The sequence below is a fragment of the Ochotona curzoniae genome, unplaced genomic scaffold (genome assembly GCF_017591425.1).
Source record: "Ochotona curzoniae isolate NIBS_2020 unplaced genomic scaffold, NIBS_Ocur_1.0 contig_1, whole genome shotgun sequence".
NCBI classification, from domain to species: domain Eukaryota; kingdom Metazoa; phylum Chordata; class Mammalia; order Lagomorpha; family Ochotonidae; genus Ochotona; species Ochotona curzoniae.
In genome coordinates this window covers 3,493,121-3,547,654 of record NW_024464918.1, presented here as the reverse complement: position 1 = coordinate 3,547,654, position 54,534 = coordinate 3,493,121, and the positions used below count along the sequence as shown (strand labels likewise).

The window sequence follows — 54,534 nt, the reverse complement described above, 5'->3', positions numbered from 1 at the left end:
TGGAAAAAAAAAAGATACAGGAAAAGATGTGAAAAAAATATGGAAAAAGAGATGTGAGAAGAAGATATGAAAAGGAGATGTGGGAAAAAAGACATCAAAGTCCTTAAGAGTTAGCTGTTTTGTTCTAGATTTTATAACTATCAAGTGACAGAATGTAGAAAAGGGTGAAGTAGAGAAGGGGGCGACACTGTGGCACATCTGCAGGCATTGCAGATGGACGTGCTGATTCTAGTTTGAGCTGCTGCAATTCTGATCCAGCTCCCTGCTAATGTGCCAAAGCAGCAGAAGATGACACAGTACTGGGCCTCTACCACCAGGCTCCATGGTTGGTCAGTCCCAGCCCTGCGTGTTGTGGCCATGTGGGACTGGATCTTTCTCTCTCTTCTCACTGCCCCACCTTTCAAATAAATAATAAATAGACAAATTTTGGAAAAGGAAAAAGAAGGAATTTTTTTTCCAGAATGGAAGAAACAGAACACATACGGAAAAAAAAAAAAGGAGAAAAAATCAAAGATACAGTAGGAAAAGAAGGAAGCAGGACTGACTCATGACTTTGTGACATGAGGATTTCTAAAGAACTGGCCGTGTTCTCTCTCATTCCAAGTCATAGACTGCTCCTGATTCTCTTTTTTTTTTTAAGATTAATTTATTTTTATTGGAAAGACAGATTTATAGAGGGAAAGAGACAGAGAGAAATCTCTTTCATCTTCTGGTTCACTCCCCAAGTAGCCATGGTAGCTGGAGCTGAGCCGATCTGAGGTCAGGAACCAGGAGCCTCTTGCAGGTCTTCTACACAGGTATAGGGGGTACAGTACCCAAGGCTTTGGGCTATCCCCTACTGCTCTCCTGGGCCACAAGCAGCAAGGCCATCAAGCCATTGTGCTGGGTCCTGTGTCCGATTCCCTTAATCTCATCCTTTAAATTGTACCTACATGCTATGCATTATATGTACATATATTAATATGCTGCAGATGACACAACTGTATCTTGTCTCACAATTTTTTTTTAATGAGAAAAATGAAAAGGAATCCATTTCAAACTCTAAACATTACTCCAGACCTTAACTTCACACTTGTAGTTACCCGTACTAGCTTCAGTAACAGAATGTATTCAGTTACATGCTGCCCCAGTGAATTTTTCTCCCACTGCCCTGGGCAATGCAGTCAGATCAAGGCCCTTCGCGGAAAACTGCTGCTTTCACCTTCCGCGTAGGGGCACTGGCCAACAGGTGGAGCCATTTCCTCCTTTCCCCAACTCTTCAAAGAGCTTGATTGAAAAGGCTGTTGATGCTGAAATCTCTGTGGGACCAGACACCAGTGACCAAAGCAAGGCGAGGGCTGGCTGCTACCTTACTAAATACACACCTAAGAAGCATCCAGTAAGGTTCCTAAACTCCAGTGTGATTGATATTTGGGGAAGTTTTGGGGATTTGGGGAATTTGGGGAATGAGCTGTGCTTTCACATTACCACTTCTAATCTTAGCCCCTATTAGGTGCCAAGTATGGAAACAGACTGATAAACAAAGGCAATCAATCTTTACTCATAGACATTTTGTGTTTGTTAATTTGAAAGGCGTTAGTAAATCAAGGGCCCGGCGCGGTGGCGCAGTGGTTAAGGTCCTCGCCTTGCACGCGCCTGGATCCCATATGGGCGCCAGTTCTAATCCCGGCAGCCCCACTTCCCATCCAGCTCCCTGCTTGTGGCCCGGGAAAGCAGTCGAGGATGGCCTAAAACCTTAAGACCCAGCACCTACCTGGGAGAAAGCTCTTGGTTCCTGGCTTTGGATCAGCTCAGCTTCAACCATTGTGGCCACTTGGGAGTGAACCAGCAGACAGAAAATTTTTCTCTCTGGCTCTCCTTCTTTCTGTAAATCTACCTTCCCAATAACAATAAATAAAAAATTTTAAATGACCAAACCGTTGAAGATACAGACCATGATTAACCTGCCTCCCAGAAACTTGGTGACGGTTGAGCCACAGCCATCTGGGGATGAATGATATGAAGATGACAAGGCAGACTGAGCACAAGGGAAAAATGTATTTTTAATAGCTGTGATGACCGTCAAAGCTATTATGGCCCCATCTTCACTGATCTAAGCTCATACTTAAAAGGAAATTCACTTGAAAAGCCCTTTCTTTGCATAATGGAAAGGCAGGCTTGTCCAATTGCATCTCCCTAAGGTAATGACCCCAGAATGTAATGGGATATTTCATTGCTAGCACTGCGTGTTGGGGGCTCCCACCCTGTGTGGCCCAGCCTGGGTACCCTCCCTTCCCAGCATCCTTCATTTCTATTACTCAACAAAGTTCCCCCCAAGGATGTCTCACCTCCAAGGTCACTGTGGAGTGCTAGTGGAAACAGGGAGAATTGATTAGGCTGATGTCACCTTGTTGCTCAGCTTCTCCATCTGCCTAGAGAAAGTGATCCAGCAGGAACTCCCCTTCGGGGCAACAGGCTGAGCCTGATTGCAGCAGGCTTCCCATCAGATAGGCTGCAGACACTCACAAACCCACACCCAGGCAATTCATGGGTTCCACCAGGCTGAGGGAGGAGGCAAGCTAGGCCCACCTCTGCACTGATTGCTTTTGCTGCAGCCTTATCCTGTCGGGAAGAAGGTCCCATACTACCGGCCCATGTCAAACAGATGGGTGTTTACATTGTATTAGGCTTATGTATCTTCACTTTGTTTGAAAGGCTGGGAGACAGAGAGCTTCCCTCTGATGATTCATTTCCCAAATGCCTGCAAAATGGTTGAGGTTGGGCCAGGCCTAAACCTGGAGTCTGAAACTCCATCCAGATCTCCCACAGGTGTGACAGGGACCCAAGTAGTCGAACCTTCATTGTTATCCCCTACAGGGTGTACGAAGCAGGAAGCGGAGAGGGAAGCAGAGCAACCATGATTACAACCAAGTTCTCCCTTAAGAGATGTGGACATCCCAAGTATCAACTTCACCTTTGTGTCAAATATCCACCCTTATGTCTCTTAAGTGCAAAAATGGCCTCTAGATGACACATGGCTCACACCTACCTACTCCGAGCTGCACTCGGATGCCAGAGGCCGAACTCTCTCCCTTCCTGCTGCTCTGCACTCCAAGCTAGGCATATCCCACATACCATCTCCACAGGTGTAACATACCAGAGGTGGCTTCAGGACCTTCTAGAGCCAGTAAACAGCAGATGTCCACCCCATCTATCCTTTCCGGAGGAGAAAATTGGCAGTTTCTGTTTACTAAGCCACACTAGGTGTGTGGGTACATGGCATATAAGCACTAGTGACCTTAAACAACTCGTTTTCCCAACCCTTAACAACTCTGGGAGATATCCGCTCCATTTATAAAAAGATGTCTTTATAGATCTAGAAGGGAAAGTCACAGACAGAGGAGAGATGAAGACAGACAGACAGACAGGCAGGCAGACCGAGAGAGATCTTCCATCCACTGGTTTACTTCTCAGATGGCCACAGTGACTGGAGTTGGGTCAGTTCGAAGCCAAGAACCTGGACTTTGTTTCGGGTCTCCCTTTGGGTGCAGGGATCCAAGCACTTAGATCATTTTTCTCTGCTTTCCCAGGCATATTAGTAGGGAGTTGAATTGGAAGTGGAGCAGCCCACATGGAATGCCAGCACCGTAGGTGGAGGTTTAACTTACTAAGTCACAGCACCAGCCCCAACTTCCTTCTTTTCATATAGGAGGAAATGGAGGCTGTGAGAAGTTAACAGAAAACAAAGTAGGTGTATGGCCAAGCCAAGTTAATCTCAAAACCTGATTATTCTAATCAGTACATTTCCATTTATTTATTTTATAAGTATGTGACTTCTATTTCTTTTTTTTTTAATTTTTTTCATTTTACTTCTTTCTTCTTTTTTTTTTTTTAAGATTTATTGATTTTTTTTGGAAAGCCAGATTTACAGAGAAGGACAGAAAGATCTTGCATCTGCTGATTCACTCCCCACAACACCTGGAGCTGAGACAATCCAAAGTCAGGAGCTTCAAGTCTCCCACACAGGCACAGGGTCCCAAGGCTTTCAGCCATCCTCGACTTCTTTCCCAGGTCATAAACAGAGCTGGAAGGGAAGTGTAACAGCCGGGATATAAACTGGCACCATTATGAGCACATGCAAGGCAAGGACTTTAGCCACTAGACTACCACCACACTGGGGCTTTATTTCTTTTCATTATATTTGAAAGACAGACACAGAAAGAATTTCCATCTGTGTCACTCATCACTCCTCAAATTCCCTCTATATCCCAGGTTGGGCCAGACCAATGTGAAAAGGTTGGAATTCCATCCAGAGTCTCCCAAGCAAGGACACTAAGAACTTGTTCTATCATCTATCTCTTGCCTCCCGGGGTACCCATTAGCAAAAAGCTGGAATCAGAAGCAGAGAAGCTGGGACTTGAACCAGGCCCTCTCCTATGGGAAGCATATGTTCCAAGGGACATCTAGGACCTTCTAGAACCATTGAACTAAATGACCCATTTCTGTTTAAAAGAATCTTCTGTAGCAAATGTGAATGTTTCCAACTCAAAGAGGAAAACACTGAGGCTCAGAGAAACTGCTACTCTGCAATCTATCCCACAACTATTCCTTTGCCCCCTTTGAGTTTCTACTGCTTTCCAACATTCCCTGTTACCTGGTCCGATGGAGCCACTCCATGTGCTGTGCTGTGTCAGAAAAGAGCTGGTTGAGCAAGGTTTCAGGTCCCCCTCTTGGCTCTCTGATTGAGTCCAGCATGTGTCTGCCTGTGGCCTCTTCATGTAGTCAGCCAGTACTTGCTGACTGAAACAAAACCCATGACTGCCAGAGTCTCTCCTTGGCCTGGCTTCGAAAGGTCCCTTGAGCCCACAGAAGTGTGATGACCTCAGATTGGGCCAAAGGCAATAACCGGGAGCTGCCGGCATCCAGCCTAAGGGAGCAGCCAGAAGGCCCCAGAGAAAGACTGATTTAATCCCATAATGGAATGTGACTCAGATAAGGCTTTTAAGATCAGGGCTTCTGGGCTGTGGAACAGAAAGACCATCCTCAGGTCATGGCGGGACACTTTGTACTCTCCTGGGGTTACCCAGAAGTCCCAGAAAGCCTGACTCCTTGAGGAAGGTTCAGAGGACAGTGGAGGTAACAAGGAGTGATTGTTCCTGATTTTCAGGAGTAAGGAAACAGGAGTAAAAGGAGCAGGCTAGGGAATCCACACATTCGGGTAGAGAAGACATGAAATGTCAAGAGAACATTTATTGACAATAACAGCTATAATTTATCAGGCACTGTGTTAACTATTCAAGTGGTTTGTCTCACAAAACCCTTATTCAGTAGGTACACTTAATCACCCTTACTCAGACTTAGGCAGGTAAAATCATTTGTCCAATCATGCAGCTGTTAGGGTGTGATAGATGGGGAGAAGACATTGGTGCAGTGGCTAAATGTCACTTAGGGTGTGATATTCTGTATTGGAATACCTGAGTTCAAATCTCAGATCTGCTCCCAATGCTAGCTTCCTGTTAATGAGTCAACAGGTAGTCGCTCAAGTACTTGGGTCTTGGTTACCCACATAAGAGACTTAGATCGGATTCTGGGGCCTGGCCAACCATGACTGTTAAGGGAATTTAGGGAGTGAATGAACAGATATAAGATATCTCTCTCTCTCTCTCTCTCTTTGCTTGTCTTTGCCTATGTACCCTTAAAATAAATAAAATAGGGCCCAATGTGGTGGCCTAGCAGCTAAAGTCCTCATCTTGAACGTGCCAGGATCCCATATGGGTGCTGGTTCTAATCCCTGCAGCTCTACTTCCCAACCAGCTCCCTGCTTGTAGCCTGGGAAAGCAGTCAAGGACAGCCCAAAGCCTTGGGACCCTGCACTCATGTGAGAGACCCAGAGGAAGTTCCTGGCTTCTGGCTTTGGATCAGTGTAGCTCCAGCTGTTGCAGTCACTCAGGGAGTGAATCAACGGACAGAGGATCTTTCCCTCTATCCCTCCTCCTCTCTGTATATCTCACTGCAATAAATATAAAATAAATCTTTAAACAAGTAATAAATAAATAAAATTAAAAAAAAAAACTTCAAAAACTGAAGTAAGTGAGGATTTACACCTAAATCTGCCTGGTTCCCGGACCTTCCAGCCTCACAGTGGTGCTGACTGCCCGGTCCATGACCACTCTCATTCTATGCTTCACCCCCTGTATCTTTGTTTGCCAAGACCTCACACACTTCCTCCCTTCCTAAGAGAATTCCAGGAAGCTTTATGTAACCACAGGCTTCAGCCTCCCCATCACCCCAAAAGGGAGGAAATAAAGGAGAAAGCAAGATCAACTGACCAATCAGGAGTAGAGGGGCCATCACGCCCCCACCCCCTACCTCCCAGGGGCAGCCACACCAAAGGCAAAGTGGATTCTGGCACTCTGCCAACTGCTTGCTCTGTTCCTCTCCCCCTTGCCCAGCCCCAGACTCCCCACCCTCTTCCTTCTCATTTTTTTTTCCAGATTAACTTGGCTTTCTTGGCTGTTACCTTGCTGGGCTTGTAAATGCAAGAATACATCTAGGGAGGCCCAGCGCAGCAGCCTAGCGGGCTAAAGGGAAGGGAAGATCTAATAGCTTTTTCACTCTCCAAATACCTGCAAAAGCCAGAGCTAGGCCATGCTCAAGTTAGGTAATTAGAACTCAACCCAGGGCCCGCTGCAGTGGCCTAGCAGCTGAAGTCCTCACCTTGAATGTGCTGGGATCCCATATGGGCATATGATCATGCTCCAGCTGCTCCACTTCCCATCCAGTTCCCTGCCTGTGGCCTGGGAAAGCATTCAAGGATGGCCCAAAATCTTGGGACCCTGCATCCACATGGGAGACCTGGAAGAAGTTCCTGGCTCCTGGCTTCAGATGGGCTTAGTTCTTGCCATTGCGGCCACTTGAGGAGTGAACCAGTAGATGGAAGATCTTTCTTTCTGTATCTCTTTCTTTCTGTAAATCTGCCCTTCCAATAAATAAATCTTTAAAATAAATTTAAGGAAAAACACGTCTAAGTACCCACAGTCACCAGTGTACTGGGGATCCATTTCCCTCTCTAGACAGAAACAGACAATTCAAGGTTGATCATAGCGCCTCATGTTTACCGAACACTTCATACTTGTCCGTCACCATGTTTTTTCATCTTGACTTGAAAAGTGGAGGCAAAATCAGCAAGGGCTTATATGTCCTTTGCAATGACAGTGAATCAGACAAGAGCAGGATCTAATTCTCCTTGAGTTTTCTTGTTTGTTTGCTGCCCAGGAATCTCTTGGTAGCCAGAAGAAAGTAGATTTGGAGATCAGGCCAACTCAGGTTTGAGGTCGGCTCCATTCCTAATACGTTTATAGACAATATGATACGTTTATAGACAAGCTTATTCTCTGAGCCTGGTTCTTTACCTGTGAAATTGAAATCATACCAACTCTTATCTCACAGGGTTGAGGAAAGAAGTGGCACGTGTGAAAGAGTGCTTAGCTAATTCCCTGATCTGTAATAATCAATGCATGACAATTATTATTACTTACTAAATTAGTCTGAAGGTGAATTAGCTAAATAACTTCAAGCTTCTTTTTAAAGTCTCCAGGCCTAAACAGCAATTGTTATCATACATTTTAATTGTATAGTTGTCGTTGAGTGGATTTGAAGTTACTGTGCTGGTTGTGGCTGAGATGTCCAGAGCTTTCTGCTTGGTTTTACTTAACACACTTGGAGGGAGTAGTTCCAGTAGAAATGGTTCAAGGTGAGGAGATGCAAGTGTGACTTCATGGGCTTGGGAGGACAGCCCTAGAAAGCTAACTCTCAGAATAAACATATCCACAAATGTTTCCTTGGTGGCTTTTGACCAGCAGAGAGCTGGGATTTGAAATTGGGGTCTGTATGCTCCAAATCTTGTGCTTTTTTTTTTTCTTAAGGATTCATTTATTTATTTGAAATACAGAGTTACACAGAGATAAAGAGACAAGAGAGAAATACATCTTCCGTCCACCGATTCACTCCCCAAAATGACACAATGGCTAGGCTGAAGCAAGGAACTTGGAACTCCATCTAAGTCTCCTACATGGTAGGGTGGGGCAGATGCCTAAGTACTCAAACCATCTTCTACTGCTTTCCCAGGGGCATCAGCAGGGAGCTGGGCAGGAAGTAGAGCAGCTGGGACTCCAACTGGAACTCCTATTGGGAATGTTGGCATCTCCTCGGGTGACAGCTTAGTTTGCTGTGCCACAGGTCCAGGCCCCAAGTCATGTGTTCTTAACCACTAGGTAGGAAGTTTCTGTTATTGTGGTTAAAAGCAATTTTCAGCTTCTGGGTTAGCTTAAAACCATAGCCTCCAATATATGTGTAAGGTCTATAAATTCCCTTAAGCTGCATTTACTTCAATTACTTATCTGAGTCCCCAGTAACATGTGAAATAGGGCAGATTCAAATGAGGTGCCTTGTGCAGCCACAAAGGTGTGCGCTTGACTCAGTGGGTAAAGATTTGATCTGCTGTCTGTAGTTGTTCTGTTTTCAGAAGCAGTTTCTGCACCTTCACAGACATCTCCAGTCTCCTGTTTGTCCCAAACCATTGAAGATTGTGTGTGCTTTCTTAAGTTCTACTCAACCCCCACTCCAACCTGTGTAACCTCCCCCAGCAAACTTTGGTCTCTGTAGCCCGTTTGCAAATAATAAGACAGTACCCATCAAGTTCCGATAGAAGCTCACTACAAGAATTTCTAGTTCATGGGGAAAACTACCTCCTTTATACTTGATTTTCTTTCCATTAAGATTGAAAGTTACAAATCAATCAGGAGAAAATTACCCTCGGGAGTGTTGAGTAGACATCTTCACTGAAATCAGGCCAGAAATGTGTGTGTCAAAAGCACCTCACACTCTCGTCCATTGCCAGCTGAGCCTCTGGGGACGGTCCAGTTCATTTGGAAACCTTTAGTCAGAGCTAACATTCACTGCATGCATCCTCTGTGCATTGTAGCTGCCATCTGATTACAGTTTCGTGCCTACTTATCCAAGGCACAAATTGAAACTTCGGTGTGGTAAGGAGAATTCTAGGGAAGGAATGACAGAGCTATAGTCCTCCGTCTACATTCCAGGACTGTTAGGCTCAGAAGGCTGAAGGCACTAAAAATTCTTGGAGTTTTAAAGGCATTCTGAGCAGAGGCACCTGGCTCTGGGATTAGGACGCTGCTAGAGGGGCATACATTCCTTATCAGAGGGCCTGTATTCGAGTCTTGGCTTACTTTCCATCCTGCAGAGTGTGCATGCTAGAGGGCAGCATAAAGCACCTTAAGCAGTAGAGTCCCTGCCACTTGTTGGACTCCCTCCAACTCCAGAACATGTGCCCTCCCACCTGCAGAACACCTGCACCTCCTCGGTGGAATGGATGTCTCCATTAGACTGACCACTAGCATCTCAAGGGCAACACCCCCGCCATTCTCAGAAGATAGCCTGCTCCCCTGCCCTTGCCCAAATCCATTCCCTGAATCCTAAAAAAACAAAAACTGTTACAAAACCCACATATATAACCACTGCTTGCAGCCAGCCTCTTTGAGTCTACCGGGAGCCCCTTTGCTTTGCCAATAAAGTGTGGTTTCCAGTCCATAAGGTCTCGGTCTTCTGTCTCTCTCTCATTACTTTCCCTAACACTACCCATGTGGGAGACCCCAACGGAGTTCCAGCCACTGGGCTTCAGTCAGACTCAACCTCCTGCTGTTGTAGGCATTTGGGGAGTGAACCAGCAAATGGAAGATCCCTGTCACAGGTCCTCTGCCGTTCAGATAAAGGAAAAAAAACCCCTATAACTCAATGTTAAATACATGTTCATATTTACATATAATATTATAATCCAATGTTTAATATATACTAAAGGAGTTGGGGAAGGAACAATCATCAAAGATCTGCCATAAGTAATCTTAATCTTTTACAATCTTCACAAAAAATTTACCAAGTAGATATTATAATTATCTTCATATTCTTGGATAAGTAAAAATAATATTTTAACTAGGTAAGATGAAATTTTTGGAACATAATAACAAGTCAAGAGTAAATTTTATAGGTGGGGCCATTATCTTTTTTTTTTTTAAGATTTATTTATTTTTCATTGGAAAGTCAGATTTACAGAAAGAAGGAGAAACAGAGAGAAAAATTTTTCATCTGCTGGTTTATTCTCTAAGTGACCACAACAGCTGGAGCCTTCTTCTGGGTCTCCCAAAGGTTTCAGGCCATCCTTGACTGCTTTCCCAGGGCATAAGCAGGAAGTTAGAAGGGAAGTGGAGCAACCAGGATATGAAACAGTGCCCATATGGGATCCTAGTGAGTGCAAGGCAAGGACTTTAGCTACTAGGCTACTGTACCAGGCCCCATGGGTCATTATCTTTAAATCTCATGTTTCTTGCAGGAGGAATCTGAGAAGAGTTCCCTGGGCAAATGGTACAGTTGTTACTCTACTCTCCCACCACCTTGCCCTGCTGCCATCTTCTATGAGAAGCTTCAAGTGGACTTTTGTGGTGGCAGAGATCTGGGATTCAGCTCACCAGTCTCATAGTAACTGGGAAAATGACCTCATTTTCAAGATTAGATGAAATGTAATCCCTTGACTGCTTGGGTGGAGGCAGTGGCTTCCACCAAGGAGGGCACCCTCTCCTTCAGCCTTGTACCAGTGTATCCCATCGGCCATACCCAGCTCATACCTGGGGTGCGGGGGTGGTGCAGGGGCTCGTGTGGCCTGGGTGAGTGTCAAAGGGGAGCAGTGGATCCGATGGCAAACGAAGGAGACCAGTTCTTAAGGTCTCAAGGGCTTTCTTTACAAAATGGCTTCCATCCCACGAGGCTGTTGGGAACATCGAATGAGCAAACACAAGTAAAAATCTAAGCATAGTTCCTGGCACCTAGACGGGAAATTGAAGATTCAGACAGATTAAGTGGTTTGTTCAAGGAAAGAGCCTTGAAGTGGGTGGGGGGCCCAAGGAGATCAGCAGCACAAGCCTGGGCAGGTTCGCTTCTTTCCAGCTACGGAGAATGCTGGCCAACAGAGTTCCGATCTGTCCGGGCACAAAGGCTAGGAGTGCAAAGGCAGACAGTTCACACTTGAGGCACTGCGACAGGTACCACGGAGAAGCAGGCTCTATGAGCCAGTTACACGGAGACCCGGCTTCGTCTGGGCAGGTCTGGGCCGCACCTCTGTGACTGCAGCTGGACCTGAAGCCTGGGGTCGAACAGGTCGGAGTGGAACCGCGGTGGAGAGCTGTCCTGCTCAGGCCTCGCAAGCCGCCGATCTTCCCAACAGGGCCCGCGTGATCTCCGCGTTCCATTCGCCGTGGCCGCCGGGGGTCAGCTAATGCGAATCGAATCTCTGCTCGCCAGGGTCGGCGGCCCGCTCCAGAGAGCGTGGCGGCGGCGCTGCCAGAGCCTCTTAATTCCGTTTGTATTGATTGCGCCGTTAATGACATAACCTTCTCCCCTAATTAACTGACAACTGCATTAGGCTGTGCGCCTCCTCCGGCGGCCTCCCTGCGGCTTCCCACCGCGACCCCGCCTGCGCCGCTCTCACTTGGTCCAGGGCAGCCTGGGCGATGCCCGGACAGTGCTGGGATTTGGAGTACCGCCCTCCCCCCTCCCCGCGACAGACACACTCTCCACTCCCACCATCCACATCAACTCAACAAACACTGGCCCTTATATAAGTTGTCTCCTGGCAAAGCACTTCGGGGGATGAGGGGAAATTGAGGCTGGGAGAAGTGAGAGGCATTTGCAGTGGCCAACCACCACGCAGCCCGGTGCCAGCTTTCCCAAGGAGCTGGCTAGGCTGCAGGTTTGTGCTAATAACCTCTGGGCAGGTTTATATAATTAAGGCTTCCCAAAAGCAATAGATGTGGAGAGGAGCCCGGAGATTATAAACACTCGAAAACTTACTTTTTTGTTGTTGTTGTTGTTCGGATGCACAAACACAAACAGAAAGCTACCATTCTGGGTTCATGACACCCCAAGGGCCTACCAGGTTGGGGCTAAGCTAAGGCAGAAGCAGGGAAGCACTCAACCCACGGCTCCCGTGTGGATGACAGAGACCTAATCACTTGAGCCCAGAATCTGCATTAGTAGGAAGATGGAGAAGGCAGCCGGAGCAAGGCATGCAATGCAGGTGTCCTTGTCTCTGAGCTAACCCCCTGGCTCTGAGACGGCACTGGAATGTGAAGAAGCTGCGGCTGGGAGGGGATGAGGGCATTGTTCTGGCATGGCAAAGAGACACCCTGCCCACGATCTATGGACTGTCTCTTTCCAACTTGTTGGGAGCTGCCTTCCCACCTAAGTTCCTTAGAGTTCACAGTGGGAAAAACCTGGACAAGTCCTTACTACCCAAAACCAAGTGAACTGCCTAAGGACCAATACATTCTCGGACAGTCACCTTTTCACTTGCTCCCAGAAAGATTCCATGGGGCACCCTGTAGCCACAGGGCCCATCTGTTTCCAGATTCAGTAAGATCAATCAACACGCCTGAATGCACCAGCTGATGTGTGATTTCGCAGACTCATCCCCCGGTGGAGCTATATAGCTACTTTGCCTTGGACCTACCAGACGACATCATGTGGTCAGCATTCCCTAAGATATCAGCAGCGTGTAATTCCTGGGGAACTGAGTGCCTTTGACGTGGGAATTCATTTCTGGGCCCCGTTCATCACAGATCTCCCTTTCTTGCCGATGGCGAGGAGTCAATCTGAGTCAGACGGTCTCCTTCAGAAGACACTGGAGGCTTTATGGCTGTCTGAAGGATACAAGCAGATCTGCCTGGGGCAAAGCTGGGAGGCTGCCAACAAGTCTCCTAAGGCCAGGCTCACCCTTGACATTCCACCATCGCCCAGGCTCTCTCCTCGGGCCTGGGAGACACTGAGCCACACTGTCTCTGCCTGCTCAGCTTCTCTATCCTTTGTGCTCCCTCCTCCCTAATAACTATGGTCCTCCCAAGCTGTTACCTGCCTCCTCCTCAGACATCTCACTTGTGTTTTCACAGCAAGCATGGAATCTGCTGCACACCCACTTGTCAGGGATCAGCTTTGTGACTTGGGGCAACATTTAACCTCTGGACACCTGCTTCTCCATCTGCAAAACAGAAATAATACCTAAATGCTGGCCTTCACAACTCTGTGAAGAAGTTTAAATTTGACTGTATAAGTGAATTAAAGTATTAACATATGCTTTATATTATATTAACATAAAACATTTTTTTTTCATGGCCTGAGTCTCTTTTGGGAGAATCTGGAGGGGAAGAGAGCCATTGGTCTGGGGTTGTTGCTTTGTGCATACAATACCAAGAGACAGATGAACACAGAGGTTTTAAATCTTGCTGTAACACCTTACAGGCAGCGGGTAATGGCTCAAGTACTTGGGCCCCTTTCACCCACATGGGAAGACTGAATTGATTTCTGGATTCTGGCTTTGGCCTGACCCAGCCTCAGCTGTTATGAGCATTTAGGGAATGAGCCAGCAGATGGAAGATGGCTTCCATTTTTTTTTTAAGAGTTGTTTATTTTTATTGCAAAGGCAGATTTTGCAGAGAGAAGAACCGATTTGAAGGCAGAAGCAGGGAGTTTATGCCAGGTTTCTCACAGGGGTGTAATTCCTTGCGTCATCCTCCACTGCTCTCCCAGACCACAAGCAGGGAGCTGGATCCTAAGTGGAGCAGCAGGAAACAAACCAGGATCCATGTGGGTGACCAGTGCTTAGAGGTGGAGGATTAGCCAGTTGAACCAACGTGCTGGGCCCTGACTTTTTCTTTCAAATAACACATAAATTAAGACTGGCATGTTAGCTCAACTGGTTAATCCTCCACTTCCAGGTGCCAGCATCCCAAATGGACACTGGTTTGTGTCCTGGCTGTCCCACTTCCCATCCAACTCTGTTTATGGCCTAGGAAAGCACCAGAGAATGGCCAAAGTCCTTGGGACTCTGTATCCCTACGGGAGACCTGGAAGAAGCTCCTGGCTTTGAATCAGCTCAGCTCTGGCCTTTCCAATAAAAACAAATATTTAAGAAAATATTATATTTAACAGTTAATAAAAATAAAATTTAATAAAATAAATTAATATAAATAAAGTAAATATATATAAATAAAATAAATTACAACCTGTTGAATATACTTCTGAAAAAACTGTGCACTCATAATTGTTTTTCCCAGATTGGTACCACACAGATACAAAAAACCATGAGGCAGTTCAGCTCTAACATGGATATATTATAGAGATACTTCACCAAGCACAAGTCACACTTGTCAAGTTGTCTCTTCCACAAAACCCGTATTTTTCTCTGCCAGCCCACGGCCTGCCTTCCCCAGCCCGCAGCAGGTGCTTAGAGAACCAAAGACAACCAAAGTTCACGGAAGGCAAACGTTCTACCACTTCAGCCACGCGCAGCAACCACGGGGCGGAGCCAGCACTAGACTATTTGCAGGCCCCCTTCTCGGGGGAGGGGGCTCTCGCAGGCTGCTTGTCACAGTTCCTAAGCCAAACACAGGCTTCCTTCATCCTCTCACGCACACATAATGACCTCTGCCCTGGGGTATCACCCAAGCGCTGAGAGGCTATAGAGTGCCCCACAGCCAGAGACACCAAGCATGCCAGTATGGAGTTCTGCACACTGGCTCCCCAGGACCGCTGTCTGCTCATGGGGCCAGGCTTACAGACCTGCAGTCCTGCAGCTGGATGTGTCTGCAGGGGCTCTCTTTCCCCTAGCACAGTGTCGTGGGGAAATGATTGACAGGATGACCTGGGAGCAAATATGCTCCAGAACTCCAGTCACAACAAACTCATTGTCTTCCCCCAACACACCCTGTGCTTTTCTTTCTTGGGGTTTGCTTATTCTGATCTCTGGGGGTGCCCTTTTCCTGTTTCTGCCTATTAAAATCCTCCTCATTCTTGAAGGCTTGACCCAAAACAGCTTCTGTTACAGGAAACCATCCCCATAGCCTGAAAGAGCTCTCTGACTTCACAATCCTCCCCACACCCATCCTGGCCTCTTGTTGCACCATGAGATCTTACCCCAATTATGAGACAAATGTGACATGAGTCAAATTCTGCCGGACAATCAGGAAGACTGAGATTGGATTCCTAGATCAGGCACTAGTTAGCCCTATAACCTTGGACAATTGGTTGGCCTTGCTAAACCTCCTTGTAAAATCAGAAAAAGTGACATAGAAGAGTTATGAAAATTAAATGAGATATGCTCATTAAGCTATTAACAGTGCCTGGTACACATTCAGCTCAATAAACACAATCTCTCATTATTGTCTCTGTCTTTGTTACACACCCACACATACACACACACACACACACACACACACACACACACACACTTACTTATCCATCCACAGGCTCTCAGATAAGGCTTTGGCCAGCTAAGTATTTCAAGGAGGAAGTTTCTGAATCAAATCTCTCAGGCTTCAGATGTGGAAAGAACGCCTCCAGAGAATAGAAACACTGAAAAGTGACTGAAATTTCTAAGAACCACAGATTCCATGAGAGGAAAGAAAGCAAAAGCTCATCACTGTTGGGCAGAGGGGCTCCAGAGGGAAAGGTGGTAGGTTATCAGCCAGGGAAGTAATAATTCTTCTGCAAAGGAGGAAACAAGCTTTTCCTTCACCCTCTTATGTTCAGGGCCTGGAGGCCCATGAATCAAACAGATGACAGCGCAATAGGGAAAAAGGCATAGCACTTCTACTACATATAAATGCATGGGAGCTCACAGAAAAGAAATAAAATGCAAAGGAGCAAATCTGGGGTCTTAAGAAAAAGGATTTGGACTTCAAGAGACAATACTTGAGAAAATACTTGAGAACGTGACTAAGAAATATATGAGTGAACTAGTAAAAATCAATTGCTATTTACATAAAATCTGTTTAGGAAAACTCACTTTGTTCTCAATTCCCTGTTTTTGATGCTAAGTCACTTTTCGCACTGTGGTTCAGGGAAAGCATCTTTCTCTGAGGGAAATTTGGAGAGAGAACTCTTCTTGCCTTGGTGGCTTCCCAATTGCCTTCAGCTCTAGGCAATCCTAACAGAGAGGCAGGTGTGGGGTGGCATATTCTGGTCCTGTGCGTTTGCCTGGCTCTTCAGCTGCCTGCCTTACAAGCCAAATAAGCATGCTCCCAGTAGCAAAGTCCCCTTTGGCAGTGATGAACCACTTCCAGTAACATCTGCTCCCAGGGTGGCTCTGAGACATGGCAGAGCTGCAGCACTGGGCCTGCGGTGCCATAGCCCTCTAAGAAGGAGACCCAGAGAAGACGCTCCTAGACTAGGGAATAAGCCACAAAAGAAACCAAATCACACCCCAGGTGATGGTTAGGTACTCAAATTCCCTGACAACATAAGGCCACACTTTTTGAGGTCCTCCTGAACCACACTGTCTTCTCTAAAAACTGTTCTCCATTAATGTGTCTGGAGTCCTAGAATTACTTTACTGGTGTATATCCCTCTGTTTCCTTTAACCAGCTAATACGCCTGAGATGGACCCTCTCACCCAGAAAAGCCTCATCCCAAATCATCAGATTTTCCTTCTCTGTGAATTTTGGAATTTGGATGGGGGTAAGATTTGGTAGCTGCAGACCCTGGAATCAAAGGTCATGCAAAGACAGGAGGTGTGCAGACAGAGTCTAGTAGATGGGCCAGGGTGTCCAGGTATTCACGGGGTAAGACCCAAGAACAGCTTCTCACTTTCCCAAGGGCTGGCTGAACTTCCTTGAATTGGGTTGCATGACACTCCCTTTTCACTAATTCCAATACTTATTATTGTTGTTTCTATTTCCCTTTTATTTGAAAAACAGAGAGATAAGGGAAGGGGGGATCTAATAGCTTTTTCACTCTCCAAACATCTGCAAAAGCCAGAGATAGGCCATGCTCAAATTAGGTAATTAGAACTCAACCCAGGGCCTGCTGCAGTGGCCTAGTAGCTAACATCCTCACCTTGAATGCACCAGGATCCCATATGAGCACAGGTTTTTATCCCGGCAGCTCCACTTCCCATCCAGCTCCCTGCCTATAGCCTGGGAAAGCAGCTGAGGACAGCCCAAAGCCTTGGGATCCTGCACCTGCATGGTAGACCCATGGTAGACCCAGAAGAGGATCTGGGCTCCTGGCTTCAGATTGACACAGCACTGGCCATTGCGGTCACTTGGGGAGTGAATCAACGGATGCAAGCTCTTCCTCTCTGTTTCTCATTCTCTCTGTATATATCTGACTTTGCAATAAAAATGAATAAATCATTGGCAGCAAATTAGACTGGAGGCAGATTAGCCATCCTTTCAACCAGGCACTCTGATGCTGGGCAACTGTTCCAAGTGATGAGCTAACTCCTACACAAAATGCCTACTCTGTCCCCTACACTACCCCATTTATGTTTCTATTCCTCTTACTCAAAAGAGTATTGACTAAGATATGAACTTTATCTATTTTCATGCAATGAACTGCTCAAGGTCCTCAGAACCTGTATTATAAACTCAGAGCTCTGGCTTCCATTTTAGAAAATATTTATTCATTTTTATTGGAAAGGCTGATTCACAGAGAGAGAAAGAGAGAGAAAACTTTGATCTACTGGCTCACTCCCTATGTAGCCACAATTGCCAGAGCTGAGCTGATGCAAAGTCAGGAGCCAGGAGCTTCTTCTGGATCTCCCACACAGGTGCAGGATCCCAAGGATTTGGACCATCTTTTGCTGCTCTTCCAGACCACAAGTAGGGAACAGGATGGGAAACAGAGCAGCTGGGACACAATCTGCTGTCCATACGGGATCCTGGCAATTGCAAGGTGAGGATTTACACTGAGGCATCACGCCAAGCTCCATCTTATCATTCCAACCTTGAACAGCAAGTCCCCCCTGCTTGCTAAAGACATCTCCACCCAGAATGCTGAACACAACTGAAGAAGTGTTAACACCATCATCTTACCGCTCTTCTAAGGCAGAGAGTAGAATACGTAATAATAGTAATGACAGCTGTCAAAAGAGAATTCGTTCTGTTCCAGGCACCATGCTAAGTGTTCCAGTCCACAAAACACTTGAGCTGTTTTAAAATTACTGTGGGTCTAGTGCAATGACTCAGTGGCTAAATCCTTACCCTGCAACTGCTAGGATCCCTTATGGATGCAGATTTGAGACACTGCAACCATGTGCGTGATCTGGAAGAAATTTCTAGCTCTCGGCTTCAGATCAGCTCAATTCCAGCCGTTGTGGCCACTTAGGGAGCGAGCCAGCAGATGGAAGATCTTTCCTCTCTCTTTTCTCTGTAAATCTGCCATTCAAATAAAACTAAATAAATCTTTGGGGAAAGAAAAAAAGAAGAAAATGAATAAATAAACAAAACAAACCAAAAATGTTCTAGGTTCCTGATTTCAAATGATTTTTTAAAAGATTTATTTATTTTTGGGCCCAATGCTGTAGCCTAGTGGCTAAAGTTCTTGCATTGCATGCTCCAGGATCCCATGTGGACGCTGGTTCTAATCCCAGCAACCCTACTTCCCATCCAGCTCCCTGCTTGTGGCCTGGGAAAGCAGTCAAGGACAGCCCAAAGTCTTGGGACTTTGCACCTGCGTGGGAGACCCGTAACAGACTCCGGGCCCCTGGCTTTGGATCAGCTCAGCTTCAGCTGTTGCAGTTGCTTAGGGAGTGAATCATTGTTCGAAAGTCAGACCTATAGAGAATAAGAGAAACAGAAGATTCTCCATCCACTGGTTCACTCCCCAAGCGGCCACAATGGCAGGAGCTGAGCCAATCCAAAGCCAAGAGCCAAGAGCTTCTTCCAGGTCTCCAGCATGAGTGCAGAGTCCCAAGGTTTTGGCTGTAGATGCTTTCCCAGGCCAAAAGCAGGGAGCTAGAACGTAAGTGGAGCATCCGGGCCACAAACTAACACCCAGATGGGACCCCGGTGCATTCAAAGCGAGGACGTTAGCCACTAGGCTACCACGCCAAGCCCTAGGTTCCTGATTTCAACTCAGCCCATCCCTGCACTCGCCTAGGGGAATAAATCAGTGGATGGAAGATCTTTCTGATTGTCTGTCAGATACTAAGTAAGTAAATAAATGAACTAGAAATTTAAATCTAAAAAATTGCTAAGTGAAAGTATTAAAATTGATGCAGTATTTGATGTTGCCAATTAGACATTTGGCTGAAATTAAATTAAGTTTCCTTGTGGCTATAATGTTGTATTTGTTAAGAAGAAAATAGCAAAGCAAAAACTGCAACCTATTTATGTGCTCCGTGGACACCACCAGCATGGATGAACAAACAGTGGCTCGGAAAGATAGACAATGCTTCCCAAGGTCAAAGAGCTAAATGTTAAAATCAGCCAGAATATTTCAAATAGATAAATAAATCTTTAAAAATAAAAAAGCTTAAGCAACTAAAATAAATAAATAAAATAAACCATTGTTATGGAAGATTCCCAGTTGTCTGGTTTCCAGATCCCTGGGCTGCTACCTCACTGAAATGGTAGCTCATGGATGGGCAGGAACAGATTTTTTTTTTTCTGTAAAAAAAAAAAATCTAAATCCTGGGCCAGAGAACATGATTGTTAAAGGTTGACCGGCTGAATGAATGAATGAATAAGTTTGGAGACCATTGTTTAAAAGACAGACCTCTAAGCCCAGACTGTAATTTGGCATTCATTTACCGTTGCTGCTGCAGCTCTAACCACCTTTTCATCCCAGAAGCTAGTCTGTGGCGTTAACCATCTTCAGCCAGCCATAACACCATTAAGAGCTTCAGCCCAGTCATTGTGCCTCCCACCTCAGGTCTTGGCTCCGGTCCCTGGGCTGTGAGAGTAGCCTGGTTGTTTACCAGGGATTTGGACCCTCTTCAGAGAAAAGCACAGATGACCTATTAGTCTAATTCAAGCACTTAGCAAGGAATGTCTGTATCATTCACACCCCCAACCCCAGCTTAATGGAGCCAAAGTAAATAGAAAGGTCTTGACTGCTCAAGGGATCTTTGGGTGGGCGGGAGAGAGGAGGGAGGAAGGTCAACCCAGTGTACCAGTGGAGCTTGCAGGGAGTCAGCTTGGCTGAGCACTTCCTAGGGCTTGGCAGGCTACAGGGAGAGGCTGGCCTGCTCCACCTACCATTCCTGGAAGCTCATACATACATCCTTCCTTGGTGGTCTCCCTTACTGGTTTAAATCTGAACTCAAAAGAAAAACAGCAAAACAACCAGATATCGTCCATACAGAAATGGTTTATTTAAACTGTGTATATATGAATCTCCACTTACACAAGTCTATGCCATATAGCTGACGAGAACCATGGTTCGTTCACTTGCCGATGCTAGAAGGTGTCTGTAAACTCATACTTTGCTCTTATAAAACTCTGGAAACAGCCTGGCATGGTAGTCTATTGGCTAAAGTCCTCATCTTACACCAGGATCCCATATGGGCACTACTTCTGATCTCAGCTGCTCCAATTCCCTTCCAGCTCCCTGCATGTGGCCTGGGAGGGCAGCAGAGAACAGTCCAAAGCCTCGGGACCCTGTGCCTACATGAGAGACCCAGAAGAAGCTCCTACCTCCTGGCTTCGGATAGGCTCAGTCTCCAGCCATTGCAGCGACTTGAAGAGTGAACCAGTGGATGAAAGATCTTTCTCTCTTCTTTGTAAATATGACCTTCCAAGAAAAACAAATTTTATTTTTCCAGTTTTAAAGATTTATTTACATTTTTATTACAAAGTCGGATATACAAAGAGGAGGAGAGACAGAGAGAAAGATCTTCCTTCCGATGATTCACTCGCCAAGTGAGCACAACGGCCTGTGCTGTGCCAATCCAAAGCCAGGAACCAGGAACCTCCTCTGGGTCTCCCACGTGGGTGCAGGGTCCCAAGGCTTTGGTCCATCCTCGACTGCTTTCCCAGGCCACAAGCAGGGAGCTGGATGGGAAGTGGAGCTGCCAGGTTAGAACCGGCACCCATATGGGATCCTGGCACATTCAAGGCGAGGACTTTAGCCACTAGGCCACGGCACTGGGCCCGAAAAACAAATTTTTAAAATCTTAAAAAAAAAAACCTCCGGGTAGATCACTGAAATAAAAGGACTTATTGGGCCATTACAAATGCTAGCCACAAAGAAACAATTGGGCCTGGACAAGATTCCTGAGGCACTATCAGAAAGGCTAGGTGGCAGCTGGGAAAATGTCCATCAGATCTAAAACCCAATGTATTTTGAACAAGATACTTGAAGAAAAAGCCTAAGTTGCTTTCAGTGAACCTATATGGGCTATATCGGAATTCTGGGTGGGACACCATGAAAAAGGCAGCTTTAGGTTAAGAGAACAGCCTGTAAGGACAAGAACTTGTGGTTTCTTGACTGGTTAGGACGGTAAGCAAGAGGCAGGGTGCCTTGACAATCAATCTCTAAGGTTTTGTTTTTTTTTTTCCCCAAAGATTTATTTTTTTTTAATTGGAAAATCAGATTTATAGAGAGGAGGAGAAGCACAGAGAAAGATCTTCCACCTGTTCTATTCTCTAAGTGGCTGCACTGGCCAGAGCTGAGCTGATCCAAAGCCAGGTGCCAGGAGCTTCTGGGTCTCCCACACAAGTGCAGGGTCCCAAGGCTTTGGACCATCCTCTACTGCTTTTTCAGGCCACAAGCAGGGAGCTAGATGAGAAGTAGAACAGCTAGAATTAGAACTGGTGCCCATATGGGATCCTGGTCCATGCAAGACAAGGACTTCAGTCATTAGGCTACTGTGTCAGGCCCCTCTCAGGGTTTTCAGTTAAGGTTTAACAGATATTGAGAATGTGGGCAGTTTTTTTTGTTACGTTTTGTTATTAATGTTTGTTTACTTTCATCTACTTGAAAGGCAGGGAGAAAGAGAGAGAAAGAGAGAAGTTCATCTACTGGTTCATTCCTCTAATTTCTACATTAGCCATGCTGGGTCAGGCTAAAGTCGGGAATCAGGAGCTCCATCTGGCTTTTCCATGTGGCATGTGGGCACAGGGGCCCAAGCAGTTGAGCTATCGTATGCTTTCTCCCAGGATGCATCAATAGGAAGTGAGAGATCAGAAGTAGAGCAGCCAGGACTTGAGCCAACACTCTGATATAGAACGTAGGTATACAAAAAGTAGCTTAACTTGCCATGCCACGATACCTCCCCCCCGTGGAGCATTCCATTGTTGGTGATGCTTTGGCCCAAATACATATTTTTTTCTTTTTAAAAAATGCATATGTTTTTTCCTTTTTTATTTGAAAGGAAGAGTTAGAGAGGAAGAGGCAGAGAGAAATTCTACCCATTATTCACTCCCCACATGGTCACAGCAGTCACAACTGGGACAAGCCAAAGTCAGGAGCCAGCATCTTCTTCTAGGTCTGCCACACTGGTGGAGGGGTCCAAGCAGTTGAACCATTTTCCACTGTTTTCCCAAGCACATTAGCAGGGAGCTAGATGGAAGTGGAGCAGCCAGGACTCTAACCAGTACCCACAAGGGATGCCAGCATCACAAGCAGCAGAATTAACTGCTACACCACAGTGCTGACCCCAGCATTTTTCTTGTCTTTTCTCTTTTTTTCTTTCATTGCCTATTTTTTTTAAACATTTGCTTTATTTATTTGAAAGACAGTATGAGACAGGCAGAAACACAGAAAGATCTCCCATCTACCCTTTTATTCCCCAAAGGGCCACAACAGCCAGGGCTATGCTAAGCAAAGTTAAGAGTCAGGATCCCAGGATTCCACAGGTATGTCACATGGATGGCAGAGACCTAAGTACTTTTGAGCCATGATTTGCTGTCTTCCCAGGTACATTAGCAGGGAGTTGGATTGGAAGTGGAGCAAGCAGGTCTCCAATATGGAATGCCAGCATTGCAATCAATGGCTTAAGCCACTATGCCACAATGCTGGTTCGGGTGGCTAACTCTATCCTGTCCTCCATTCTGTGGCTCTTATAATTAAATTCAGGAAATCTCAGGGTGTTTTTTTTTTAATTACTAACACTATGCGGTATATGATATGTAAAAATCAAATACAGGTAGATTTTATGGTCACAGAGGTGCAGGGAGTACTCAGGAAGTTTAAGTGGAATTTTTAAAGGTTTTGTTGTCTTTAAAATTGTTAGTATTGCCGAAATTCTCTACATAAGCTATCCATGACAACTGCTACCGTTTTTTCTTTCTTACTGTGTTAGGACTAATGCCTTTACATGATTATCTCATCCCTTAGGAAATGGGTTCCACACTTTTCATGTTATAGATCTGGATAGTGAGCCCTAGAGAGATTAAGCTCAAGGTTGCAAATCTTTGAACTGTCAAGTGTTGCTAGAGGGTTAAATGAGTTGATGAACTCGCACACAGTAAGTGCACAGTAGTACTTGGCACACAGTGGGGTCAATAAATGTCAATAAATGAGGATTGTTGTTATAGATATTGAATAGTACTTATTGCCCTGTACTACTCTTATTGACTCTTCTGTGTCCTTGCCGTTTGTGGGAAAGGATTGAAAATAGAATCTGAGTCTCATAACCATAAATCTGCTGTGCTAGCACAGTGTCTTGTGAAGCCAGCACTTATCAGATGCTTATTGAAAGAGGAAGGGAATGAATTAATAGACAAATAGCCACAGCCTTTAAATATGTTCTTCCTACTACTCCACACAGGTGGTGTTTCCTTATCCTAATGGGATTACACTTCTTGGAGTTTCAGTCTGTTTTCTTCTGGACCCAAATAAGATCCAGGGACATAGCAGTAAATACAAGCAAGTGCTCTATACATGCTGTGGGTGACTAAGGACGCCTATCTTGGCTGCTTTAGCAGATCCCAAGCAGTGTCCCAGAGACCACTGGGACAGATGTCAGGTCCACAGCCTCACAAAAGCTACACCTCCTCCATCTCCATGTCAAGAACACAGAGGGAAGCCAGAGACTTGCCTGAAGTCTCCCTACTTGGTGATAGAGTGGCTGTGACTCCTCATCAACTGACCTGTGGCTCTTGTGTCCATCATACTACTAGTTCTACATAAATTCACAATTTGAGAAAAGAGGGAAAAGAGCAGAATCTTCAGTCAAAATGTTTAATCTGATTCAAGGCGTTGGGGTGGGAGGGACTTGGGGACACCAGCAGGAACCAAGGAAGTACAAAGGCCCTAGCTCCTGATGCTCAGACACTCTCTGTAGGACTCTTGAGACAGGGCAGTGCAGGAAGTGGGTTCCTAGCCATTCCCACTCACAGGAGGAGACCAGGGCACAGGAATCCTGCTCTAGGCTTCCTCACTATGGGGACTATCTTTCTAGGCTGCCTCAGAACACCTGGCCCTACTCAAGTGGAAGCTGAAATAGAAATGACTACCTTGTCAAACTTCAGGTAATCGTGGTGGGAATTAGGAGCTGGTTACTACCTGAAGACAGTCAGAAGTTGGAGCAGGGGGTAGGGGAGGGAGAAAAGGAGGGAGACATGAGCACCAGCCAATAATGAAGAGCTGGGGATCAGGTATAGTCCCTATTTCGACTACAAAGTCAGCTGGACGTGCTGGGTAGGTCAGGGCTGCACCGCTGTGCTCAGCCCCTCTTTCCTGTCCTTTGCTCATTCTTGCAGGCTACAAGTCTGGTTGGGTGTGTTGGAGGGAAAGAGGGTTCTCAGGAAAGTCCAACTACCAGAGGCTCAGGAGCAGAATCATGGCAAGGGTACAAAACAGAAGAGCCACCCAGGACTGCGGCTGCAGAACAGAGCTTTGATTCTGTGGAAGAAATGGAATGGAGTCAGCTCAGGGAACCATTTCTATTTCAGTGACATCAGCCAAGACATCCCCCTGCCCTTGAGGTGTTCACCAGAAGTCATGGCACAAGGAGGTCAGCCCTTTGCCCTTAGCCCCCTGATCTAACAGCTTTGGGTCCCCTCCCCCCCGCCCCCAGCTGGGTCAGGAAAACAATAGAGGATGTAACCCAAGAGGCCCTACCTGGCGTTCCATCACGGTAAGGGTGGAGTCCACCCAGTTCTGGGAGAAGATCTGGCTGTGAAAACGCATCTTGGCTGCCATAGCCTTTACTGAGCAGAGGAGAGAAGGTAGGTTGGAAGAGGTGGTACACAGGGACTCTGGGATATAAGACAGGATGGGAGTGGGAATGGGGCATTCTCTCATCATTTGAGCTGGAAATGTTCCCAGTGCAGAACTATCCCTGGGCCAGAGAGGCTGAGCATATTGAGGGTGTGTGTGTGTGTGTGTGTGTGTGTGTGTGTGTGTGTGTGTGTGTGATGGGGACGAGGGGAGAGGGATGTCATTCAGGGAGCAGGAGACAGAAGAAAGGTCCAGGAGTGGTTGGGGGGTGGGGAACCAAAGCCACTGCTGAGGAGGAGTTGCTCTTTCTGAAGGAGACAAAAAAGTTCTAAGGCACAGGGTTGGCCATTTCTCTCCCTCCAGCTCCAGCTAATGGGGCCATAGAGGCAGTGAACAAACAGAGGGCATACTCACTGAGACAGGGGTTGTGGGAAAAGGAAGCTTCCAGACGCTCACATTCATCCTGCAGGTTGCCACTGCCACGGCAGGTGCAGTTCAAGGCAACACTGGTATTAATGTTGCTGACAAAGTTGGGGGTCATGGCAGTCCCTGTGGGGGTGAAGAGAGGAAGGGTTTATCAGGGTCTAGAATAACCCTAGCTTCAGTTCCCACCCTCTCTCACCATACTTTGGTCCACATCATAGGGATTTCAAAGCAGTTATCCTTAGGGGCAATCCCCCTGGGGTCCGCACCCACGCCCAGCCTTACCAATCAGCCCCAGGTATGCTCGCAGACATTTAGATTGCTCTGTTGCACAGGTCCCTAGGATATCCATGGGATGGCAGTGGGTCTGGAAATCTGCCAGGCGTGACCTAGAAGAAAGGAATATTGTGGGACCCCACTGAGGGCCTAGCATGCAGTTTTCACCTTTGCTACCATTTTGCTTGGCAGGTCCATCTTCCCAGAACATTCTCATCTGCCTTCAGGGTCCAGCCCAGAGCCTCCTCCTCACAAAAGCCTGTTCCTGTTCCAAAGGAATATCCTTACATCATATCACTCTGCACCTAGGCTCCACTATCTAGTTATGAGACCTCAGGCAGCATTTTTTCACCTGTTTGCTGACTAAGAAATAGACAGAAGTTAACAGCACCACCTCTTGGAATTTTGTGAAGATGAAGTATGAACCTGCATGTGTAGGGGGCTGGTATGGTGGTACAGCAAGGTTAGCCACCACTTGCAATGCTGGCATCCTATATTGTAGTACTATTCAAGTCTTAGCTATTCATTGCACCTGGGAAGATAGCAGAAGGTGGCAGGCAACTGGGCCCCTGTCACCCAAGTGGGAGACTCGATGGTGTTCCTGACTCCTGGTTGCAGGATGGCCCAGTCCTGGACTTTGTAGGCATCTGGGGAGTAAGGCAGCAGATGCTAGGTCTCTCTCTTTCTCTCCACCACTTTGACTTTCAAACAAATAAATAAATCTTCAAAAAGGATGAGTGGTGGGCAGAACTGTGGTACAATAGGTTAAACCATGACCTACCAGCATACCATATGGGGAGCTGATTTGAGTCCTGGATATTCCACTTCAATCCAGCTCACTACTAATGCACCTTAGAAAGCAGCAAAGGATGATGCTCTGAGTGCTTCTGCCCCTGTACCCACCTGAGAGATCCGGATGAAGCTCCTGACTTCATCCTGGCTTACCCTTGGCTGTTACTGCCATTTGGAGAATCAACCAGAATATAGAAGATCCCTCTATCTCTCCCTCTTTCTCCTTGAAACTCTACCTCTAGAACAAATTTTTTTTTAAAAAAAGTAATACAAAATTTAAGAGAGAATGCTGCATTATATTTAGCTCAGTATCAGTCACACATTAAGTGTTCAATATATGCTAGATATTGTTTTACTCATACTCTACAATAGGTAAAGTTGAGTTCTTCAAGAAATAAAATTACAAGTATGTTTTTCAGTATACATTTTTGTATTTTGTTACATTTTGCTTTGTTAGGTTATAATTTATTTCCCTGTCACCCTTATTCTGCTGCACACTCCTTGAAGTCAGAGACAATATCTTGGCTACCTACTTTCCAGGTAAATTACCAGGATTGGAAGTGGCACAGCTGGGGCTCAAAGAGGCATTCATATGAGATGCCAACACTGCAGGCCACAGTTTAGCTTGCTGAGCCACAGCATCAGCTGCAATAAATAAACATTAAAAAGGGGAGGAGGGGTACTGGGGCAGTTGGGAAGCTGGGTATAGCTTCTTCCCTTATCTCCCCTTTCCCCCAGAAACAGGAAGAAAAAATGAAAATTTTACAAACAATGATCATATCCACTTTTCTCTAACCCTCCATCCTTCCCACCCTGACCAACTATGTAAACATCACCTAAATTAAAAAAAAAAAAAGTTGTGGGGGAGGGAGGAAGAAGGGAGGACTGGCACCATGGCTCAACAGGCTAATCCTCCACTTTCAAGCGCCAACATCCTATATGGGCACCAAGTATTCATATCCCAGCTGCTTCACCCGCAATCTAGCTCCCTACTTATGGTCTGGGAAAGCAGCAGAGAATGTCTCAAATCCTTGGGACCCTGCACCAACATGGGAGACCTGGGAGAAGCTCTGGGCTCCTGGCTTCAGATCACCTGAGCTCTGGCCGTTGAGGCCATTTGGAGAGTGAATCAAGAGATGGAAACTCTGTCTCTCCTTATCTTCATAAATCTATCTTTCCAATAAAACATATTTTTAAAAATGAAACACATGCTGTTTTTTAAACATACATTCAACAAACTTTTTAAAGATCCCTCATATAGATAGATTTCAACATTTTTTGTGTACCAAAGTAAGTTTTATAAATTTCATTTCCCATAAATTTTCTGAGGTGCCAATGCAGCTTTCAGTATATTAGATGGAGCAGAGCAGTTAAGATGCACAGATCCTAGAACAGATCCCTAAAATTCTAAACCTAACTGAAACCTGACTTACTATCTGGCTGATCTTCAGCAAGCTATTGAAGCTTTCAGGCCTGGCACAGTGGTGCAATTGGTTGATCCTCCCCTTTCAGGGGCCAGGATCCCATGTGGGTGCAAATTCATGACCCAGCTGCTCCACTACCTACCCCACTACCTGCTTATGGCCTGGGAAGGGAGTGCAAGATGGCCCAAAGGCCTTGGTACCTTGGACCCAAGCTTTCCTTGTTTTGGTTTCTTCATTTTTAAACCAAGGGTGATTTTTTTTTTTAAACATTCTATGGACTTCTTGAGAGGTTCATATTAGCTAATCTGTGTTAAATACTTAAAACAGTACCCAAACCTAAGTAAGTATGCAGTAAATTTAGTATTATAATTACTGAGGGCCTTGATTATGTGATAGTTGAAGATAAAGTCACAGAAGTTAAGTAATTAACTCAAGGGTACAAAGAAACAAAAGGCAGAAGTTGCAAAACAAGGCTGAGTGACTGTCATTGTCAACACATGTCACTTCAAGAGATAACAAGGTCAATTTGGCAAGTGTTTTATCCTACAAGGGCACAGGAAATCAGATCAGAGTTACAGGTCTTCCAGAGTATATTATAAATCTTCATGTCCTTCAGTTTAGTGATAGAATTTGTAGTAACACGCCCTAAGTAAAAAATCACATTTGTGCACAGAGCTTAAAGAGTGATGTTTGTAGCATCATTGTTTATAGCAGTAAAGAACAAAACTGAGTTCAATGAAAAAAGTCAATCCAAAAAGGACAAATATCATATGTTCCCTCTGATAGAAGGCAACCTTCATATAAAATACAAAATCACTGTCCTTTCACCACCACATTGCTACATTTTATGATGTTTGATATTTTTGTTTTTGTTTTTGTTTCCTTCAAAAAAGTTATTTTTTCTTATTAATTTATTCACTGACTCACAGGTCACACAGTAGCATCACTTGCTTCAGAAAGGTTTTTTTTTTTTCATTTCTTCAGCAACACATTAGTCATTCAGTAGCATATTATTCAACTATATATTGCTGTTAATTTTCTATTTTTTCTTCCTGTTGTTGATTCTGTTTTATGACTTTTCATTTAAGGGGATATAGAGTGTGCAATAGAGAATCTCACATCCAGATGTTAAGATACTGTGCAGTGTGCATCTCTACTTTCAAATCAAAGATGAACTCCCAATGGAACTGCTCAATATGTCTTACAATAGGATGCTGGACTCTGCCATTATCCACACCTACAATGTCAGGACACACTTAAACAGCAGAATGATGGACTTTTGACTGTTATGAAGGACTATACTATTGTAACAATAGAGAGGAAATTTGTGGGGGGTAAGGTCTTGGGGAGGGGGAAAGCAAAATCAAAGAGCCTAGGGAACTGTATCATAAAACAATGAAATAAAATTTTAAAATAAATTAAAAACAATTTTTAAAAGTCATACAAATATATGAAAAAAACTGAAATTATCCAACACAGAGATTGCTTAAAGTAAGTGTAGAGCATCCACATAATGCAAGCATTTGAAATCCAAGTTCTTAAAGGATAACAAATGATAAAATAAGCACTATCATTTACTGAGCACATACTCTGTACTGGTAAACTAAGCTAAGCACCCTACAATCTACACAAATTATAGAATTCAACTCTCACCATGATGTCTTCATAAGGAGTTCACATAGTACAGGACTAACTAGAACCATGGGTTAAGTAATGGAATTTTAGATAAACTGGTATGCTCTCAAACATATCAACCCAAAACTTTAATTTTTCATCTGTCTGACATCAAAGCTGGCCTTAGCCACCATTCCATAATGTTTCAATGAGAAAATGTTTGTGAGATATGCACCAAAAATTTTTAAAAAGACACAAATACAAAGGTGCTTCATTAAATTTATATAAAACAGAATTAAAATGGGCCCAGCATGGTAGCTTACTGGCTACTTACATGCACCAGGATCCCATATGGGTGCGAGTTCATGTCCCAGCAGCCCCGCTTCCCATCCAGCTCCCGGGTTGTGGCCTGGAAAAGCAGTCAAGGATGGCCCAAAGCCTTGGGACCCTGTACCTGTATGGGAGACCCAGAATAGTCTCCAGTTTCTGACTTCAGATTCGTGCAGCTTAGGCAGTTGTGGCTGCTTGGAGAGTGAATCATCAGATAGAAGATCTTCCTCTCTGTATATCTGACTTTCCAATAAAAAAAATCTTTAAAAATATAGAATTAAAAGGTAAGTGTATTTTGGTGTAAACCATTTTTAAAATCCATGTACACAGGAAGGTCTTCAAAAAGTTCATGAAAAAAAAAGTCTATGAAAATGAGCATTGTGGAAAAACATGGATTTCAAAATTATTTTCATGAATTTAAAAATATTTTTTAAGATTTAGTTTTATTGTAAAGTCAGAAATACAGAGAGGAGGAAAGACAGAGAGGAAGATCTTCCATCTGATGATTCACTCCCCAAGTGACTGCAATGGCTGGAGCTGCACCAATATGGAGCCAGGAGCCTGGAGCCTCTTTTAGGTCCCCCCACTCGGGTGCAGAGTCCCAAGGCTTTGGGCTGCCCTTGACTGCTTTCCCAGGCCATAAGCAGGGAGCTGGAGAGGAAGTGGAGCTGCCAGGATTAGAACTGGCACACATAAGGGATCCTGGAGTTTATAAGGTGAGGAGTTTAGCCACTAGGTTATACCATGCCGGGCTCCAAAATATTTTTTAAAGATATATTTTGTTATTTATTTGGAAGAGAGTTATAGAGAATATCCCATCTGCTGACCCACTTTCCAAATGGCCAAAATGGCAAGGGCTGGCCAGGACCAAGTGAGGAGCCAAGAGCTCCATCCTAGTCTCCCATAAGAATGGTAGGGTATCGAAGGACTTGGGCTACTTCCTATAGTTTTTCCACATCCATTAGCACTGGGATGGATGGTAAGTGGAACAGCTGGGACTGCAATCAGTGCTCATGTGGGGAGCTGGAGTCCTAAGCAGCAGTTTAACCTGAGGGCCAATGGTGTGGCTCAATATGTTAATCTTTTAACTATAAATGCTGGCATCCCACATACGCAGGTTCATGTCTTGGCCACTCCACTTTTTGTCTGACCCTCTGCTTATGGCCTAGAAAAGCACCAGAGAATGGCCAAAGCCCTTGGGATTCTGTACCCATATGGACTACCTGAAAGAAGCTCCTGGGTTTGGATCAACTCAGCTCTGGACATTGCACATTGCAGCCATTTATGAAGTGAACCAATGAATGGTAAAAGCTTTCTCTCTGTCTCATCTTCTCTCTGTAAAATCTGACTTACCAATAAAAATAAATAAATCTTAAACATTTAAACGGATATGTCACATTACCAACCCAGAGTGAAGTTTTTTAAACTTAACTTTACTTATCAGAGAATGTGTGTGCGTGCATGTGAGTCTGGGTCAGGCCAAAGCCAGAAGCCAGAAGCCAGAAACTCCATCCTGGTCTCCCACATAGGTGACAGGGTCCCAGTCACCTGGGCCATTTCAACTGCATTAGCAGGTAGTTAGTCACAAGCAGAGCAGCGACTCCAAACACTGCTGATACAGGATGTTGTCCGAAGCAGTAGCTCAACCTGCTGCAGTACAACTCACCCCTTCAGGGATATTTTTGAAGCAACCTCTACTGTTTAAAATTCCATCTCTACTACATTTTAAGGAACGTTTCTTCAGTTATCCTTCAATCCATAGAATAGAGATTTTGAGCATATACAAAGGTACCTCAAGAAGTTTAAGAACGAAATTAAAAGATAGGTTGAGGGATAGCACCATGGCATAGCAAGTAAAGCTACCTATAGGCCAGCATCCCATATGGGCACTGTTTGAGTCCTAGCTGCTCCACTTCCCATCTAGGTCCCTGTTAATGCACTTCAGAAAGCAGCAGAGGATGGCCCACGTGCATTGGCCTCTACATTCACGCGGGAGACTTGGAAGAAGCTCCTGGCTCGCAGTTTCCATCAGGCCCAGCTCTGACTGTTACGGCCATGTGGGGAGTGAACCAGTGGATGGAAGACCTCACTATCTCTCCCTCCCCCCTCAGTAACTCTCCTTTCAAATAAACCAATACTTACAAAAAAAAAAAAAGGTAAGTTTATTTTTGTGCAAAAAATTCTTTTGAGGGGCTGCCATGATGGCTCAACTGGCCATTCCTTCCCCTGCAAGTGCCAGCATCCCATATGGGCAATGATATGCACCCCAGCTGCTCCTCTCCCCCATCCATCCAGCCCCCTGATTGTAGCCTAAGAAAGCAATGGAGGATGGCCCAAATCATTGGGATCCTGTACCCGCATGGGATACCTGGAAGAGGCTCCTGGCTCCTGGCTTCAGATTGGCTCAGCTCTGGCTGTTGCAGCTATCTGGGGAGTGAACCAGCAGATGGAAGATCTTTTTCTCTTTCTCTATGTAAATCTACCTTTCTAAAATTTTTTTATTCTTCTAACATCTATGCATGAGTATTTTTATATAAACTTCTATGTTTACATTTCCTGAACTTATTATATAAAGATATATATTCTTTTGAGAGAAGAGTTTCACAAACTATTAAAAGTGGCCACCTGATTTTAACAGCCAGTGGAACAAATCAAACAGCCCCGCAAAGGAAGGAAGCGGAAAGGAGGGGCGCTGCCCGGTTCCTGCTCACCCGCACCCCATACCTGCACAGTGAGTCTGAAAGGCAGAGGCGACGCAGCTCCAGGCAGTTGGTAGCCACACTTGGGAGCGCACAGCTGGGGGCGATGGTGTTGCGGCGGCGCTCTCCACAGCCCAGGTCAGTGGGCGCACACGGGCACAGCAGCAGGCCTTGGGCATACGGCTCGGCCGCCTTCTCGAAAAAGGTGCGCAGCTGCTCCAGGCAGACGAGTCGTTGGCAATGAGAACCAGAACATGCCTCCCCATAGGCTTTGCGCAGTCGTTCACATTTGTCATTCATAGTACACAGCACGGCAAACTTGAGGCAGAGGTCTGAGTCTGGGAGAGAGGGGCACTGAATCACCAGGCACACCTGAAGCTCAGTTTCCTTAAAAATGGGGAAAATATCCGAAGTGATAACAAAGAAAGTAGTGCTGGTAGGAAAGAAAAAACTAGGACCGTCTTGAACAAAGCCACTCCTAAGCCAGGGTTTTCCTTCCACCCCCTTCCTCATCCTACTCCTTACCCTAAATAAAACCATCATCATTGTCATTATCATCATCTTCTTCTATATACATCTAACACACATTTACCTAGAATTCAAACAATCAGAAAACAGAAATAACAAGAGTCCCCTATCTCAACGCTTGCAACAAGTTTTGAGGAGAGAAACCCCAACCTGAGACCCTGCTCTACACTCTGAAGCACTTTCTGCACTGTCCTGAACAGATCACACCAAACTCTCCAGGTCTTGGTTCACACCCGTCGACATCACTGACTTTCAAATCATATGCCCAACTTACTGGCCCAGTGCTGTGGCCTAGCGGCTAAAGTCCTCACCTTGAACATACCGGGATCCCATATGGGCGCCTGTTCTAATCCCGGCAGCTCCACTTCCCATCCAGCTCCCTGCCTGTGGCCTGGGAAAGCAGTTGAGGATGGCCCAAAGCCTTGGGACCCTACACCCACATGGAAGACCTGAAAGAAGCTCCTGGCTCCTGGCTTTGGATTGGCGCAGCTCTGACCCTTTGCACGCACTTGGGGAATGAATTGGGGAGTGAATCATCTGTCTCTCCTCTCTGTATATCTGACTTTATAATGAAAACAAAATAAATCTTCTTAAAAAAATCAAATCATATGGCCAACTTACACTTGCTGCTTTGTGCACATCATGAGACATGGGACTTGATGATGGTGTTTCTACCAATGGAGCATTCCAATAGCCAGCACAACTGAGTGAGTTATTGGAACAGCTATTTAGTAGAAACAGTTGGTTGTTTATAATTCTGTGTTTTTTCTTTCTCAAAATGTGAATTCTTTATCAAGAATGGACTATACAGGCCCGGCGTAGTAGCTTAGCTGCTCAAGTCCTCATCTTGCACATGCTGGGATCCCATGTGGGTGCCGGTTCTAATCTTGGTGGCTCCGCTTCCCATCTACCTCCCTAATTGTGGCCTGGGAAAGCAGTCGAGGACGGCCCAGAGCCTTGGGACCCTGCACCCACTTGGAAGATCCAGAAGAGGCTTCAATCTCCCGGCTTTGGATCAGTGCAGCTCTGGTTGTTGCGGTCGCTTAGAGAGTGAATCAGCTGACAGAAAATCTTCCTGTCTCTCCTTCTCTCTGTATATCTGACTTTGCAATAAAAGTAAATAAAATAAATCTAAAAAAAAAAAAAAAAGATGTTTAGAAAAAAAAAAGAATGGACTACACAAAAAAGCTCCTATCTGGGCCCAGCACAATGGCGCAGTGGTTAAGGCCCTCGCCTTGCACGCCTGGGATCCCATATGGGTGCTGCTTCTAATCCCGGCAGCCCTGCTTCCCATCTAGCTCCCTGCCTGTGGCCTGGGAAAGCAGTCAAGGATGGCCGAAGGCTTTGCAAGGCTTTGGGACCCTGCACCCGCGTGGGAGACCCGCAAGAGGCTCCTGGCTTCGGATCGGCATAGCACTGACCGTTGTGCTCCCTTGGGGAGTGAATCATCGGACGGAAGATCTTCCTCTCTGTCTCTCCTCTCTGTATATCCACCTTTCCAATAAAAATAAAATAAATCTTTAAGAAAAAAAGAAAAAGAAAAAAGCTCCTATCTTGAGAGAGTTCTGAATTCACTCACAGCCCTGCTGTCCTGAAAAACAGGTATCAGAGTCCTTACCAGGCTGACGGCTCCCCACCCTGAGTCACCCCTGTAGGGATTCATGCAACTCACACTCTCTCTTTTCCTTGCCTAAAACCTCGCCCATCCCATTAGAATGGTTGAAAATGAGCAATTTCCTAGCCTTCAGGGACAAAAAAGCTATTTTCCTGACAGCCTGGAATGCTGAAATTCCATTTCAGTGCCTTTTTCTGGAACTGCTGCCACTCCCATTGCCCCCTTTGCAGCGACCCGCCTTTCAAACCAGGAAGCTCTAATGGGTTCTTGGATACCTCTTTAAAGGTTGGTCTTGGAGGTCTCCCATGGGACCAGACCTTGAGCCGCAGCTCAGACCTCTACCCCGATACAACACATCTGCGATCACTCACCTGGAAGATGGGGGACCTGTTCCCCCAGTTTTTGTTGCTCACACCTCCTGGCCTCCCTTCCCTTGGAATAAGGCTCAGCCTCCCATTCCCCAGCCTAGATGTACCCTCCCACCTGGTTTGAGCATGTCCAGTTTGCTGAGATTCATTTTCCAGGGTTTGATGGTCACCGTGTCATCGTAGGGGGAGACATCCAGCTCATAGTCACCTAGAGACAGGTGGAGACACGAGAATGCCGAGGGTCAGGGGAGGGCGGGGCAGGAGAAACTAAGGCTGCTGAGTCAGAGCTCAAAGCCCTGTGGAGGAAAGAAAAAGGCCCTGCCTCTACTTAAACAGTGGCAAGCAGTGCAAGCTGAGGTCCATGAACTGATGAGAATAATAAAGCTATCATTTGCTGAGCACACTGTGTGCTGGCCACTGTGTTGTAAGTATGAGGCACTTCAAAAGCTCATGGGAAATGGAATGGAAAAAGCTTATTTTGGTGCAAAAAAATGTTTGAAATCCAGGGCCAGAGCAGTGGCACAACAAATTAATTTACTGTCTGCAATGCCGGCATCTTTATGGGGGCCAAGTCACGTCCCAGCTACTCTACTTCCGATCCAGCTCCCTGCTTATGATCTGGAAAAAAAAATGGAGGATGGTCCAAGTCCTTGGGACCCAGCACCCACATGAGAGACCCAGAGGAAGCTCCTGGTTCCAGGCTTCAGATCAGCTCAGCTCCTGATGTTGCAGCCATTTGGAAGATGAACCAGCAGATGAAAGTTCCCTCTCTCTCTTTTTCTCTCCTTCTTTCTGTATATCTGCCTTTCAAATAAAAATAAATCTTTTTTTTTTTTTAAGTTTCAAATATGGGCCCGGCACAATAGCCTAGTGGCTAAAGTTCTCGCCTTGTAAGCACCAGGATCCCATATGGCATCAGTTCTAATCCCAGCAGTCCTACTTCCCATCCAGCTCCCTACTTGTGGCCTGGGGAAGCAGTTGAGGATGGTCCAATGCCTTGGGATCCTACACCTGCATGTGAGACTGGGAAGAGCTCCTGGCTCCTGGCTTTGGCAGTGCAGCTCTAGCTATTGCAGTCACTTGGGGAGTGAATCATCGGACGGAAGATCTTCCTCTCTGTCTCTCCTCCTCTCTGTATATCTGACTGACTTTCTTTCTTTCTTTCTTTCTTTCTCTCTCTCTCTTTTTTTCTTTCTTTCAGACCTAAACCTCACAGGACTCCCAAATGGCTGGTAGAAATGCATGTGTTTCAGCCATCATATTCTGCTTCCTGGGGTGTGCATTAGCAGGAAACTGAGTAACTGGGACTTGAACTGGCACTTTGAAATGGGATACTGTTGCCCCAAGCAGTGACTTAACCAACTATGCATCTGAAAATGCATTGGTCACTGGAACCAGGATGCTATAGTGACAATATTGAGAGAGAAGGAAGGAGGGAGGGAGACAGAGAGAGAACCTGAAATGTGTGGTGTTGGCTTTCAGACTATGCAGTGGGTGAGGAAGAAGCTGTTACTAAGGGATAGAAAAATGGTAAAACTGCGGCCTGCAATGACTCGGCAGGCAGACGAGATGTCAAATGAGCTTTAAAGGGAGGCAGAAGGTTACTGAGGCGTCTGGATTGTGATGGGCTGCACTTAGCAAGGTGCTATCAAAGAAGGCTGCAAGTTCAGAAAAGAAATGGCCAGCTCGCAAGGAGGGAAGAAACAGAAAAGAGGACCCAGAGATTCCAGAACTTGGCAGAATTAAAGGGAAAACTGTTTCTCATATTCAAATGGTACCAGATAAAATTGAAGAAGGCTTTGAGTGATAAGGTTCATTACAGCTCAGCCCTGGCAAAAGAGACCAAATAAATTATGTGACTATCGCTCCATTTGTGGAGATCTCACAACTGATTAAGATGGTATCCAATAAATCTTGCCAGTTGGACAAATGCACTTAGAGAAAGACAGACTAAATAGTAGCTCTCCTGCACAAGCTTGATAAGGACAAGGTAGCTCTAATTAAGTCTAGGAAGAGAAGCCTGTTCTGAATTGTGGGAAAAAGCTACTGGCACACGAGATGACAGAAATGAAAAATATAAAAAGCAATTATGTTTTGAGAGGGCTGAACTGCTAAGAGCCAGATTAAAAGAGACTGGGACTATTTGAGACTTAAAATGCCCCCAACGTTCCTCAGGCAGGAAGCAGGTTGCGCACACTGGTCAGTCCCCAAGGAGACTGTAGTCTCTGATGCCCTCCTCTAATACGGCTGCAGAGAACAACGGAAAAAGAAAGGCCTTCCCAGAGGGCTGGGCCAAGAGCCCTAGAGAATCCTGGGCAGGGCAACCACTCCCGTTGAGCAGAAACAGGGCCTTCTGAAAGAAAAGTCCCTAATTCCAGAAAGAAGATGCTGGTAACTTTTGCCTGTTTCCGAAATGCTATGAATCAGTGTGCGTTGTGTGCTTCCCACTCCTCCCCTTTCTGTGAGAGCTTGCTCTCCAGCTATCTGGACTCCGATCCATTATCGTATACTGAACATGTACTGTCTTCTGGTGCACATGTTTCCAGATCCAAAGGAGCTCATGTTGAGGACCAGTTTGTGGTGCGTCCTGTTAAGCCGTTGCCTGTGATGCTGGCACCTGGTATCCAAGCACCACTTGAAGATGCAGTTGCCCTGCTTCTGACCCAACTCCCTGCTAATCATGTGCCTGGAAAATCAGCAGAAGATGACACAAGTATTTGGGTGCCTACCACACACATGTGAGACTCAGATCGAAATCCAGGCTTCACTGAGACAGTTTGAGGAGTGTGTGTCTCTGCCTCTCTCTGTGTGTCATTCTGCCATACACACAAATAAATCCTAAAAAAAAAAAAAGGTAAGGGGACGAAGCCACATCTAGTGCCAATATAGGAACTATCATCAGAGCCCAGCATGATAGCCTAGTGGCTAAAGTCCTCTCCTTGCATGTACCAAGATCTCATATGGGTGTTGGTTCTAATCCCAGCAGTCCTGCTTCCCATACAACTCCCTGTTTGTGGCCTGAGAAAGCAGCTAAGGATGGCCTGGGAAAGCCTTGGGACCCTGCACCCACGTGGAAGACCCGGAGAAGGCTCCAGGCTCCTGGCTTTGGATTGGTGCAGTTCTAGCCGTTGCAGCTGCTTGGAGGGTAAATCAGCAGATAGAAGATCTTTGTCTCTGTCTCTCTCTCTCTCTGTATATCTGCCTTTCTAATAAAAATAAATAAAAGCTTTTTAAAAAAAAGATTATTATTTTAAAAAATACCTGAAGCAGCCAACACAAAACATGAGCAAGAACTCAACCTTTGTTTTGCTAGTTTTGTTATGTGAGCACACATAGCCCAGTAAAAGTTAACTACTAAAAACAGCTATTGGTTGTGAGCATGTGGCTCAGTGGGTAAGCTGCCACCTTCAATATTGGTATTCCATCTCAGTGCCAGTTTGAGCACCAGCTGTTTCACTTCCAGTTCAGTTCTCTGAAAAAGCAGCAGAAGGAGACCCAAATTCTTGGGCCCCTGTCATCCTGATGAACAACCTAAATGGAGTTTCAACCTCCTGGCTTTATCCTGGACCAGCCCCAGCCAATGAAGCCATCTGGGGAATAAATCAACGGATGAAAGATTTCTGTATCTCTGTCTGTCTATGTATTTCTACCTTTTAAATAAGTAAATTAAACAAAAAGACAGGGGTCTATGGAAAGAGCCCAGAGCCACTCCTGCAATAAACCTGCCTTTATATATATATATATTAAATATATATATATTAAAATATATACATTTGAGAAGCAAAGCGAGAAAGAGAGAAACAGAGAGCTTTTTAGTCACTGGTTCACTCCTTAAATCCCTACAATGGGAGAGAAAGGAGGGCCAGCACCATGGCTTAACAGACTAATCCTCTGCTCTGCGGCACCAGTATCCCATACAGGCACTGGTTTGTGTTCCACATGCTCCATTCCTGATCCACTCCTCTGTTTATGGCCTGGGAAAGCAGCAGATAATGCCGGGTGGAAGATCTTTCTCTCTGTCTTCCTTCTCTCTGTAAATCCATCTTCCCAAAAATAAATAAATAAATCTGTTTAATGAAAATGCTTACAATGGCCTATGCTGGGCTGGGCTGAAGCTAGGATCTGGAAACACAATCTAGGTCTCCCATGGGGGTGACAGGGACCCAACTACACAAGCCCTCACACATACAAGCCCTCACACATTGCCTCTTAGGGTCTGCATAGAATTGAAGTCAGAATCAGGAATCAGAGGCAGGAATCAACTTGGGGAATTACAATATGGGATACAGGTTTCTTAGCTGATATCTTAATCACTAGGCCACATGCTGGCCCTGGGTTTGGCTGTTCATATCCTTTTTCTTTGTTGTCATTTCCTGTCTGGTTAAGAGTATCCTTTCTGTTAAAGACTGGACCAAGATGCCCCTGCCTCGGGGATCTTTGGGGCCTAGTTATGGGTGAAATCCCTTTCCTTTGACTTTTCTCTGTCCCTTTCTGTTCCAGGAACTCCCAGCATGAGCCTTAGCATAGTTCGCAGCTCTGCTAAGAGGGAACTATATTTGCAGATAGAAAAGCGGAAGCAGGGAGAAGAGAAGCCACTGTGGTAGAGGCCAGAAAGGATATCCGCCCATTCCTTCCCCGCCTTTCATTCTAAAACCAAGCTTCATTATCATCCCCATCAGAATCATTTATGCAGCCCATATCTTACACAATTGAAAAATAACCCTCAAGAGTCCTCTTCCCCAGCTTTGACCACTCTTACCAGGGCTGCGGGCAGAGTGAACGGTCCAATAGATGTCCAGGCAGGCAGTTTGATGCTTCATGCGCCGGTGACATGAGCAGCCTAACAGAGAGCTATTCTTCAGTTGCTGCACTGCTTCTAGGCAGTCTGCAGGGATGGGAGGCTCCTCTGAGGGTAGCAGGGTGCTTGGATTGGAGGTGCAGGACCCAAGGTGTTGGTAGGCAGTCTTACAAGCAGGATTGGCCTGGCACTTCTTCTTGGCTTGGAGACAGCTGTTTAGGAACCGGCTCTCAGTGGGAAGGGGCTCTCCTGAGGAAGGATGCATCAGGTGAGGTTCACATGAGGGCAAAGGAAGCATCTGAGAGTACTGAGTCACAAGGTAGAGTGGGGAGGATTCCCAATGAGACCTTGAGAAAGTCTTAGAGGAGCACAAAGACCTTTAGGAATAGGTGTAGGAAGCAAGAAACCCTGAAGGGCTAGACAGTCTATAGCCATCATCATCTAGACAAAACAGACAATGCCCAAGAAATGATGGGGATTTGAAGAAAGGTAGCTCGGCCTCCAGCGAGGTGAAAGAGAGTAGTGGTTTGAAGCTGATCCTACTAGGGACAACAGATCAGCAACCTGGGCAGAATCATATCTTCGACAAGGCAAGCATCACAACCAGAGAATATGTACAGTGCAAAATGAGAGTTAAAAACAACTTTGAGTCTTTCATTAAGAGTCATTAAGGACCTGGTGCAATAGCTCAGTGGTTAATCCTTGCCTTGCAAGCACAGGATCCTATATGTCCACCAGTGGAGCAGCAGAAAAGTTGCTCCACTTTTCATCCAGCTCCCTGCCTGTGGCCTGGGAAAGCAGTGGAGGACGGCCCAAAGCCTTGGGACCCTGCACCCACACAGGAGACCCGGAAGAAGCTCCTGGCTTTGGATTGGTTCAGCTCTGGCTGCTGTGACACTTGGGGAGTAAATCAGAGGAGTGAAAGATCATTCTCTGTCTCTCCTTTTCTCTATAAAATCTGCCTTTCCAATGGAAATAAATAAACCTTTTTAAAAAGGCACTTTAAAAAAAAAGTCACTTAAAAACATGGAGCCAGCATTATAGTGCAGTGGGTTAAACCATTGACCATGACGCTGGCATCCCATATTGGAAAGCCAGTTCAATTCCTGATCCAGGTTCCTGCTAGTGTGCCTGGGGAAGCATCAGAAAATAGATCAAGTATTTGGCTTTCCACCCATATGTGAGACCTATATGGAGACCCTGGCTCTTGACTTCAGCTTGTTCCAGCCCTTGCTGTTGTGGCTATGTGTGGAGTGAATCAGTTGATGGAAGATTTTCCACTTCCTCTTTCTCTGGCACTTCGTCTTTCAAATAAACAATACTCTTTTTAAAAAAATGTAAAAATACCTTGGGGCAGGTGTTAAGCAGGTGCAGCAGTTAAGCCACTACTTGGGTTTTTAGTCTTGGCTCCATTTCTGAATCCAGCTTCCTCCTAATGCCTCAAGTACCTCAAGTACATAGCTCGCTGCCACTCACGTGGGAGACCTGGATAGAGTTCCCAGCTCCTGGCTTTGGTCTGGCCCGGCCCTTGTTGTGTCAGGCATTTGGGAAGTGAACCAACTGGTGGAAGATCTTGCTCTCTGTCATCTTCTGTCTTTGTTTTTTGCTGCCTTGCAGACAAATAAAAATTGCTTTTTAAAAATTCCTTAAGGTGGAAATGGCTGCAGTTAGGGTGTGGAGTTATTGCCAGAACGGGAGTAGACATAATCTGACCCAGTCACTTAGTGGTAATTACTGAGGTCAGTTGTAACTCAGACCAAAGAAGCCCCTTGCAACCTATGACTTAAGACCCCCATCACGGGAGACACAACCTCCCACCCCAGTTGTTCAGAACAAAAGAAACCTAGGAGTCATTCTTAATTCTTCTCTTTCCTTCATGTCCTGTGCTTAATGCACCAAGTCTTATCAACTCAACAACACAAATGGAACTTATGTACTTTTCCCATCAAAATGTACTTACATCTTCTTCCATAAGCTTTTTTTTTTTTAAAGATTTATTTATTTATTTGAATGTATTTGAATCAGAGAGAGATTTTCCTTCAATGGTTAACTTCTCAAAAGGCCACAGCTGCCAGTTTGGGGCGGGGTGAAACCAGGAAGGCAGAAGTCCATCTGGATCTCCCACATGGGTGGCAGAGACCCAAGTGTTTAAGTTTTTACCTGCTGCCTCTCATTGTTCACATTAGCAGCAAACAGGAATTGCAAGCAGAGCTGGGAGTCAAATTCATGGATTTGACATGGATGTGGGAAACCCAACAACATCTCAACCCTTGCACTAAATCCCTGCCCCAGATATCTTTAAGTGAACCTTTATTTTTTTTAGCTTTAACATTATTTTCTTTTAAAAATTTATTTATTTATCTTAAAGTCAGAATTACAGAGAAAGGGAGTTGGGCTGGTTCACTCCCCAGATAGCTGTAGCGCACTGGGTTGGGTCAGGCTATAGCCAGGTGCTGTGAGCTTCTTCCAGGTTTCCCACATGAGTTCAAGGGCCAAAGTATTTGGGTTATCTTCCACTGTTTCCCAGGCTTATAAGCAGAGGGCTAGATAGGAAGTATAGCAACTGCATTTGAACTGGCACCATTTGATGTTGCAGGTAATGGCCTAATTTTCTGTCTCAGCTCTAGCCCCTCATCCTTCTAAAATATGTGTAAACAAGTGGCACCAGTTTACTTCTCTCTGTAAATCTCCCTTTCCAATAAAATATATCTTTTTTAAAGTTTATTTTAAAAGAAATAAGATTTATTTATATCTATTGGAAAGGCAGATTTTCAGAAAAAGGAGACAGGAATATGTTCCACCTGCTGGTTCACTTCCCTAACAGCCGCAACAGCCAGAGCTAAGCTGATCCAAAGCCAGGAGCCAAGAATTTATCCTGGGTCTCCCACATAGGTGCATGGGTCCAAGGCTTTGGACCATCCTCTGCTGCTTTCTCAGAATGTAAGTAAGGAACTGGATGGGAAGCAGAGCAGCTGGGGCACAAACAGGCAACCTTATGGGATCCCAATGCTTGGAAGTGGAGCATTAACCAATTCAGTTATTATGCCAGGCCCAACTTACTTTCATTTTATTTGAAAGGTAGAGGGACAGAGATTTTCCACCTCAGGTTTACTCCATAAATGATGCAAATAGCTGTGGTTAGTCCAGGCCAAAGCTTGGAGTGCAGAATTCAATTTGTGTCTCCTGTGTAGGTGGCAGGGATCCAAGTACTTGAGCCATCATCTGCTGCTTCCCAGGAACACACTAGCTGGAAGCTGAATCTGAAGCAAAGGAGCTATGACATGAGCCATACACTCTGATATGAAATACAGATATCCCAAGCAAGATTTTAACCACAACAAACATCCATTTCTGGGCCCAGCGCGGTGGCGCAAGTGGTTAAGGTCCTTGCCTTGCACGCCTGGGATCCCATATGGGTGCTGCTTCTAATCCCGGCAGCCCTGCTTCCCATCCAGCTCCCTGCCTGTGGCCTGGGAAAGCAGTCCAGGACGGCCCAAAGCTTTGGGACCCTGCACCCACATGGGAGACCCGGAAGAGGCTCCTGGCTTCAGATCAGAATAGCACTGACTGTTGTGCTCACTTGGGGAGTGAATCATCAGACGGAAGATCCTCTCTGTCTCTCCTCTCTGTATATCTGCCTTCCCAATAAAAATAAAATAAATCTTTTTAAAAAAAAACATCCATTTCTTAGCCCTACTTGTTTGTTGGAGGGTGGGCTTTTTCTTTCTTAAGATTTATTTTATTTTTACTGCAAAGTCAGATATACAGAGAGAGGAGGAGAGACAGAGAGGAAGATCTTTCATCCAATGGTTCACTCCTCAAGCAGCTGCAATGGCCGTTGCTGCGCCAATCGAAGCCAGGAGCTTCTTCTGGGTCTCCCAAGCGGGTGCAGGGTCCCAAGCTTTGGGCCGTCCTGGACTGCTTTCCCAGGCCACAAGCAGGGAGCTGGATGGGAAGTGGGGCCGCCGAGATTAGAACCAGTGCCCATATCCCGGCGCGTTCAAGGCAAGGACTTTAGCCGCTAGGCTACAACACCAGGCCTGGCGCTTGGTTTTTAATTGAGTATCTCCCCCTCCAGACTTTACTGTCTATCTTATTGCCATTTATTCCCAATACTTATTTACTGTGAACCCCTGCTTTTAAAAGAGTAAACAATACTGTAGTGGGACATTCTGTGAGGCACTTCTACAACCTCTTTGGGTCCCTTCCCTTTTATAATTAAAGGGTTCCAAAATTGGAAGGGACAACATAGTTCAGTTGGCCTAACCTCCTCATCCAATCACTTAATAACTAATCAGACCAATTGCTGAAACACAGATTTCTGTGTCCTACTCTACCTAATGACTCAGAATATGTGAGGATTATGTCTAAGAATATGAGTTGTGGCACATTCCCTGGAGAGTCTGAGCTCCCTAAAGTTTGAAACTGGTGTCACATCAAGCAGTACCCACAATTTCTCCATTTGTCTCAGGCTCCAAATGTACTTTAGCATGCCATCCTTATTCTACTTAAAATTTTGATATTTTATTTATTATGGATTGTTTGGAATTCATTTTGATTTTTAAAAAAATACTGCAGCAAAATATTATTTATCTCAGGGTTGCAGGTTAAGCTGCCATCTGCAACATCAGCATTCCATATGAGAACCAGTTCCAACCAGCTCCCTGCTAATATTCTTTGAAAAGTAATGGGAGATGGTCCAAGTATCTGGGCTACTGCCATCCGTATAGAGTAACATATGCACATAACAGACAGGACTTGGTCAGGCTGAAGCCAGAAGCCTGTTACTCAATCCTGCTACCCTACATGGGGGCCAGGGACGCAAGTACTTGACCCCATCATCTGTTATCTCTCAGGATGCATGTTAGTAGGGAGCCAGGATCAGAATCAGGAAGACTGGGACTCCAAGCCAGGCTGTCTACTATGGATTATGGACATTTCAAGTGGCATCTTAACTGCTGTGCTAAATACTCTCCCCTCCTACGTGGCTTAAAATTATTTTCAATATAAGATGCCACTTCCCTGAGAATTAGATCTCTGTTTTAACTTTGTCTATTTATTTTAACATGCATATTTATTTATTTATTCAAAAGAGAAATGGAGACAAAGCAAGCACCCATCTACTGGCTCCCTCTCCAAATGCTGTAGTCCTGCACATTAGCAGAAAGCTAGAATTGGGAACAGAGCCAGATTCTGAACCCAGGCACTCTGATATGAGATGTGGGTGTCCCAAGAGACAGTCTTAGTCATAACCACTGTGTTGAACGCCTGCCCCTATGCTTGGCTTTGGTAGGCCAAAGTCTGTCAGATTTCATTGCAACTATCAAAGGTCTCTGTTGGTTCCGCCTGTTGGGAAGTACCTGGCACTACAAGGCAGCTCGTGGGACATTGTTTAGAAATTTTCCACAAGGGCCCGGCGCGGTGGCGCAAGTGGTTAAAGGTCCTCGCCTTGCACGCCCGGGATCCCATATGGGCGCCGGTTCTAATCCCGGCAGCCCCGCTTCCCTTCCAGCTCCCTGCCTGTGGCCTGGGAAAGCAGTCGAGGACGGCCCAAAGCTTTGGGACCCTGCACCTGCGTGGGAGACCCGGAAGAGGCTCCTGGCTTCGGATCGGCATAGTATCGGCCCGTTGCGCTCACTTGGGGAGTGAATCATCGGACGGAAGATCTTCCTCTCTGTCTCTCCTCTCTGTATATCCGCCTTTCCAATGAAAAAATAATAAAAATAAATCTTTAAAAAAAAAAAAAAAAAAAAAAGAAATTTTCCACAAGACCACAAGGTTGCTTCATCAGAAATCACTGCTGTCAGCCAAGCACTGTGGTGGGAAACAGACCTATCTCCCATTCTTCTTCACTACACCAGTTTGTGTTTACCTCTGGTCGTTAGAGCTCACGGTATTTCCAGGGCAGCCAAAACAGACCTGTGTTTTGCTGTTGCCCTGATTTCCAGGTACAGTCCACCTCGAGTCCACCTTGCCATCCTGCGTTACCACCTTGGGAACCCAGGCAGCAGGGTCACGTGTGTGGTGTCTGCCCCGGAATTCCCTCCCCGCAGGCTCTGAGTCTCACCAAGAGATGTCAGGCAGTGTCCCACTTGTAAAGGCCACGGGAATGTTTGCAGGATCTCAGACCTCAGGCTGCCCTTCCTGGGGGAACAGCAGTTCCAAAATCAGGCCTTGGACTCTGCTCGGCTCCTGACCAGCTGCAGATCTGCTGTCCACAGGACAAGGCTCTGCATTGGGTGGCTTGCAGAGGAAATCGGGACATTTTAATGCAGATTAAAATGGTGAGCATGCCCCCGGGCGGTCAGAGGAGAGGTACAGGTGGCTGGTAATATTCTCACCAATATAATCAAATAATGGTGTTAGCAAGTTCTGCGCAGTAGTTTACAACCCCAACCTGCGACGAGCCAGTTCTAACAAACTTTTAACCTGTGTGTATGACTTTCCCAAGCACAAGAACTGAAGCAGCCCACATGCAGCAAACTGCACTGGCTGGGCAGTGTAGACACTGCTTAAAAGAAGGTAGGGGGAACCAGGAGCGAGGAGGCGCATGGGTGCCCTGGCCGCTGCTGCCATTCTGTATCAGTTCTGACACCATGTGAGGCACGGAACCCAGCTCCTTCCCGGCGCCTGGGGCTTGCTCTTCCAGGTGGACAGATGTCCAGGACGAAGCAGCGGCTGCACCCTTTCTGAGCAGGCGTGACCAAACACACTCATCTCCATCTCCCTCTAAAGTACAGATCGTTGCCGGCTCCGCGCACCCACGGACACGACACTCACCAGCTCCAAGCGCCAGCAGCAACGGCAGCAGCAGGACCACTAGCGGCAGGGGTCGCAGGTTGCGGGGACGCACCATGGCGGGACTGGCAGAACTGGCGTACCTGGTGGCCACCCCTAGATTGCTTTGCCTGCGTGGGACGCACGTTCCCAGGCTCTTCGCGCTGGAGCTCTGCGATCAGAGACCCTGGACCGGCGCCTCCCACCGGCACCTCCCCGCCTCTCTTCACTCCATCTGACACTCGCCCACCAGAGTCCTGGGCGACGCCCTCCTCCTCCAAGGGGCGCGGCAGCACCGCACGCGTCCTGGGAGCGGCTGGGCTTTGGGGAAGAAGATGCCCCGCCCTAGTCTGCCCACCTGCTACGCTCCCGCTGCCAACTTCGCTCACTGGACAGACTCAGTGGAAGCTGCTGCTAGACACTCTCAAACTCGGGGGTTCAAATATCTCTCAAAAAAAGTACCCCCTTTCCCATATTCTGACCACCAGGTCCACCCTAAGAATGAGGGCAACTATCACAAATTAAATCTTGCAACAGTATCTCCACGAAACATTGCAAGGGTACTCGCACTTTTCTCTTAGAATTTGTAAGTTTGTGAACTAATTTTCTCTTCATAAGTATTTCGGGAGTAAGCTTCTGACTATCCCCCAAAATTCTGCAAACATGGTCGAGGCACATTGAAATGGTTTTTCTGGGAGCAGATCGAGGGTCAGACCCCAGAAGCACCAGCAGCTGCTTGGTGTCAGGAGGGAAGACAGCAGGGTTAAAGGGAGCCTCAATAGCCCAGAATTCGCAGAAGCAGAGCAAAGACAAGTACACTGAGGAAACTGACTTGTGGAGATGGCTGGAGAGCCCTGTTACTGTGGCTTGATCAGTCTCAGATATCAAGCTGTTCTGCCAGGATTAAACAACAAGGTAGAGACATCACGGTGCCCAGAACTCACATAAGGATAAGAGTATTTCTTAGCTGTGGGCCTGATTCACACTGGACCCCAGGGTGAAGATGGAAGGCAAGAATGCACACAAGAATGAGAGCCAAACAATGCTTGGAAAGAAAGACAAGAGGAGAATGAAAGAAGTGTAGGGTTTCATCCCCTAACCCTTCCATATGGGCCCCCTCCTTACTTCCCCAGCCGGCCTGGCACAGGGCCAGGAGAGAGGGTATTGAGAAGCTCAATACAAACCTCAGAGATTTATTGGCTGCTGCCTCTGAATACGGCCATCCTGCTGTGGCCTCTGGGGGGCATTTGCCGATGTAATCAGCCCAGAAAGGGAGTCATTCCAACTAGGGGTGTAAATCACCCTTCACAAAGCTAAGAGAGAGACATGTGGCCTTAGATAAGGAAGGAGACTGATGTGGCCTCTGTGCCCTTCCCTCCCTTCTGCCCAGGGGGAGCTGGTTCCTGAGCTGTAATGCACTTTAAATGGAGTTTGTGTTTCATTTTAATCTATATCTGCCCTGCTGCCTTTATAGGAGAGCTGAGAAAGTGAACATCTGGCTGCCCAGCTACTGCAAAAGAGCCTGTGTTCCCCAACCCCACCCTATCTCTATGTACCTTTCTCAAGCCCTCCCCTTCAGTAAGGCTAGGAGAGCTGGAGCTGGATGGTGAATAATCCCCACTTGCCACTCCTCTCTGTAAACAGGAATTTACAAAGCAAAAGGTAACAGCTTGCAGGTGGCTGGGGTGCTGGGAAAGCACTGAGGCTCATGACCCAAGAAAGATGTGAGGTGGTCCAGGGGTCATCATTCCTGCCATCCTTCTTCTGCAGCAACCAAGCCAAGTTTGAATAGGAGAACACCTACTCAAAGTGTCTATCCAATACTACCCCCCATGGAATGAACAGACAATCCAGGAACAGAGTCAAATGACGGGCTGGGAGCAATGCCCAGTTCCATCGGCAAGAGACTACCATTCCTGTGACACTACATGAGGTACCTGAAAGACCTTTCTGCCTGAGTTCTAGGGTAGAGCTGATATCACTGGGCCTTAATTAAGGGCTGGTAACTAAGGCTAGGGGAGGTTTGAGGAGCCTGTGCAAATAAACAGGACTCCAAGACCAATATTGACAGCTCTTAGCATACTCTCTCCCTGCCAAACATATCCTCTGTGACTGCCAACACCTGCTAGATAAGCGGCATTGCCATTGGGAACCTTGTGGATAATGACAAATGAGCCAGTCCTCTCTATAAAGATGTTATTCAGACATCATTCAATTCAATAATGTCTTTTGAGACTGATTAAGGATCCAGTTTTGTGCTAGGTGCAAAATGATGAAGACACAAACCCTGCTCTGGGAGGGCCTTGCACACCACTGACTAGGGCTCTGAGGTTAGAGTGCTGGGGACCTGCATATTCTTCCACTTTGATTTGTAATCTGGATTTTACTGATTTGCATCTGGATTTGACTTGTAATCTGGATTTTATTCTCTTATAATCAGACTATATAAATGAATGATGTCTTCCTTCAGGTTGACTTTTCCATTGAGCTTTAATTCCTGCCATCCTAAACTATGTTAGCAGTATAGTGAATAGTTAAGATCACACACTACAAATTGCCCAGATTCAATGCTATTTTCAACACCTGTTGGGTGACTTGGGACACATCTTCATCTACAGAGAGAGATAACAGTATATATTTTATGTAATAGTTGTTATGACTGAACAAGCCCTATTGGGAAAAGGGCTTAACATAGTTCCTGGCAAACAGCAATCACTAAATAGATGAAAAGACCCCAGGTAGCATGTAGGAGTTAATTCTGTAAACCTGGATGTACCTCACTACCAAACTTGATGGTTTGGTGCTGGAAGTTGCTGTATTTTTTTCCTTTTTCTGAATATACTAGTGGGCAAGAGTGTTTATAGGAATGGAAACAATGAATCATTTTCTTACTATGTGCATTTAAGACATTAAAATTTTTTTTATTTTATTTGGGCCTGGTGCCATGCCTTAATGGCTAAATCCTCACCGTGCAAGTGCCAGGATCCCATATGGATGCCAATTCACATCACAGTTGCTCCACTTCCCATTCAGCTCCCTATATGTGGCCTGGGAAAGCAGTCGGGGATGGCCCAATGCCTTGAGACCCTGCACCTGCATGGGATACCTGGAAGAGCTCCTGGCTCCTGGCTTCAGATCGGTGCAGCACTGACCGTTGCAGTCACCTGGGGAGTGAATCAGCGGATGGAGGATCTTCCTCTTTGTCTCTCCTCCTCTATGTATGTCTGACTTTGCAATAAAATTTTTAAAAAGATTTTTAAATTTTTATTAGAAAGGCAAATCAGATCTATGAAGAGAAGGAAAAACAAAGATCTTCCACCTGCTGGTTCATTTCCCAAATGGCTGCAGCAACTGGAGATGAACTAACGTTAAGCCAAGAGCAAGGGCTTCTTATGGTTCTCTCACACACGGGTGCTGGGTCCTAAGGCTTTAGGCCATTCTCCACTTCTTTCTCAGGCCATAAGCAGAGAACCAGATGGGAAGTGGAATAGCCAGGATACGAACTGGCACACATATGGGGTCCTGTCACTTGCAAGATGAGGATTTAGTCATTGAATCACCATGCTGGGCCTAATACATACAATTCTTTTTTTTTTTTTAGTAGGAAAGTCAGATATACAGAGAGGAAGAGAGAGAGGAAGATCTTCCATCCACTGATTCACTACCCAAGCACGCACAATGGCTGGAGCTGAGCCAATCTGAAGCCAGAAGTTGGGAGCTTCTTCCAGGCCATCCTCCACTGCTTTCCCAGGTCACAAACAGGGAGATGGATGTGAAGTGGGGCTGCTGGGATTAGAAGCAACACCCACATGGGATCCCAGTGCATGCAAGGCAAGGACTTTAGCCACTAGGCTACCACACCAGGCCCAATATATTCAACTGTTATAATTCCCTTCCTTCTTTCCTTAGAAATTTATTATTTTTAAATTTATTTGTGCAGAAGAGAAACAGAGCCCTTCTATCTACTGGATATTGGATGACTCCTCAAATACCTGCCAGGGTTGGGCTGATGCTAGGAACCAGGAACTCAGGTCAAGTCACCTTCGACTGCCTTCCCGGGCCACAGGCAGGGAGCTGGAAGGGAAGCGGGGCTGCCAGAATTAGAACCAGCGCACATATGGGATCCCGGGCGTGCAAGGCAAGGACCTTAACCACTGCGCCACCACGCCGAGCCCTAAAAATAAATTTTAAAAAATTACTGGGCTCGCTGCAGCCTAGTGGCTAAAGTTCTCCTTTGCATGTACTGGGATCCCATATGGGCACTGGTTCGTGTCCTGGCTGTTCCACTTCCCTTTCAGCTCCCTGCTTGTGGCCTGGGAAAGCAATGGAGGACGGCCCAAAACTTTGGGACCTGTACCTGTGTGGGAGGCCCAGAGAAGGCTCCTGGCTCCTGGCTCCTGGCTTCGGATCAGCTCAGCTCCAGCTGTTGAGCCTAATTAAGGAATGAACCAGCAGATGGAAGATCTTTCTGTCACTGCTTCTCTCTGTAAATCTGCCTTTCCAATAAAAATAAATTTACAAAAATTACTGAAATATGAATACATCTTCCCAGGTCAGAGCTTAGTTAGTTCTGTCTGAAAGAATTATCAAGACATGATGCACCAGGATGAGCAGTGAGCTGATCTCCCTCCTCACACTGGGAAGAAGAGGTGCTTTAAGTAGTTTTTTTCTTGTGCTACTAGAAATCCCTGCTTGAGGCAGGTCACACCTGTGTGGATGCAATGAGGGTCAGCACTCTCACCTCCAAGCACCTGCACCTAACGTACAAGCAATTTTTCTCTCCTTCATCCTGTCAATCTTCTGACCAACCCTTAGCCAGAAGGTCAAGCAAGTGGCTGGACTCTGTCAAGCAGGCAGTAGTTGCCCTAGTAGCTGAAGACTAGCTGGCTGTCCTGGAGAATACAGCAGTGCCCTCTGCTGTGAGGCTTGCACATGACAATCCAGCACCTCGCAAAAAAATCAGTCCAGTTACCCAGGCTGCCTATGGCTGCAACCCTCTTTCCCTCACATTTATTTAAAAAAAAAAAAAAAAAAAAAGTTTTCCCTTCCCAGTACTTGAAGAGATGTTATTTTTGTCTATTTTGTGTAAGTCTGAGCTTTAGGGCAACTTTGTCCTTTCTAGTCCTAGGCTACCACTCATAAGAGATCAATTACAGAGGATGCCAATGTTCAGTTAATTCCATGCTACCCTTGGTCAAATCAGGCTACAGCTCACTGCCAGGAAACGCTTACACCTCAAAGAGCTGTGAGGAAGCGGAGCCTGGGATGATGCTGAAGACGGCAGTTTCAAAAAAACCTCCTTATGTTTGAGGATGTCAACTGACACTTTGATTTCATCTGTATCTTAATACACAACAGATCTCTGCCTCCAACCACCCTGTGCCTACACTTGTCCTTGTAAGATGTGAAACAGAGTAAAGGAAAGGGTGAGAAAAAGTCAAAACCCCACTACAGATTGGAATGTTTTGAGCCCCACCCAGATCAATCATCGGCCTTACCTAACGTCATTGATTTTAGTTTTCCTACTCTTATTTTTTCTTTTTCCTTTAAAGAAAACTAAATTCACTTTTTTTTAAAGATTTTTTTTTTTATTGGAAAGGCGGATATACAGAGAGGACAGACAGAGAGGAAGATCTTCCGTCCGATGATTCACTCCCCAAGTGAGCGCAACGGCCGGTGCTATGCCAATCCGAAGCCAGGAGCCTCTTCTGGGTCTCCCACGCGGGTGCAGGGTCCCAAAGCTTTGGGCCATCCTCGACTGCTTTCCCGGGCCACAGGCAGGGAGCTGGAAGGGAAGCGGGGCTGCCGGGATAGAACCGGCGCCCATATGGGATCCCGGGCGTGCAAGGCGAGGACCTTAACCACTGCGCCACCACACCAGGCCCTAAATTCACTTCTAAAACAGTTTTTATTTCTTTAAGATGTATTTTTATTAGAAAATCAGATTTACAGAAAGGAGGAGAAACAGAGAGGAAGATCTTCCATGCACTGACTCATTCTCCAAGTAGCCACAATGGTCAGAGCTAAGCCAATCTGAAGCCAGGAGCCAGGAACTTCTTCTGGGTCTCCCATGCGGGTTCAGGGTCCCAAGGCTTTGAGCCATCCTCTACTGCTTTCCAGACCACAAGCAGGGAGCTGGAAGGGAAGTGGAACAGCCGGGATATGAACCAGCACCCATATGGGATCCTGGGCATGCAAGGCAAGGACTCTAGCCATTAGGCTATTATGCCGGACCCTCTAATGTAGTTTAAAAAAAAAAAAAAGAATTATTTGAGGACCTGGCACAATAGCCTAGTGACTAAATTCCTTGCCTTGCATGTAATGAGATCCCAGTGGGCACCAATTTCAATCCCACTGGTCCTGCTTCCCATTCATTTCCCTGCTTGTGGCCTGGGAAAGCAGTCAAGGATGACCCAAAACCTTGGGGGCCTGCACCTGCGTGGGAGACTTGGAAGAAGCTCCTGGCTTTGCATCAGCTCAGCTTCAGCTGTTATGGCTACTTTAGGAGTGAATCAGCAGACCAAAGATCTTCCTGTTTCTCCTTTCCTCCCTGGATATCTGATTTTCCAATTAAAAAAAATAAATCTTTAAAAATTATTTGAGGGTGGGACTGGTACAATGGCTAATCCTCCTCTTTCAAGTGCCAGGATCCCATACAGGCTCCAGCTCCTATCCCAGCTTCTCCATTTCTGGCCCAGCTCCCTGTTTATATCCTGGGAAAGCAGCATAGGATGACCCAAGTCCTTTGGACTCTGCATCCACATGGGAGACCCAGAAAAGGCTCCTGGCTTCGGCTCAGCTCGACTCACCTCTGACCATTGCAACCATTTGAGTGAACCAGTAGATGGAAAATCTTTCTCTTCCTCTCCTTCTCTCTGTAATTCAGCCTTTCCAATTAACATAAATAAATCTTAGTCTTCTATTCAGAATCCCAATGCTTGCAGGGGTATGACTAGCCAATTGAGCCATTACACTGGGCCCATAAATAAATAAATCCAAAAAAAAAAAAAACCATATTTGAGGGGGCAGTGCTGTGGATTAGTGATTTAAGTCACCACCTTTAGTATTAGTATCCCAAAGGAGTGCCCGTTGAAGTCCCAGCTGATTCAGCTCCCTGCTAATGTGCCTAAGAAAGAACTGCAAGGGGCCCGGCACGGTGGCGCAGTGGTTAAGGTCATCGCCTTGCACGCCCGGGATCCCATATGGGCACCGGTTCTATCCCGGCAGCCCCGCTTCCCTTCCAGCTCCCTGCCTGTGGCCCGGGAAAGCAGTCGAGGACAGCCCAAAGCTTTGGGACCCTGCACCCACGTGGGAGACCCGGAAGAGGCTCCTGGCTTCGGATCGGCATAGCACCAGCCGTCGCGCTCACTTAGGGAGTGAATCATCGGACGGAAGATCTTCCTCTCTGTCTTTCCTCTCTGTATATCGGCCTTTCCAATAAAAAAATAATAAAAAAAAATCTTAAAAAAAAAAAAAAGAACTGTAAGATGGCACAAGTACTTGGGCCACTGCACCTGCTCCTGGCTTTAGCTGGATCAGCCCAGGTTGTTATGGCCATTTGTAGAATGAAACAATGAATGTAACATCTCTCTGCCTCTCCCTCTGTAACTCCTCCTTTCAAGTAAACAAATACATCTTTTTTGTCTTTTAAGTGTTTAGAGGAAGAAAGACACCCAGGGAGAGAGAAAGAACTAGGCAGAAAGAGCCCCATCTGCTAATTCATTCCCTAAATACTACAGAGATAGGTGTGATGGTGCAGCCGGTTAAGTCCTGTTCTGGGGCACCTGCATCCCATATCAGAGCGCTGGTTCAAGCCCTGCTTACTTTGTTTCTAATCCTGTTTCCTGCTAATATACTCCAGAAAGCAGCAAATGACAATTCATTTGCTTGGGGCCCTGAG

The 54,534-nt window shown here is 46.0% G+C and overlaps 1 protein-coding gene across 1 annotated transcript; it reads right to left on the bottom strand.

Annotated features, from left to right (window-relative positions):
* Positions 1-24,105: 24,105 nt before the first annotated feature.
* Positions 24,106-46,713, bottom strand: GFRA3 (GDNF family receptor alpha 3). Its single transcript, XM_040975555.1, has 8 exons — positions 46,638-46,713; positions 39,819-40,106; positions 35,175-35,267; positions 32,574-32,886; positions 25,699-25,802; positions 25,405-25,539; positions 24,892-24,980; positions 24,106-24,672 (listed from the first exon to the last, which is right to left on the bottom strand). The coding sequence occupies exons 1-8, from the start codon at positions 46,711-46,713 to the stop codon at positions 24,586-24,588; spliced, it is 1,185 nt and encodes a 394-aa protein (XP_040831489.1). The 3' UTR covers positions 24,106-24,585.
* Between the last annotated feature and the right edge of the window lie 7,821 nt (positions 46,714-54,534).

Coding starts and splice junctions, on each gene's coding strand:
- GFRA3 (XM_040975555.1), bottom strand. CDS start 46,713: ATGGTGCGTCCCCGCAACCTGCGACCCCTGCCGCTAGTGGTCCTGCTG. Junction 32,887..35,174: donor ACTGGACATGCTCAAACCAG/GTGGGAGGGTAC, acceptor CCTCTCTCCCAG/ACTCAGACCTCTGCCTCAAG. Junction 25,803..32,573: donor CTTTCAGACTCACTGTGCAG/GTATGGGGTGCG, acceptor CCTTTCTTCTAG/GTCACGCCTGGCAGATTTCC.